The sequence below is a fragment of the Cupressus sempervirens genome, chromosome 9 (genome assembly GCF_028749045.1).
Source record: "Cupressus sempervirens isolate cs-2001-9-10 chromosome 9, ASM2874904v1, whole genome shotgun sequence".
Taxonomy (NCBI): Eukaryota; Viridiplantae; Streptophyta; class Pinopsida; order Cupressales; family Cupressaceae; genus Cupressus; species Cupressus sempervirens.
In genome coordinates this window covers 437,440,161-437,512,249 of record NC_143126.1, presented here as the reverse complement: position 1 = coordinate 437,512,249, position 72,089 = coordinate 437,440,161, and positions in this window count along the sequence as shown.

The window sequence follows — 72,089 nt, the reverse complement described above, 5'->3', positions numbered from 1 at the left end:
CATCCTTGATACAATCCTCTATCGCTGTCAATACTATTGTTGGTATCCCTTTTTTTTCCTTTTAATTCTCTATATGTGCATATCTCTATATCTCTATATCATCTACATTAGCTGGCTATATCTTTTGCATGTATTTGGCATGTGTGTTCTGCATTGAATTGGTATGTGTGTATTCTCTTCCCTAGTTTTATTCCACATTGCATCAATGATCTCCTGCTATGATTTGATATTTGTATGAATCTTTTCCATCTGTTTCTTTCTCCCCATATCTAGTGTGATTACTAGATGAATTGATGCATGTATTTCCTTTTATGCCTAAGCCGGTTGTCTAAAACATTAATTTTCTTATCCCTATTGATGCTTGTATATTATTTTTGTGCCTCCCATACTTCCTTATCCATACTAATTAGAGATGATTAAGTAACTCGTTGTATGCTAGGAATGTGATTCTGCCTTCCATACCTATTCTCGCCTCTATCCGTAACCAATTTGTATATTCCTCCACTATCCATCCTAGATTTATTTGATGAGTTTGTTCTTTTTTAAATGTACTCTCCTGATAATTATAGTGTTGAATATATATTTATATCAATTGAAATCCTTACTCGATGGGTTGAGCATTGTCTGATATCTATGTTTTGTCTACTACCTCCATCTATCTCCCCCAATTAATATACCCTAGAATGATTCCTTCTCATTTAGTCGTGCCTCCTCATTTGTGATTATATTTGTATTTGATATTATACTTATTATTATCCTTAATCGGGTTATCATTTCTTGAATCTATTTATTGTTTCAATAATGATCAATTTATTTATAATATTATTTAAGTATTCTTATAAAAATTAAGTAAATATACTATATATATATATATATATATATATATATATATATATATATATAATTTTATTAATATTGACTACTCTTATATTTCTTTATATTATTGATTATAAGTTATCATTGACTATTATCTCATAGTAGTCAATATCTTCATTAATCACAGATGTTGTGGATAAAGATTCTTTTGATACTTGATGCTAATGATCACCTTCTTTATGAAACATCTATTTTATATTCAATGTCATTATTATTATTTATTGAGCATAGTTATTTGTAATATTTGATAAATTTCATTGACTAAATTATTTACAAGATTCATTGACTAAATTATTTACAAGATTTATTATATTTAAATATAGGGTTATGACATTGGACTTGGGCTCTTCATCATTTTTTTGTCCTATCACAACATGGAAGGGTTGAATGCTTGCTATTTGTGTAAAAAAGAGGGACATAAGAGGAAGGGTTGCCCTATGTTGGTTGGTAAGCTCTCACAAAAGTGGCAACCTATCTCTACGCCACCTCCCAAGGTTAAATCTGTTATTACCTTCCCTCAAGATAATTTTGGCCAAATTTTGCTTGATCTGCAAGCTTCTCCATGGCTTGAAGATTCTGAAACTATCTTAGTCACCCTTGATAATTTGAAAGATCAATTCATGCATCCCTCATTTGAGTCTATTACTCCTCTTCTACAAACACACCTAGATTATTTTTGTGGTCCTTCACTAGCCCTAGATTTGAACCTTGGACTTGAGCATGATTCCTCAATTAGTTGCACTAGACTTCTCAATGCTTAGTAGCTAGCATTGTGTTCCTTGAAGGAGAAAGCAAGGAAGACTCCTGCTCTTTCATCTTCCCCAGTTGTCAAACTCTTCACCCTTCATATTGTGACCATTGAGGAGGTTGGTTCATCCTTTCTAGCTCCCTCCTTCAAGTTGACTAATTCTAATATCCCTAATTCTCAACCCAGAGATGACCAAGTTTTCGAGGAGTTGAAGTGTATGGAAGTTGAAGAAAGGCTCCACAATTTTTCTTTGGTAGTCATCCCAGCTAACTCGGAGACTCCCTATGGCTTAAGAGAGGTACCTCAGGTTGTTAATTGGGAGAGTATTAGGTTAGGTTCCCTCATTAGCCACCCTAAGAGGGGGTGCTCTCGTCAAGAGAGTTAGCTTGCTCCTATTTCAAAGTTTGGAGAAGGGGAGTTCGATAAGAGGGATAGATCAGAAGAGGAGAATCCTTTTATATTATATATGGACAACTCCATAGATAATGGTAATAAGCCTCAAGCCTCAAGCCTCGCTAGTTAAAGGAGAAGTTACCAAAAAGAAGAAAAGGGGGGGGCCTCCCTTAAATAGTGGTAATCCTAAGCCTTCTAAAAAGAAAAGAACTAAAATGTTTGAGTGCTTCAAGGGGTTTTAGTCCCCAGACATTAATAAGTAATGGTTGTTCTGGATAAATTGAAAATTGCCTCTTGGAATGTTAGGGGCTTGGAATCTTTTGATAGAAAGTACATTATGAAGAGATTTCTTATGATGGCTAAAAATGTTGATATTTTGTTAATGCAAGAAGTCAAAGCAATTGGCTTTTCTCTTGATATTGTATTAAAGTGTATCTAGAAAGATGTGGTTTCCCTAGCTACCAAGCATCTTAAGGGAAGGGGGAAAACCATAATTGTAATTGGTCCTAACTGGAAAATAAAGATGTATAAATGGAGCAATTCTCCATGTAATAGGGCCTCTTGGGTCTCTTTTAAAGTAGCTGACTTTGAATTTGGCATTTACTCTATATATGCCCCTAATGAAGCCCAAGAAAAAATAAAATTTTGGCAGTGGCTGTCAGAGTTTCCTAGCATCCCATGGATTGTTGTGGGAGACTTTAATATGGTAGAGAGACCTCAAGATAAAATAGGGTGCCTCAATTTTGAATGGAAAGATAATGAATTTCCCTACTGGTCCAGGATGTTGAACAAGCTAAACTTGATTGACCCCCTGATGAGGTCAAGGCCCCAATCTCTAGGAATCAGGTTCACATGGTCAAATTTTCAAAGACTTGACTGGTTCTACTACAATAAGGACTCCTTCAGTTGCCTCCAGACTTGTGATTCCAATCCTATTCAAGTACTCCCCTATTCTTTATCAGATCACCACCATATTCTCACTAAAGTTATTAAGATTGGGTCTCCTCCTTCCAATATTGGTCATCCCCATTCCTTTTCCCTTAATTCATCCCTCCTCTAGGATTAGGATCTCCTTGCTACTTCTAGAATTGTACACTGGTATAGTTCTTCTATTTGCAAGAATGAAAACCCTAATGTTAGATGGAACCAAACTGCTCAATCCTAGTAGAACCTATTCAAAACCATGGGTTAGAAAAAATCCAAGGATGCCAAAGCACAAGGTCTCTCCTTATTTAATTCCCTACAATCTATTGAAGCCTCTCTTCGAGTCCAACCTTCCAACCCTAGTCTTGTTGAAAATGTCTCTAAAACCAAGCATGAGCTGAAGAAGCTACAATCTAAGAAAATCCAACGAGCTAGAATCAAATAAAGATCTAAATGGATGACCTTGGGGGATAGAGGCTCTAGGTTCTTCTTCAAAGCATTGAAGGTTAAGGAAGCCAAAGATAAATTTGGCAGTGTATGTAAGGATGGCAAGTACTATACAGATTTTGAAGGTATTTTGAATGTGTTTACCTAGTATTATAAAAATATTTTCTCCACTGAGGATAGAGTGGAAGCTATGAAGGAGGCAAAGGATAAGATCGATGTTATTATTCCAAAAAAATTGGAGGATACACTCTACTATGTTGGAAGCTCCCATTTCTATTAGTAAAATTAGAGATGCCATTTCATCAATGGATAAGGAAAAAGCACTTGATTCGGATGGGATCACAGTAGAATTTTTTAAAATCAATTTGGATTGGATTAGTCCAATGCTATTAGATTTATATCAGTATTCTTTGAAGAGTGGTTTCTTGGGCTTGAGCATCAATTTTGGTCTTGTCAAACTATTATACAAAGGAGGTGATAAAACCTTGATAAAGAATTGGAGGCCAATTACTTTATTAAATGTTTCTTAAAAAATCCTAGCTAAGGTGTTGACTTCCACAATTTCTCGTATTCTTCCTAAGATCATCAGCCCTACACAGATAGCATTTGTTAAGGGGAGATACATTTTGGAAAACCTTCTTACTTGTTGGGAAACCATAGATTAGGCAAAATGTGCAAGATGAGAGATTGGGATGTTTTTGATAGACTATGAGAAGGTTTATGATAGGATTGAATGGGGCTTTATTTTCATGATGTTAAAATCCTTGGGTTTTCCAAATGCCTATTCTTAGATGGTTAAAACTCTTCTTAGGGATGTGAATTCAATTGTAGAGGTGAACGGGGGAAGATCGCAATGCTTTGAACTTTCAAGATCCATTAGGGAAGGATGCCCCCTTGCTCTTGCACTCTTTGTTTTAGCAGTTGAAGCCCTACATTACCTTCTCCAAGATGATGGTAAATCCATAATGATTCAAGGTCTTATATTGCCAAATGGGCAAGAGGTCCTAAATTTTCAATTTGAGATGACACTGCCATTCTATTTAGACTGGATGAGGAAAATATGAAGTTTCTTATGAGGAAGCTTGATCTTTTTTGCATGGCATCAGGCAGTAAGATCTCGGTGACCAAGTCTCTTCTTCTTAGCTAGGATTCCAACCCCCCATTGTGCTGTGGTAACTATGGTATTGGCTGGGGTGGTCCTACACATATTGTGTGCTACTTAGGCATTCCCTTTTCCATCAATCCCAACATTAGTGACATATGGGTTTGCCTGAAAGAGAAGATCAATGGAAAACTTCTCAAGTGGAATAATATGTACTTTTCTTTTCCTAGAAGGATCCAAGTGTACCAGAATAACCTCTCCTCTTATACTACATACTTTTCCTTAGCTTGGTTGTTCAATTTTAATCAAATTGCCTCTATTCAAAAAATTATCCAAGACTTTCTCTGGTCTGACAATAAAGGAACCTTCAAAATTCATGTGGTAAAATGGGAGTGGTGTACAAAAGGCAAGGCTTAGGGGGGTCTTGGCCTGAAGGATCTAAGACTCCAAGGTATTTCTTTAGCAGTTAAATGGCTAGTTGAAGCTTCAATGGGTGAAGAACCTTGGAAAATCTTAATCAGGCATAACCTAAGTAGAGGACATATGTGTGGGGCAAGGCTTTAGAATGAATGGAATGTACTTGACTTTCTTGCTCTAGACTATAAAACTAGAGCAGGAGGATCTAATGTCTTTAAGGTGATTTAGAAAAGCTAGAAATATGTGAGACCCTTGTTGGGAGACATTTAGAGGACTAAAAAGGGAAATATCTAGTGTGGTAGTTGTTCTATTTGGTGGAACTTGAAGAGCAATAACAAACCCTTAGCTTTGCTACATGGATACTCTACCAAGAAATGGGCAAGTGTTGGTATTAGGAAGTTTAATGAAATCCTTGTTAATGAAAAGCTTATGGATTCGGAAGAACTGAAAACCAAATATTCCTTGAAAGATTCTCAAAAGAGGATTTTCTCTGTGATTGCTAAGGCATTGGAAAATTCTAGGGTTAGGAAAGCCTGTTGTTCTGAAAACTCTTGCTCATTTAAACTAGTCTGGCCTAACTCCACTCCTTTGCATATGGTTAAGTCCAAGCTTGTCTACTCCATTCTTACTTCTGATACTGCTATCCTCGACCATCTCAATGCTTGCTAGAGTCTTTCCCTTCCTCCTAAAGTTTGGAAAAAATTTCTCATTGACCTATGGTCTAGACCAATGGAACCCAAAATCACTTATTTTTTATGGAGGCTTTTGCTTCATAGACTCCCTCTTGTTAAGCCCGGTGTAGAGACCAATAGATGTTCTATTTGTGCCCAACTAGAGACTTTCATCCATGTCTTCTTTGACTACCCCTTTTCCCTTAATATTTGGCACATGTTTGGGTTTGTTCTAGAGAGTAATTTTTCTCTTGAAAATGTCATATTTGGTAAAATATGTTACAACAACAGCAAGTTGCATGTGTTTTGGTCTATTTTTTCTTCTTCTATTCTCTGGTATCTTTGGAAATTAAGGAATAATAGCATTTTCCAATGAATAGATGAATCCTTACTATTATTTTCAAGCTCAAAGAGGAACAATTCCAAAAGTTTATTGAAGATGGACAAGGGATGCTCTCAAAGAAGGATCTACACTATGGATTTACTATGCTTCCTGGAAAAGGAGGTAATCAGCAAGAGGATGACTTCAATATTCCCCTCTCTTAGTTGGTTTAGAAGATCTAGAGGTAGGGCAAGTGGCTTCCTCAAAATGAAGGATGTAACTTTGATTCTATGCCTTCTCCTATGAGGTTTACTACCTTAGATTCTAGCAAGGATGAAGATAATTAAGTTGCTGGAGTTTAATAGTTGTATTTTTTTTGTATAACTTTATACTATCTCGATTTAGTATATGACACTTTTAAAACTTTTCATGATAGTCTTAATGGCTGACTATTTTTTTATGGTGATCAATGTATGTTAATTTCTCAGCAAGTTTCTATGTTTCTTTTTGGCTTCTTGATCTGCAATATTTTAAAATTATTATTATTAAAATATTATTATCTATTATTAAAATATTAATACTAATAATTATTTAATTAATAATATATAATATATATTATTTATTAATAATTATTTAATTAATAATATATAATATATATTATTTATTAATAATTATTAATACTAATAATTATTAAATTAATAATATATAATATATATATTATTAATTTATTATTATTATTAAATTAACTAATATAATAATATTAATAAAATATTAATAATAATAATAATCTTATTAATATTATTTTTTATAGGTAAGAGGCCGAAGCCAAGATTCATTATTATTATGTGGTTAGTTATTATTATTTATTAAACTCGAGTAGATTCAAACTCATGACCTCCCATATAAGAGTCTCACAATTTATTGTTGTGTTGTAGGCTCTTGTCTAATCTTATTAATAATAATAAAAATCTTATTAATAATAATAGTAATAACTAATATTATTAATATTATTAATATAAAATAAAACTTAAATGAATAAATCAGAATAATTAAATGCAATACAAATCGCATATCCCAAATCATATGGGAAAGCCACTTGCGGCTTGGCTGCCAATGGTAGTCAATGCTTTGGCAATTGCTGCTACGATAGTCAAGGAGAGAGAAGGAAGGAGGATAAGGGGTGGTGGCCCTCGCCCACCATTTTTTAAAAAAAAATAATTATATATATATATATATATATATTTTAAATAGTGAGTCGCCAATAAGAAATAGGAAGGGAGGAGGGAGGTGGGGTTGGTGGCCTGCCTCCCTAAAATAATATATTTTATTTTATTTTTAAAAAATAAAATTGATCACAGTCCCCCGTACAAATTCATACGCATTTTCATGATTTTTCTCAAAAGATATTATGTGATAAAAACTATCATAGTAAGAAATTTAGTATGGTAATTTTTTTATTACCATTTTTTAATAAATTTCTAATATAGATCTAATAGAAAAAATACAGATAACTAATCAAATTTTACAACTCAAATCTTGATTTCTTTTCCAAATCCTACAAGAATAAAATATAATTCTATAAAATTACAAAACAAGGGTTTCTATAATTTCAATTCATATACAAATGTCTCTCAATCGAAGAATGATAAATTTACAATAAGGGTTTTAGATTAAATCACAGAAAATTCAATAATGGAAATCAAACTTTCTCATACAAGGGTTTCAACCAGAGGAATTTTGAAAACTGAAACAAAACTGACATGGAGAAGACAAATATTTTCAATGCAAGAAATACTACACAAAACTCACAAGATCATACTTGGATCTGATGCTAAATAATGAACGCACAAAAAATGCAAGAATTTTCCTTCTCTTTCAAAAACCCTCTTTTCGGAAATCGGCTCCTCCAAACCTATGTGTGGAGAAATGAGCAATGATTTCCTAATAAAGAGATTTTCCCTAAATCAGGACTTTGATTGTGCAATCAAACAAAACCCCTTTTTCCTTTATTATTTTAATTTCATGCACCAACTTTTGCAATTTAATTAAAATAATCTTTATTAATCAATTCCTTTCTCTCTCTTTAATTAATTATTGAGATGTTTTGATCTTTGTAAATACACTCAAGAATGTTGGAGGTGGCTCAATTATAAACTCAAGTGGATAGTCCCCCTAACAGGTAATTGGCTAGATCACCTAATTGGCTGGCCAAAAGACCCTCCTAATAATGTATATGGGAAACTTTGGAATATCGCCCCTGTAATCCTAATGTGGGAGATTTGGAAAGAAAGAAACTAACACATCTTTCAAATCAAGATCTTAACTTGCAAGCTCTCCTTACAAAAATTGAAGTCACTATTACGGAAGTTATGGATAGCAACCTAAGGAAAAGACCAAAAGAAGAAGGATTATTTATAGAATGGGATGCAGAGATTAAAAAATTATGGCCTCTCATCATAAATCCTCCTCTCTCTTACAAGAAGAAAAATAATTTAGCTAGGAAAGCATGTAAATGGGAACCAATGCCAATAGGATGGAAGAAACTAAATTTTGACAGAGCTTCTAGAGGCAATCCAAGCAAGGCAGGCATAGGATGTATTATTAGGGAAGAATCAGGAAACTGGCTAGCAAAAAGGTCTAAGCCACTAGAAATAATGACCAATAACTTAGCAGAATAGCGGTAGAAGAAGGTCTAGAAATATGTAGTAGCCTTAATATTAAAAAGATTATAATCGAAGGAGACTCGCAGATTATATTAAATGCTCTCAGGAAAGGGGGAATACCAAACTAGATCATAAATTCTAGACTAGAAACAACCCTTAAAATATTAGAAAATTTTGAAGAGGTAAGATTCTCGCATATCTACAGAGAAGGAAACACTGAAGCAAATAGCCTAGAAAATAAAGGTATTGATGGAGAAAATCAATTAATATTTAACCAAAGTGAACTAGGATAACTTTTTAATTTAGTTTGGTATTCTCTCCCCCAACTTCTTACAATATCATGATAACTTTCATCTTCAATAGATTGTTTTTCCTTTAACTATTTTTAGATTATACAACATTTTTTCCTTGACATTTCTACTCTCTATGATATAGCTTACTCTCTAATCTTTGGTCTTTTGGAGCGTTTCAAGCTCTAATCTTCGACTGTTATTTTGCTAGGTTATGCTCCCTTCAAATTCCTTAATGCACTAACACATTATAATATATGTTAAATCATGTTTTTACTAATCTTTAACGTTACTTGATGTTTAATCTATGATGTCTTATAGATATGAGGACGTATAGCTTAACTCATATTATGCAGCTGTACACTCGAAAGTGTCACACTCTAAACCATTCTATCCAAACGATTTCATGAGATTGAAATGCTTAGATGCCGGCTTAGAGCTCCCTATCCATGGAGTGCAAAAGAGTATATTTCAAGAATAAAAAGGCTCTCAGATGAGCCTTAGAGATACTCTTCTTGCTAGTAAACCATGCAATGGGAGGTTCCAAAGACAAGATGCAAGAATGCAAATGTCCCAAGGAGTTCCTCAAGGATGCAATGCAAATGAAGATTAAGCTAGAATGAGAATGTCAAATGCAGCTATGCTAGAATATGAATGAGAGTGTTACAATCCAAATATTAAGCTATGTGAGAGATTATTGCAAAATAGAAACTAAACTAGCATGCAACATGAATCTAAGCTAAAATGCTATGGTATGAGAGAATGTAGACAAGAAATAGAAGTTCTCCACAAAGCTCCAAAGAAACCTGTTAGAAAACCTGCAGCATAACAATGTTCAAAAGATGGATGGATTGAGGGGGAAAGCTCTCTCCCTTTTAAAGATGTATGGACGGTGGAGATCAAGATGAAGATGGTGGATGATCAACGGTGGAATTCGAAAATAGGAGTGATCCATGTGCACACACAAATCAACCAATAGAATATAAGTTGACTTGTCATATAAGACAAAAGTCACAAAGCCTTTTCTTTTAATTGCAAAATAGAAAAAAGACTTTATGTGTGCACTTTAAGTGGGTTAGAAGAATGGGGTCTTTTATTTAATTAAAAGGGGACATGTTCTTTTAATCAAATAATGAACTTAGGATAGCATAGTCAAACTATAGGTTATAATCAAATAAATTGATTATTAGCAATTTGGCTTAGGTAAGTGATTAAATTAATTTAGCCAAAATGTTGAAAAGGGGGCTAATAGTCTAGATGACCATTTTTAGGTGATTACAGCAGCATCCAAAGCTCAGATGGTTTAAAGAGATCAAATCTTTCAAGCATATCTTTTTGTAATTATCATGTCATCCCGTCTGATTATTTTACACTAGGGTATGCCCCTTTTACTTATGTATAATATAGGACTTCGGTCCAAGGCAAGACTAGAGGTTTTCTTGCTCCGTTCTTTTCTACCAGTGCTCGTCAGAATGGAGAAACTCTTTTAACCATTCCAATTTTATTAATATAATCTAATAGAAGGCTTCAGCCATTTACTCATCAAAAAAAAAATCTTGAGATGTTTGATAAAATATTTATTAACTCAACTAATAATATTATTTAGAGTTTATTATTTAAATAAAACTCCTAAATAAATTATTACTAAATTAAATAAATATAAATACACCAAAATTAGAACTTTAATAAAATCTTTTAAATTTAATTCTTTTATTTAATCAATTTCTCAATTAATTGAATGTAATTGAATATTGAATTTTCTTTATAAAATTCTCGTTAAATTTAATCATTAAATTATCTTTTAATTTGATTTAATTACAGCTAGAAAATCATCGCAGACCCACAAGACTAAATACGACAATTCAATTGAAGATAAAGAACATAATCAAACTCTAGGGTCAAAATTAGAATTCACATTATTTGACAAATTTAGAAGGGCAAACAACTCAGATACTTGTCCTACTTTCTAGGACAATTGTCTTAGGTTAGGGTTTGGACTCAAGGATTATCTCCCCACTTATACCAATGAGATACTACAATAGGGTACGCTCATCCTAGAAATTCAAGGAAGTTGATACCTGGTACCTACAATCTGCATAAAATCCATACATGTACATATACATATGATAAACTAAATAGGCAATGGCGGGAAGTGGTGCATCATGTAGATCCCGACTAGCAGGTGACACTAACTCCCTCCCTCAACCACATCAGGAACATCAATCATAAAGTAAAATAGACAAGTACACCATACACATTCAAGTATGGAATAAGTAACCATAGAACTACATATAAATCATCCATCTAACTATCATCATGAAATAACTGAAATCACTATATGAATATACATGTATCATCATCAAAATGATCATGAATACATGAAATAACTAGGTAACTCATCACATAAATCAACTGAATATAAAATACATCTAATCCAATGTAGTAACCAAGTACTAATAATCATAAAACATAATCATAGAAAAAGCCTAAAAGAATTCGGCAAAATAACCGAAAAGTCAACTAGGGGAAGGCATTACAATCCATTAGTTCTTGCCAAAAACTAGTAAAAAGAACATTATTCCTAATGTTGTCAACACTATTTTACAAAATCGAAGATCAATAATGGACTTCAAAACATTTAAAATGGATCCACACAAATTAAAATGTCCAACAAGGATTAGAACATCCTTTGGTCACAAAACTAAAATAGAAAGCATCAAGATTGCATCAACAAAATGGAGATTTTATTGATCTTTCTTGCATAGTCTATACAAAATGAATGATTCCCAGTATTGTTCTATGTACAATGCCTCCAACTTGACTAAATAACCTCCCTAAAAACTATCCCAACTTATTGTAATCAGTTTCCATGCTTAGTTAGGCTTAAAACTCTTTAAAACTACTTTCCCTCTAAAATGAACTAACTATTGGGATTCAAAAATTTGAATTCTCCAACTTACAATTTAATCAATAAAACAACTATTTAATTTTTCAAACTTGTCTATTGGGTCCTCCAAACCAAATCAACCAATCCTAGACCTTCCTAAGACTCCTTGAAACTTATTTGAATCTATATCTTCCTTCTACCCCTAATTCACCATTAGAGATCCTACGGTCCTTAACAGGCCCTTTAGGATTCATTACATTTTTAACATCCTTAAATCCTTCTAAGGCCATGATTGGCTTCAAAACATGATAATTTATTGGTTCACACTCTTCCTTTCCATTAATCCATCTTTTTTCTTCTTTAGGGGTGCTTGCATGTCCTGATGCTCCTGCATCATACTCCCCTCCTCCAATGAAACTCTTGTCCCAAGAGTTGATTTACTTAGGCCAAGCACTAATCTCTAGTGCCTTCTGATATGTAGGGATGAGGTAATCTTCCAAGGTGACCTTCTTCTTTATAAAATTCCCTACACTCATACACAAAGAATTAGTAAAATAATGTTCCTTTGCTAACTGTCTGGATGAAGGATGGTAAGATGGTTTTAAGGCCTACATCTCTGATCCATTCTTTGGAGAAAACATTTGCCTCCCCATTTCTTCTTTAGTTCTAGGTGGTGGCTCCATTATAGGACATTTAACTACCCCAGCATTCACATAGTGTAGATCCCAAAGCTCCCCTCTTGTAGGACTATTCTAACTACTCTGTGACTACACTTCTTTACTGCTATACCATCTAGTATTATATTTAACCTACACCTTTATTTCCTGCCAAAACACATGAAAATTGGTTCTTCTTGCTCCTTCAACAAGGGTTATAACTCTTCTTACTCCTTCATGATGGACTAAATGTACTTGTTTGTGAAACTATCATGGATAACTCTTCTAGACCATGGCCAAGGTCTTCCTAAAATAAAATGTCCACAACTCATACAGAGAACATCACAGCATACCTTGTCCCTACACTTTCCAACTGATAACCCAATCATGACTTGATCACTAACAAGTATATTCTATTTCATGTTCACCCAAGTAGCATAATATGGTTGAGGATGTGGAAATTTTTTTAGATTCAACTTCCTAACAACTTCATGAGACACTACATTATGACCTACCCCTAATTCTATAATGAATTGACATACTTTACCTTGGATCAAACAATTTGATCTAAAGATCCTTGGATTGTGTAGTTTTCATCTTCCCATTATCAAAAATTCTCCCTCTTTAGTTAAAGATAATAATTTTCTAGACTCCTCCTCTTCTTTTGGTTCTTCTTGGGTTAAACTGACTCTCTTATCTCTACCCTTATCTTCAATCCATTTAGGACATCTATATGACTAATGGCCCACTTCATTATAGTTAAACCATCTTCCTATGAACACTCCATAATCTCTTCCTCCATGTATTCCTCCCCTATATCCTCCTCTATATCCTCCTCTTATCTCTGATGTGTATGGTTTATCCTTGTCTTTATCACTATTGTTCTGAAAATCAGTAGAACCTCTACCACTTCTTCCTCTCATTGATGAACCTCCTCTTGTATTACTTTGTCTCTCTTGCCTTCTTATAATCTTTTCTTCATCCTTAATGGCCAATTTGTAACACTCTTCAACTAATCTAGAGGTTGCAAGACTAAGTTCATATTGGATATTGAACCTAAGTCCCCCCATGTACCTTGCAATATTCTCCTCAACATCTTCATCATGGCTCACCCTAATGTCCAATTTATGAAAATCTTTAGTATACTTATGTACATCCATGTCTTTTTGATTCAGACATTGCAACTTCTTGTATAACTATACCATATAATCATAAGGCAGACATTTTTCCTTCATCTTATCCATCATAGTGTACCAAGAAGTGATTTTTGGTTTCCTATTCCTCCATCTCTTTGCTTGAACACTATCCCACCATAGTAGAGTGTGTCCCTTCAAATTTGACTTTTCTATATTCAACTTCTATCCCTCTTCAACATCCTCACATTCAAATAAATTCTCCATGGCACTCAATCAATCTATCAATTCTTCATCATCCATCTTTCCTCCATACATAGGCAAATCTACTCTTGCCCTTGTATCTCCACTCTTTATAACTTTTACAAACTTAGCCATCATTACATATTTAGGATCTAATTGTTCTTCCTCTTGGGGTGATTCTTTCTCTTCTCCTTCAATTCTACTTCCTCATATTGTCTTCTTCCTTTATCCCTTTTGTCTAATGCCAATATTATTTCCATCATAATTTTAGTGTCTTACCCTTCTCATGGTTCTCCTTCTCTCTTTGTTCTATTGTTGTCTTTGACTTCTTGTTATCTACAAACTATTCTTTGACTATCCTTTCCAACTCCACATTTTTCATCCTTGTGGGAAAATCTCCTTCCCCTTCAAACATGGTTCCTAATTTCCTTGACAAGTTGGATCAACTCAAGGGCTTCTCCTAAAAGAATACTTCAACTCTAAGAATTAACTAAGGATCCAAACTATCAAAGTTCTTAAGACCACTTTCCTAACCTCCAAAGGATGCTTACTGATACTCTAATACAACCTAATGTAGAGGTAAGGGTGGTGGATGATTAGCCCATGGTAAACTTACCAATCTATGAAGATTGACTAGTATTCCTCAAACCCTCTATAAGGCAAAATAGTACATAAATGACTCCAAGACTTCCTAGTTGGTTAGGATGATTGACTTAAGCCAAAACATGATAAATTTAAAGGGTTTCAACACAATTTTGGTTATCAAGTATCACCCAACACCTAAATCTCTTCAAACTGCCTTCTAGGCCTATATTAGGCCTCCAACAAGAAAGAAGCTTGATTTCCTCTCAACTTTCCCAAAGCATAAATCTAAATCTATACGTTTCAAGATACCCATTTGGACATATTTCAACATATCAAAAGTCAAGCTTAGGTTTTTTTAGACAAAACCCAAGTTCTTCATATTGTCCTTAAACAACAAGCCTAAAATAAGGTGATTTTCCAAAGAAAGTACAAGCAATACTTACTCCTTGCCTTCAAGAATTTCAAAAATCCCTACATATGACTTTAACCCACCAAAAATCCAATCAATTTGGTCTTTGAATGCCTCCAAGTAGTAAAGCCCCAAATTGCTCCTCAAAACCCTCTTAAACTAAGGCTTTCTAATTAAGTGTTGTCCCAACACTTTTGGGATAAAAAAAAGGGTGGATTCACCTTGTATAGGGTGTGTCTAGACACCTTAAAAGATAAAAATTTCCCCTCCTTCAAATAGATTCTCTTCTATTGCTCCATACCTACATCTCCATTCACCATTAACATGTCCTTCTTGGGTGATCACCTTCAAACCAACTCTTATATGTGTATATGAGCAATGTTAGTATGCTAATAGAAACCAAATTTAAATAAAGCTTCTACAAACTAAACAAAATTCATAAACTTCAAGATAGACTAAGATGAGCTCTCAATTGAGAATATGAGCCATTAATGGGCTCTCTCAATGACAAGCTCTCTTGTTGAGTAGCTTTGTCTAAATATATAGGATGTGTGCTCAAGCTTATGCTTCAAAAAGGGCTTCAAATGGAGTTGGAATTTGGGTGTGAGTGTATGGTTTTGATGTAAAATGGCTTCTCAAAATGGCATTATGACTTTACTTCATGGATTTTGTTATTTTGCAAAGGGGAAGGATCCAATTTATAGGCAAGAGGCTTGAGGGATTGAGGGTTAAGATGCAAGGATGGGAAAAAGCTCATGGAGGGCTTAGATTGCATGAGAGGAGAGCACATGGATTGTGCTTCCTTACAACCAATCAAGGAGTGACACATGTCACATGGTGAGAGGATGGAGGAAAGGGGAAGGATGAATCAACAAAGGAGGCTCAAGGGATAAAATCTTCATAAAGACCCTCATAATGACTTGTAAGAGCAATAAAAGGGCTTGGAAGAGTCATTTATGGCCTAGTGGGCTTCATAAAGTTTTATGGTTGAGATATTTTGAGGGTGATGAGAGCAATTTCGACTTGGACTTGATTAGGAGGGTTTTAAGCTTGCTTAGGCTTGTGCAAATGATTAGAGGATGGATTATGATGGTTTAGGATTAGCTTAGGGATAGGCAAGTGGATGACATTTAATGAGGGTGGGTGAAGGAGGAGATATTTGTTAACTTTGGCTTGGGTTAGTAATTCTTAACCCATGTTTAGGGAATGTGACAAGGTTAGGAGGGGATTAGGATTAGGTTTAAAGACATCTTCTAGAAGAGTCTAGACTTTGGATGAGGATAAAGACTTTCTAGAATAGTCTAGAATTTCCTAGGATGAGGATGAAGACTTTCTAGAAGAGTCTAGAACTTCTTAGGATGAGGATAAATTAGATTTTTAGGAAATAAATAAAGTTTTATTTATTTCAAGGGTTTGGGTTGAGGAGATATTTATTAAAGCTTTTTTAATAAACATGAGGATTAATATTTAATCTTAATTAAATATTATGAGTTGGGATTAAGGGTAGCAAATGATGGGATTAGCCTTTAATCAAAATTAAAGAAGGATTAGAAGATTTTGGAAGAGGTTAGTGGTCTTAAGGAAATTGGCCAAGTTTTGGGCAAAAAATAATTTTTTTATTTATTTTGGGTTTTTTGGTCAATTTATTAATTAAATAATTAATAAATAAGAAAATAATGTTTAAATAAGATTTAAACATTTTTGGGAGGGATTCCTTAATTAAATATTTTTAATTAAGATAAAGGGATTTAATGGCATAAAAATTAATTAATTAATTAATTAATGATGATGTCATCAGAACTTTTTCAGAAAATAAAAATACTTTATTTTCTAAAGGTTTTTAGGTGTCTACAATATGCACATGTCAAATTTATAATAGTATTTTACAAGTCAGAGATGATTCATTCGATGAGAATCAAGAGTGTCATTCATAGAATGTTCATCCATCCAACAGTTCTTGTCAAAAACTAGCAAAAAGAACACTATTCCTAATGTTGTCAACACTATTTTACAAAAACAGAGATCAATACTGGACTTCAAAACATTTAAAATGGATCCACACAAAGTAAAATTTCCAAAAAGGGTTAGAACATCCTTTGATCACAAAAGTAAAGTAGAAAGCATCAAGATTGCATCAACAAAATGGAGTTTTAATTGATCTTTCTTGCACAGTCTATACAAAATGAATGATTCCCAGTGCTGCTCTTCATACAATGCCTCCAACTTGACTAAATAACCTCCCTAAAAACTATCCCAACTAATTGGAATTAGTTTCCATGCTTAGTTAGACTTAAAACTCTTTAAAACTACTTTCCCTCCAAAATGAACTAACTGTTGTGATTCAAACATTTGAATTCTCTAACTTACAATTTATTGAATAAAACAACTATTTAACTTTTCAAACTTGTCTATTGGGTCCCCAAGAATAAATTAACCAATCCTATACCTTCCTAAGTCTCCTCAGAACTTATTTGAATTCATATCTCCCTTCTACCCCTAATTCATGATTACAGATCCTAAGGTCCTTAATAGGCCCTTTAGAATTCATTATATTTTTAACATCCTTAAAGCCTCCTAAGGCCATGATTGTCTTGAAAACATGCCAATTTATTGGTTCACACTCTTCCTTGCCTTTAATCCATCTTTTGTATTCTTTAGGGATCCTTGCATGTCATGATGCTCCTACATCATAAAATAATTTAATTGCAAAATTTATTCAAAAAGCAAAAGATTAATTAAGAGGAAAGAATGTTGTAACTAAACTTATGCATGCATGTGAAAACAAATATACTAAAGATAGAAAACTAAGTATAGCATGGTTCCATGATTTGAGAGATCAAATGCATGCGAAAATACTAATTGTATACTTATTTTTATTTTATAAAAATATTATATAGTTTTTGGATTTATTTATTATTAAAAAAACTTTTTTTAATGATTATTTATTAATTTGAAAAAATTCAATTTTTGGATTTATTATTATTTATTTATTTTAACTTGTTTTTAAATATATATTATTATTTATTAATTTCAAAAATTAAATTAATACTACTCATTTAGTTATAAAGTGGATGTTGGTATTAAAGAATCTTTAAGTTTAGTTAAACTATTAGTTGCATATAAATAATTTTATATTTATTAATGCAAGTGGGAAGTTAATAAATAAATAATTGTAATTTGGTTATATTTAAAGAGAAGTTATAGTAGAGTTCACTATATAATCATCTAGTTATGAATATTTAATATTATGAGAGAAATTGTAGATAACTTAATTATAATAATAATTTCAAATTTGAGTTATCTCAGGTTGCATTATGAATTAAAGGAAAAATAAATATTAATATTAGACTTAAATAGAAGTCAAATTAATATTTTATAAATGAAATTGATATTAAGATTTAATCTAATAATATATATTCACGTTATTAATTAAATCATTCATGATTTAAGACTAATTAAATTAATAACATGATAATATTGCATAATTGATAACCTTTATCCAACTATGATACGATTATGAAATGTAAACTTGAATTTGATGCAAATCAATTTTTATGAAATTTTATTTGTTTAAGGACTAAATGACTACACTTGTTTTAAATGCATGTTGAGATGTCATGTTTTTTTTTGTGGTGGGTTTGGGAAAAACCTAGTAGTTTGACCAGATAGGCAAGTTTACCAGAGGCTTGGGATGTGGTTGTTTTTGTGATGCTTTTATGTGATTTTATTTTGTCACAATTATTTTATTCCCAACCAATGTGTTATATCCACATGTTTGTGTGATGAGATCAAATTCTTTTTTGTAAGCTCATGTATTGTGATTTTCTTGGTGTAACCTATGAGGTTTTTGATCAGTTATCTATTGGTGTTTTCCAATTGTTTGTATAGGACTGAGGTGAATATTGTGATTTATCTATTGATGCTTTCCAATTTCTTGTATAGGACTGAGGTGAATATTGTAATTTATCTATTGGTGTTTTCCATTTGCTTGTACAAGACTGAGGTGAATATTGTGATTTATCTAGTGGTATTTTCCAATTTCTTGTATAGGACTGAGGTGAATATTGTGATTTTATGAGTTCTACCTTTTATAAGTTTATGGTAGGTTATCTATGTGTATGTTGGGAAGTGGCTTGCAATGGAGGTCAGAGCCCTAAAGAGGTTGTCTGGGTGACCCATTGTAAGATGTATTAATAAGTGATAACATTTCATTAAATGGGTTGAAATGAATTAACAAGTGTCAGTGTTTTACCTCACCCATGCTTCAAGTGCTATTATAGGCTAGGATGGGAGTAGAGAGGATGCTTAGTTGTGACCTTGTCTCATTAGTATACCTTATCTATAAGAAAGGATACAAATGTCGCATAAAGTCATTGGGGGGCTGGAGTCCAGAGAGGCTGCCAGGGTAACCTTAGAGTTGGCTCATGTGATGACACTTGCCCACATGCATAGTAAGTTTCCTATGTGTCTTTGTTGTCTTTGGGATCATATGTTACTTGTCTACTTAGTACCTTTAAGATAGATTGCTATCAAGGATTCCTTGACCTAGATTCTTGTTACGATTTGGGATTGGTATTCATTTCTGACTTGAGATTATCTCCTTAGTATGATGGGAGTGGGCCATTTAGGTTCCACAAGGTCAAGTGGTAGTGTTTCTTATACCATTGAGATCTGACAACTGGATGTCATTACTAGATGTACTTATGTAGTTGTTCCATTCTTTTGATCTTGTGATTTTGTTCTATGGTCATATGTTGATTACTATGCTTTGATTATTTGAGATCTTATGAGATGTTGTATCTTATCATGATGTATATTATTTTAGCATTTCATACCCTATGACTTGTACAAAGGATGATTATGCATGTTGGATTATGCCATGTGGCATCTGATGTACTTGTATATTATTTCATTTGATTTCGTACTTATGGTTATCCTATGATGTGGATTTTGTTATGTATCATATTTAATCTTCATAAAATTTATGTATGTGATTCAATGTTATGGAGCCCTTAAGAGATGTAATTGTGGTTGTATTACTTTGCATGTATGTGAGTTATTGCTTCCACTATGTTATCTCTTGTTTGTCTTAATCTTTCAAAAAAAAAATATTTAGCAAACTTAGTGACTTAATAGGTTAATTTTTTTTGGGTTCCCTATTGGGGCATTACAGAATATGTGGATAATTGATGCTACTAGTAAAAAAGAGTATGTGGATTTTTTGGAATAGTATTTTAGTTATTTTTTGTTTTTATGCAAATAAAGAATCTCCTCCAATATCCATATATCTTTAAATTTTGGTTTTTTTTGTTTTTGGTTTCATTCATTTGTCAATAAAAATCATCTAGGTACATATGTATCTAGCTTTCTTTCTTGTTTTTCCTAAGGATGGGAATTCTTTATTTTCATCCCTCTATAATCTTTTTCTTTAGAGAAAAAATAAATATATATTTTCAGAATCTTATTGTTTGAAAAATCAACAAAAGTTTTTAATTTTTTCATTTATATTGTCCATGCTAGTTTGGGACTCTGGTTGTAAGTGTCATTACTAGGCATGGCCATAGCATTCATTTTTTTACAGTACTTAAATTTCAAGGCTTCATTTTATTTACTATACAATGAGATTCAATTAACATTTGGGATACAAACAATATGAAATTTTATCCTTTCAATTGAAAATTGGATATCAAATGTAAAAGATTTTGTTAAAATGTGAATTCTCCCTATATGCTTGAAATGTATATATTACAAGTTTGTCTCATTTTACCTAAACATATAGCAATATAAAATAGAATAATTCAAGGATCATATGTATCTTAATGTTAATGTTATTAGTCTCTCTAAAAAGTGTAGAATATTAATAACAAATGCATATTTTTGTTCCTTTAGAGTTTGATATATATAGTATATTAAGTATATTCTATCTATTTATTTAGATATTAAGTTAGAAAAATTAATACTTCCATTTATTCTTATTTATATCAAAATGATAGAAAATATAGATATTGTATATATATAGTGATATTACGATTAAAGGTAATTGTAACAATGTAATTAGTAGAGTTTTTAATATATATAATTCTTCATTGAAATCATAAGTGAAAACTTTATTAAATTTAATTAAGTTTTTGATTTAAAATGTGCTTCAAATAATAATTTTAAAAAAGAAAATTATTTATATACATATATGTGTGTTTATATAGATATGTATATATATGTATACATATGCATACATACATACATACATACATACATGTATGTATGTATGTTTATATATACATATATATGTATATATGTATATATGTATGTATAAATGTATATGTATACATATATATGTATGTATGTATATATGTATATATATACATATGAATGTATGTATGTGTGTATGTATACTAATAAAGAAAATTGGCTTGCTTAAGGAGAGGAAAAATCAGAAATATGCATGCAAGAGGAACCATCAAACTCTAAAAGCATGCAAGAAAAATCTTAATCCTAACACAAGAAATTGAGACAAAGTAAGAAAAATAGCAAACTCCCTCAATTTGACAATTGTGCCCTTTCTTGCTTCTCCAACAGAATGGATGTAGCTCCCATATTGACACAATGAAAACAAGATGAAAAATGATAATATGATGATGAGAAGAATAGAAAGAAGATGGTTAACCAAAAATGAGAGAACTAGTCACAATTTATAGAATTTACAATAAAAATTACAAATTAGCAATTTTAGTACACAAAAAGGTAAATGTCATAAAATATGAAGTTTTACAAATTGAAAGTGGAAATTTGTCATAAAGTATGACAAAAGGATGCACAATTGGAAATTGAAGAGTTAAAAAAATGTCATAAACTATGACAAATATGACAAAAGGAAAAATAGGAAAATTGTCATGAACTATGACATTATGAAAAAGAAAAAAGGAAAATATCATGAACTATAAAAAAGAGATAAAGAAATTTGTCATAAACTATGACAATTTATGACAAAAGAAAAAGGGAAAGTGGAGGCTAAAAAAGAGGAAGTGGTGGCTAGAAAAGAGGAAGTGAAAGCATAATTAGTGGGATGTGTAAGAGTTAGGATATTTGAATCTATTAACTCATAAATCACTCCAAAATAGAAATTAGAATTTAGGAAATAGGAAATTCCCAAAATTCATGAAAATTGAATAATTAATTAATAAATATTAATTAATTGGGAATAATTAATAAAAGAGGATGAATTAATAAAATGAAATGGATTAAATGATTAAAGACATAGGAATAAAGCATGGGTTATTTATTCCTATATAAGAAATTAATAGAAATGATTGGCCAAATGATAAAATAAATACAAGGAATAACCCTATTAAAGGATTATGATGAAAATGTTGATCAAATGTGATGATATTGGATTGATCAAAGCCATGCTCAAATGAATTAAATGATGCTAGATGAACGACATGAAATTATGACTTGTCAAGGACACATGACAAGGGTTGATGATGTTGATAAGGCATTGAAGGATGAGATAATATCAAGGATCGAATTGGTAAAATGAGGACATGCCAAGGACACATAAATTGTATTAATGAATGTTGATAAGGCACTGAAAGACCTAATAATGCCAAGGATTGAATGATGAAATGATGATATTGAAATGTGTTTGAATTGATTCTAAGATGATCTACATTTGATTGAATGATGATCAAGTTGGTCAAAAGATCAAAGTTAGTGAAATAAGAAAATAGGACGAGATAGGATGTGAAGGTGATGAAAGAGTAGGCATGAACCATTTTTGAGCATCTACATTTTGCCCCTTTTTGATACAATGTGATTATGAGCATTGTGTAAAAGAATAATAATGAAAAAGATCAATGCCCTAGTGAAATTAAAAGAAGGAGGTAGGGTGTCCCCTTGAAAAATTGGGCAAGAAATTGACTCGAGGACAATTTTTTGAAAAGCAAAGATGATGAAGAGATTAATGAAAGAAATATTAGTAGAAGGAAATGAGACTAAGAAGAGTGATGAAACTTTCTTTCATAAGTGCACTTTATGTCATAAGAGTTTTATTTTTATATGGAAAATGGAATGCAACACATCGTGACATAGAAAGCTACAGCAAAAATGCAAGCCTTTTGTGTAAAAAAACACAATGTAGATAGAGAATGATCTTATCCACCCTAAGGCATAGACTCATGCCATAGACTATGAAAGGACATTCGAAAAACAAAGACAAAAAAATGATCATGAACCATCCCAACATTCTCATAAATCAGTTTATATCACTGAGTAGCTTAGGAACATGATCAAAAGAAAACAAAGCAAAAATAAAATAGTCACTAAACAATGTGAGCCAACAACCATTTTAGTGTTATTGTCAAAGTTGGTAGTTGTTTATGTTTTTGATAATGAACAATGTATATGGTTTTAGGAAGGACACATCCTAGCTAAGACACATTACATGTTGATAAAGGAATGGTTGATATTTTTAAAATTGATAGGACAAGTTTGATCTAATAGATTGTTGACATGATTGGATAGTTCATCTATTAAAGCATGATTTTGTTGAAGCCCAATGGTTAAGTTTGATTCTGCATGTGCAAGTGTTGAGAAAAAGGAGTGATTCTTTACAGTGATTATTTACAAGGTTTATTACATGTTTTTGGGTGGGTTTTTCAAAAAAAATTGGAGGTTTTCAAAGATATTTAATATTTTTTGTTGTTGTTTTTTCATGTCATTTTACAATTTTTAGGTTTTTTTCAAGTTCATATTTGATTTTTAGTGTTTTATTCAGGACATTATATGATTTTTAGGGATTTGTTTAGGACATTTAATGTTTTTTTTTTGTGGATTTCTTCAAGATCATATTTGATTTTTTTGGATTTTTTCAGGATCATATTTGATTTTTTTTGGATTTTTTCAGGATCATATTTGATTTTTTTGAATTTTTTCAAGATTATAAAGTATCCCAATGTCTAGCAAGGCAAGGGGATTGTGGATGGGTTGGTGGAAAAGTAGATGGATGAAGGATAAATGATTGCTTATAATTATTTTGAGGTTGGTTGGGTCACCAAGGAGTATCCACAAAAATGGGAGGACATATTTTATGACTCAAAGGCTCAATTTGATAATGATAGGCTATTGACACTTTATCAACTGGATGGCAGGAAATGCATGGGGATGGATGTGCCAAGAGGTTTGAAAATATATTGTGCATTTTGAGTGTCCTTATTTTAATCAAGACCAAGATAGGGATATGATAGAAAAAACTAAAAGGATATGAAGGGGATAACCAAGATTAATAATGGAAAAGGGGATATAGACTTAAGGTTACAATAGGATAGACAAATATGGATGAAAGGGCATTAGGGTAAGGAAAGTTGAATAGGACATGAGGTACTTCTAGGGAGATCTATATCCTTATCAAGATCAAAGTTGGGAAAAGGAAATGTGAATGCTAATAGGATAAGGGGTATGATTGACATAAGATGATGGAGAAAGTGACCTTTTGACATTTTTCAAAAGATAATGGATGCATGTCATGACATGGATGAATGACTCAAGCATCTTATTCTTTGAAAAAATTCTCTAGAAAGGCATGCATTAATGGACCATAACTATGATAGTAGGCTTAGAGACATTGGTAGGGTGATGAAAATGGGGATGAAATGGATTTAGGCAACGGATTGGAAAGGCTCAATGAAAGGATAGGAAAAGTATGTAGGATAAAGGGAAGGAAAGAAGGCTTCAAGTTTACTAGATGGAAAAGGATGCAAGAAAAACACTGGCACACACCTTGAAGTATGATGGAATAATGGAGGAAAAGGAGATTTCGGATATGATAGAGGAAAGGACGTGGATATGGATTTTGGGAAGCAAGGACCCAAAATGGATTTGGAAGGTGTGAGACTTTTCGATGGAGGGATGGTAATTTTGGATGCCAACTTTGATTTTTCTTTAGGACTTTGTGCTTCAAGAAGCTTCTTGGGAATCCACATGTAGTTTGACTTTTCTTTCTTTTGGGGGTCCTTAGATTGCATTGATTTCAAAGAGATTTAGGAACCCATATTGATTTTGAATTTTCTTTTTGATTGATGGGTCTTTATCACCTTCTTTATATTTCTTTTCTTTTGGGATCACATCTTTCTTTGTACTCACATGTCAATTAGACTGGACATGTTGATCCTTGACTATATGTGGATTTCTTGACTTATAAATCTTATGCTTGGCATCTAAATTACTTAGAAATGGAATTAAATTAAGGAATTGATAGGAATTATGTTGAGGATTTTTGGATGGGTGGAAGGTTTTCTAAGGTGTGCACCTTTGTTGACTTGCATATGGGAAAGGGTATGTGGATTTTGAACTAGTGGATGGAGGAATATATGGACCTAAAAGGGATGGAAGTGGTGAAGGAGGAGGTATACATTTGGATCTAGATTTGGAAGGGATGCCAATGCCTTGAAAGTGAGCTTTAGGACTGAAGTCATGATCTTGAATTTTTTTCTTTGATATGAAAGGGTTTGGGCATACTTTGTTCATCAATATTGGACCCTTTGACTTGATAATCCTTTTGACTTGTGGAATCCTTGCTACTAGATGTGTGTCCATTTTTAGGTGTATATGATATGGAAGACTTGATAGAACTAGGGGAACCCATTTGAAGTGAAGGGGGTTCATTAACATCACGCATAAGTGTATTTAAACCATGAGGCAAATTAGGAGGGATAATAAAATTGTGTAATGGAATAGGATTAGTAGTGGTAGGATAATCTAGTAGGATAGGATCTTGTGGAGGATTTGGAGGAATGGTGAGATCTTGAAAAGGATATAAAGGGATAATGGGATCATGAGGTAGACATGAAGGAATGATATTATCTATTGGATAATCTAGGGGTGAAGGGATACTCTGATCTTGACTCAGATTTGTATCATTAGGAAACATGGTAGGGTGATCTTGATCTTTCTTATAAAGTGAAAGGTCAAGGGGAAATGGATCATCTTGGATAATGGGGTTATTATGAGGCTCAAGGGAAATGAGATCTTGGTCAAAGATTGTATTGTCTTTGACTTTAATAGGATCTTGATCTTGATTAATTTTAGGACTCTTTGTTGTGCTATTTAAACCATCCTCTTGACATGGGATATGAAAGTTTGAAAAGAGATAAGTGTTTGAATTTGATGGATCTAGAATGTTTGAAATAGGATCTAGAAATTGAGATTCATGAAATTTACTTATGTCAAGGATGGGACTAGTTGGAAGTTGTTCTATGGATAGCCCTTGGGAGGTTTCAATATTGGAAGTGAAACTTGAGGGTGATGAAGGAAAATATTCTTGTGAGTTTTTTAGGATATGAAGGGCTAGAGGAACACATGGATTTTTCTTGAAGGTAAGTATTTTTAGAAGACATTGGTGTTGCATCAATGTGAATATTTTGGGATGAGCTATTGCTAGACATGGGTAAATCATTATCATCATCCTTTTCAAATAACTTTTGAAAGATTTTCTTAAAAGTATAATAGTTGGATTCTTGTTTCTTGGTTGATCTTGTTGGTGATGTAGAATTGATATTTACATGTTGTAAAAGTTTTTTTGGTTGGAAATGTTCCTCAAAAGGAATTTTATTGATCATGTTTGTTTTACGTCCAAAAGTTGACATGCTTGTGTTTGCACTTGTTTGAGAAAAACTTATTGGATTTGTGGACATAAAGTGTTTTTGATCAAATGTTGTTGAAGGCCAGATTGTTTGTGATTGAATTGTTGGGACTAAATTTTGTGACATTTCTTGAGGTTCACTTGATTTAAATGCAATAGGATTGGATTGATCATATTTAAGGTTATCATTTAGAAGTATTTGATTGAATTTTTTCTTTGTCTCTGTAAGCTGTGCAATAATTTTTGGCATTTTTTATCTATCCATGAGATAATTTATGTGAGCTTTAGGAAAATGTTGTAATGGACAATTATAAATTTTAGCCATTTCATAGCCTCATTTTATACTAGATTCCATTTTCTCTTGAACCTTTTTGGCTTCTATATCCAATTTATCTTGCAACCTCTCAATAAGGAGTATGAAAGATTCAAGTGATTGATCATAAGTTGTTGAGGGTGTCATTTGTGTTTGATCAAAGAGGTAATGTCATTTGAAGTGTATGCCATGTTGGGCTCAAAACCTTGTGTTTGAACAAAAGGTTTTTGTGAAGTGTCCATGATGTTTGGATCAAAACCTCGTTGTTTCATATGTATGTCTTGTATTGGGTCAAAGAATGTTTGTGGGTTATTGTCACTTGAAATGTGCATGGTTTGGTATGGACCTTGTTGCCTTGTGGAAGTTTGTGATCTTGTGAAAATTGGCATTATGTCTATGGATATATGCAAATGCACCTAACTATGAGGGTGCATGAAAAATGCACTTTATGGATTTTTGAATTTTCAATTAATGGATACAAATACAACTATGGTATGGCAATTCAAAGGTTCCAAAGGTATGGAATGCAAATACAAGTATTAAAGTATGAAAAATGTACACTAAGGGTATGCATACAAAATTGATGCAATGCAAGGCAAGAGGATCCCCAAAGGAGATGTCCTAGCCCCCAGCAATAAAACCACACAGTGGAAACATAACACAAAACAAGAATAATGCAAGATCTGACACCAAATTACAACTCTTTATTCATAGATATAACTGATTACATGCAATATGCCTAGCTGTAAGGCCTTCCGGGTTAGGGCCAACTACAAACAATAATTACAAAAATCAATTCTGTAAGATCCACAAGATTCAACTTACAAATCTAATCCTAGCTAGCCTAGATACACAACTAGATAAGAACACCAAAAAGAATCCACACTTGTACCCTTGGGTCCACCAAGTGATCCTCTAGTTCTCAAGCCACAACCCTTGCTCTTCAAAATTTGCATCTACTTCTCTTCCCAAAAACTTACCCTCTAAAAGACTCAACAAGACCCTTATTTATACTTGCCAAAATGGCTTACAAAACATTCTAGAACATACAAAATAGGAAGGCCGACCCAAAAATGATCAGGACACATCCCAAGAAAAGATCTTAACATAAATATCATGATCAAAATAAATCCTACAATTCAGCTCACAAAAATCATGTCAAAATGCTAAAATAAGAAAACTCAGCACATGAAGAGTCACTTGGCATACACTAGGTAACTTGGCACATGAAGGATCACTTAGCATACACTGGGTAAATTGGCACATGAAGGGTAACTCGGCACACACTGGATAATTTGACACAAACTAGATAACTCAGTACACACTGGAACTCAGCACATACTGGAAACTAGCACTCGGTAGTAACTGAAAATTGGCACTTGGAAGTAACTAGAAACTGGCACTTGGCAGTAACTGGAAACTGGCACTTGATAGTAACTGGAAACTTGGTAGCAACTGGCAAAATGAACAAAAGTGTAGGACTACAAGAAAGCCTAAGATGCTCCTGCATCAAACATCCCAAGTTCATAAAGATGTTCTAATAGCTGGAAGAACATCTTCTAGGATTCAATACATAAATCCCAAAGTGGTTCTTCACATACATATCCTCCAAATCTTCAACTTGTACACTCTTTCCCTTGTTCTTCTTTTGTTTCTTTGTATCCATCTAAGGTGTGCTATAGGTCTGCTTTCCATATTGATCTCCAACCTTCTCAAGATCTGCCAACTCAACTCGGCTACCAATACTCAAGTTCCTCCTACTGAGCTCTTCATTCTGAAAAGGAACTAGGGAAAACTTCCTACCACCTTTCTCAATAGTAAACACATTCTTGACACAATCATGTACAGCCTTGCAATCATACTACCAAGGTCTACCAAGCAACACATGACAATTGTTCATGTCCACAATATCACACATCACTTGATCCTTATACTACCCAATCTGGAAATCAACAAGGCATTGCTCCCTCACTTCTAAAGCATCTTCACCTTGCAACCAACCGATCCTATAAGGATAAAGATGTTTCACTCTCTTCAAATCAATTTTCTAAACCATCTCCTCAACAATAAGGTTATCAGTACTACCACCATCCACAATTACCTTGCAGACTTTACCACCAGACTTAAAACAAGTCCTAAACAAACTAATCCTCTGACAAGGATCCAATGCCCTCTCACCAACCAGTACTCGTCAAGCCAACAAAATTTCCCCTTGCTCAGGCTGACTATCCTAGACTTCAACCTCATTTTCAATAGCAGTTGTCCTACAAAGTAGACATTCAAAATATCTATGTTCTTCTTGACCACACTTGAAACAATTACCTCTGAACCCACCTCCACCTATCCTTCTTTTCTATTCAACAAGTTTTGGTTCACCTTCTACTTTTAGTTTAGCTTGTGTTGAACTATCTTGCTTCTCCTTCGCTCGAGAACTACCTTGATTCTTCCTCTTTAGCTTCTCCTTTGGTTTCAAAGCATACTAATAAGCATCCTCAACTAAAGAAATATTTAGCATACCAACCTCATTTTGAATATTGAATCTCAAACCATTAATATATTGTGCTACCTTCTCTTTTGACAATTCTCTATGCCCAAACCGAATAGTCAATTTGTAGAACTCCTCTATATAATATTTCACAGTCATATCCTTTTGTTTCAAATTTTACAACCTCTTAAATAGCTCAAGTTCATAATCAGTAGGAATGAACTTAGCCTTCAACTTAGTCACCAGCAATTTTGATCTAGTGATCTTCATTTCACCTTCCTCTCCTCTATCTCTTTGCAGTTCTTTCCACCAAACAACAGTATGTCCCTTCAAATTAGTTTGTGCCAACCTTACTCTAAGTGGATCCTCAATATCCTCAAGCTCAAAGTAGTCTTCTAATTCACCAATCTAATCAATCAAGTCTTCAAGATTCAAAGTACTTGAGAAATTAGAAACCTCCATCTCGTGCTTTAGCTTCAACTGAGATCTAGGTCTAGAAAATTGACCAACCATATTTCCCATAGGTCTCTCCACATGATCAGTTCTCTCCTCACCACTAGATCTAGTAGCTTCAAATTCTTCAGCAACTTCCTCGTAACTTCCTTCAGTACCCACATATATGTGAGGTATTTTGAAATTTTATTTTTGGATTAAGATAATGCAAGCAAGGGTTTATGCATGCAAAGTGTTGGGAGTTATATGCAAAGTTAAAGTGTAATGTAGGGGTGTGCGAAGGTTTGAGTATGCAAAGAAATTTCTAGTTGAAATGTTTGGACTTGGAGAAAATTGATGTTTGATAGTGAAAAATGAGGATAATGTAAGGTATGATAAGTGAAAAATGAGGATAATTTAGGGATCAAGATGAGGGCTATGCTATGCAAAAGGGATCCTAAGTGCAAAATAATAACTATGCAAGGAGTATGATAAGGAAATAATATGAAATATTCAATATGGATATGCAAAATAATTTCTAAGAGGCATGCCATAAGATCCTAAAGCAACAAGTTTGAGTTTTCATGTGTTTTTAATAATTTTGCACAAGTTTAACAAGTGTATGTTGGAAAAATGTTTTGAAGGTTAGGAATGAATTTTCCAAGTGTATGTTTTGCAAATATTTTGAATATTTTTGACAAGTGTTTGCAAGTTTATCAATTTGGAAATTATTTTGATTAATGTGAAACACTCATGCAAGACACAATAGACAAAGTGGTTGTTGTTAAAAGTGAACAAATACACCACAACCTAGGCTGAAAGGATAGTATCCACTGAATTCTTGCTTGAACCGAAGGTCAGTAGCACTTATCCAAAGTAGACAACTTATAATATTGGTAGCACAGACTCCCCCTTATAGTGCACTCACTTCTTGGGCATACCAAGATCCACTTCCCAAGGGGCATCACTTCCCAAGGGACTAGTGTCTCTACTAAGGACCGTGAAAGTGTGAGATGTCTTCACAGGCATGGGTGACCCCTTGAGCTAGTGGATAGAAGGATTTTGGCCACTAAAACATGTTTTTTATTACACAATACTTTTTTCAATAGGTGGATGATAAACTCTTGTAGGAGTTCTTCCAATCTTGAGAACCAAGGTTTGATGTACCTCTAAGGGTAGTGGAGGAGAGCTATCACCCAGCCATACTGCCTATTGTGCATTACCTACAATCGAGCCTTTATATAGCAGTTAAATTGGAGACCTAGCTTTGACCTTTTACCACTCTGAAGTTGTCCCTTGGCATACCCAATATTAGACATCTTGGTCCAAGGTAGGATTCTCTAAAAGAATTAAACAGACTTCTCTTACACCCAAGACCCATAAAGGCGAGGGGAGAGGATACATCTATATAACCCTTTGGGGTTTTAGACACTATAGACACACCAAGCAGAATAGAAAAAATTCTTTTTAGGCCCCAAATAAAGTATTTTCTAATCTAAGAAATCAAAGACACATTGGTTTTAAGGAAAACACACAAGGTCTTCAAACAACGTCCGATATCAAATTCGTTAGTAGTTTTCACGATATGATCTTCACCCCATGATTGCCACAAGCTAAAATAAAAAGACCATTATAATGCCAAAAATGCTAGTTTTAAAGAACTACATATATTTATGTTCACCCAAGTTTCACAAAGGTGAGGGGAGAGGATACGTTTATATAGCCTTTTGATATTACAAAATGACAAATTGCATGATATTTGTTCAGCAACCCATTAAGAAAAGAAAAAAATTGAGAGCATATGACAATTTTTTGTTCATTGATCCTCCTAATTAGGCTAGATTGCATGATGTGATATTCATTCATCTCCTAATTAGATCTATGTGACTTTATTGTTCATTTTCCCATTAAGAAAGACAAAATTGAGAGAAAATGAAATTTTGATGTTCTGTAATCCTTCTAATTATGCTAGATGATATTTGTTGTTCATTCACCTCCTACTTAGACTATGTGACTTTGTTGTTCATTTTAAATTTCTAAAATAAAGAAATTGTACAACAAAGTTAGACTCCAAAAAGTGCTCCAAGCTTTCTCCTTGCACCTACAAGCACACAAGGAAAAGAAAGAAGATTAGTAAAACATGTTTCACATCGGGTTCACCAAATGTAGGAGAAGAAAAATTAGAAATATTAATGCAAGAGGAACCATCAAACTCTAAAAGCATGCACAAAAAATCCTAATCCTAACACAAAAGAAATTGAGACAAAGTAAGAAAAATAGCAAACTCCCTCAATTTGAAAATTTTGCCCTTTCTTGCTTCTCCAAAAGAGTGGATGTAGCTCCCATATTGAAACAATGAGAACAAGATGAAAATTGATAATATGATGATCAGAAGAATTGAAAGAAGATGGTTAAACAAAAATGAGAGAAATGATCACAATTTATAGAATTTGCAACAGAAAATGCAAATTAGCAATTTTAGTACAAAAAAAGATAAATATCATGAAATATGAAGGTTTACAAATTGAAAGAGGAAATTTTTCATAAAGTATGACAAAAGGATGCACAATTGGAAATTGAAGAGTTAAAAAAAAGGGAAATTTGTCATAAAATATGACAAATATGACAAAAGGAAAAAGAAGAAAATTGTCATGAACTATGACAATTATGAAAAAGGACAAAGGAAAATGTCATGAACTATGACAAATTATGACAAAAGAGAAAAAGAAATTTTTCATCAACTATGACAACTTATGACAAAAGAAAAAGGGAAAGTGGAGGCTTAAAAAGAGGAAGTGGTGGTTAGAAAAGAGGAAGTGGAAGCACAATTAGTGGGAATGTGTAAGAGTTAGGATTTTTTAATTTATAAACTCATAAATCACTCCAAAATTGAAATCAGAATTTAGGAAATAGGAAATCCCCAAAATTCATGAAAATTGAACAATTAATTAATAATATTAATTAATTGGGAATAATTAATAAAAGAGGATGAATTAATAAAATGAAATGGATTAAATGATTAAAGACATAGGAATAAAGCATGGGTTATTTATTCCTATAGGAGAAATTAATAATAGAAATGATTGGTCAAATGATAAAATAAATAGAAGGAATAACCCTATTAAAGGATTATGACAAAAATGTCAATCAAATGTGATGATATTGGATTGATCAAAGCCGTACTCAAATGAAATAAATGATACTAGATGAATGGCATGAAATGATGACTTGTCAAGGATACATGACAAGGGTTGATGATGTTGATAAGACACTGAAGAATGTGATAATATCAATGATTGAATTGATAAAATGAGGACATGCTAAGGACACATGACATGTATTAATGAATGTTGATAAGGCATTGAAGGACGTAACAATGCCAAGGATTGAATGATGAAATGATGATATTGAAATGGGTTTGAATTGATTATGAGATTATCTACATTTCATTGAATGGTGATCAAGTTGGCCAATGGATCAAAGTTAGTGAAATGAGAAAATGGGACAAGTTAGGATGCGAAGCTGATGAAAGAATAGGCACGAACCATTTTTGAGTGTCTACGCTTAGATATATTATCAAATTTTTTGTGTTTTAATTGTGAAGTAATCAAGTTGTTAATCATATTAGGTATGTTTATTCAAATGTAGATCCATTAAGCTTAGATCATAAGTTTAGAAAGATTATCGATGTCTTTTTTATTTATATCATTGCTTTGAGGTTATTTTATAAGAAAGTTTATAGAGTTAATGTTTGCAATTACGTTATAGGGTTGATCTTTGTAATTACATTATAGGATTGATGTTGAATCCTGATAGCAATATCATTATTTAATTTGTCGTGTGTTGTCCTCAATTTTGACATCATAAATTGAGGCAACTCTATGCAATTTTCTCATGGATTCGTACGTGCATCATCTTTGTTCAACACATTAATGATGCATTAGGAAAATAATTTATTATCTCTAAATTGCTCTTTGTGTAGTCTTATTTATGTGTTCTTTTTAAAGTTATATGTTGAGATTATCCCCAATTGTTTGTGGGTAAGAGTTTTCCTCCTTTCATTGCAAACACTCAGTTTTTGGTTAGCTTTCTTGTCTTTTTTGTGTGTTGTAAATAATTTGTGGTCTTTTTTTGCCTTAGGTGAATATCCCTTGGAATTCCGCTCAATTCGAGCTAACATAGGTCTAATTAAAGTTGTCTAGCTCAAGATATAAGGGAAAAAGTGGGGGTTTTCAAGTCAACTACATATTTTTATTAAAAACCCCATAAAAGTAGGCTTTTTATTGGCAATTGCACAATATAAAGTTATATTTGATATTTAAAGTGGGTTTTGTGGTCCATTTTAAAATTTCAACTCATTCTAAGTTGATTTGACCATAGTTTTTTTATGTTTTATGAAAATAGCTTATTTCCATGTTATTTTTCATGTTAATTAAAATTATAGTTAAATATTAAATATAATTACACGAGACAACTTCAGTGTATGAGTGGGATTTTTATTTCGCATTGCATATATCCACATATAATATACTTCATGAAAATCAACTTTCAATAAGTGTTAAGTCTCAACATTATTAAAAATGTGCTTTTTAAATGCGATATAAAGTTCATTTTTTGTAATTAAATTCATTTGTGTTTTTAAATCACCATCTAAAGTGGGTTTTTGAAACCCATTTACATGTAGATGTAAAACAAAAATGAGTTTTTTATTCATTTTAAGCCAAAGTGGTGATTTTGGACCCAAATAGATATGTTTTAAATTAAAAAATATGCTTTCCTTTAAGTCTACAAGCATAAGTGGTGATTTTTGAGCCAACTTCATATGTTTTATAACACATGTAAACGTCATTGAAATGTGTGTTTAGACTTATAAATTCCACTTAGAGCAAAAGGGGTGATTTTATATGATGTTGCATATATTTCCCAATGCCTATGCTTCTGAAAAATGTGTTTTCATTAGCAATTGAAATTGTCAATTAAAAGAAGCAATTTTTGGTGGATATGCATGTATTTATAACATGTGTTTGCTCCCAAAAGTTACATTTTCCTCTATCTAGGATTGAGTGGTGATTTTTAAAAGGAATGCATGTACTTCAAAACATGTTATAAGTTCCAAAAAATGCATTTTGGTTTGAAATGTCTCCATCTCTCATGGACAAAAGTTTTTGTTGCAATAACATGTGTTTCAAAATATGGTTTTTCTCTTCTAAAAACATTTTCCTTCATTAAGAGGTTGAGCTACGATTTCAAAAGGAAATACATATGTTTTGCAATATGCTATAAGTTTCAATACATGTGTTTTGACTTGAAAATGTCCTATCTCTTATAAATGACATTTTTTGTAAAAAATAAATGCATTTCATAGCATGTTAATACCTTTCTAAAGTGCGTTTAGAACCTGCAAGGCTATAGGTAGTAATTTTAAGATATTTTGCATGTATTCCCAATACATTCATTGGAGCAAAATCAACCTATTTTGGGCTTGATCTCCATCAAAATACCTTGTGATCTCAAGGTGTTTTTGCATCAAAACTCTTCAAGAAGTTATCTCAAGTAAAGGTTTTAAATTTCAAGCTTTTTTTTCATCATTTTGCAAACTCATATTTTCCCTAGACATCATTTTCATATGTCTTTACATTTGAAGTTGCTAGGTCAAAGTTTATTCCACATTTTGGACATTGCATTTGTCTAACCATATCCACATGTCCATATTCGAACCATGTTATGAGGATTTTGAAATATATTTAAGTCTTGGATTTGGACGAATATAAAATCTGAAATCTCTTGGATTATTTTCAAGATTTCTCAAGATTTGGATAAGGGATTGTCTTTCTCATTTTTGGTGGAGTTGAGGTTATTTTTCTTGGTTATTTTCTCTAAGGCATTTGTATATATTTTTTGAAATGTTCTTGCAAATCTTTGACAGTTCCATTTTTAGATTTGCATGTTTTTGCATTTGAAGTTGTTCCTTATATTTTCTATCTTCTTCTCGAAGATGCATTTGCAAGGTCTCATCTTATTTGCATATGCAGTCGGGTGTAAAATCCCATTCTTAAAAGAAAGATAGCTTCATTTTTCCCTCACATGTGAATGCAAGTTAAAACCCCACCATTCCACATTCCTTTTGCCTCCATATGGCTTCCCTATGGTTGAATTCTTTTCCACATGCTTACCAAATATAATTTTACATTTTGCACTTGTTAGAACATGAGACACTCAATGTGTTATTCATTTTTCCCCTTGCTCACTTAGTTTCAAGCTTGTTGCTCATATATGTAATTCACTCCAAAAAATTGTTTTAGGCTATTTTACTCATATTTTAGCCATTCTGATCTCGAACCATTTATTCATTCTCTATACTTGTTCATTCTATTCATTTTCCCCATTCATGTCTTGTTTAGAATCTATCAAAATCTTGCTATGGATCCTTCATATGAAGACATTCTCATTTTATGGGATTTTCATGTAATTATTGTGTAGGTGTACCCTTTTGCGATGTCAAGAGAGCCTACTCCATAAAAGGGAAAAGACAAAAAGAAGATGAAGTATCAATATGATCAATATCATAACTCCATTCCATCATCACAAGTAACATCATACTATGATAAAGTATGAGATACTGATATTTCTCAAGTTAACATTGAATATTTCCTTGCAAGAGTTGATGTTGCAGCTACTAAAGATATGGTGTGGATCAAATAGAACCATATTCATTTTTTGTTCTCTTTCCTCTTGGTAGCTCATGAACTGGAATTCATCCTTGCATGTGTGAGACCCTATGATGCAAGTTCACAAATCATCAAAGACAAGATGGTAATACTATCATTAGTCTCAATCTTGAGACTATTGATCATATATTTCATTGTGATGTGAATATCAAGATTTAACTGTGTGATTTTGAGTCAAACTCATTGACCCATGTTTCATGAGTAGTGATTCAACATGAATCCATCTCTCATGAGAATAAATGAAAAACTTAGCACTCATTGGATCTAGATGATGCTCACATGGTTTAAATCCTGAGTTTGAGTTTGACTCAATGACTTAAAACATGGGTCAATGAGTTTGACTCAAAATCACACAGTTAAATCCTGATATTCACATCACAATTTGACTTGCTGTGGAAATTATCTCCTACTTATCATATATTTCATGTTCCTCACACTCCATTTGTTACAAATATCACAAGGAAGAAGGTTGTAGAGTAGTGGAATGAAGATACTCCTTATTGTACCAAGTTTGTAAATGACAACTGACTAATTACCAAGAGGCCAAATCTTGTTAGATGGCTAGTCAAGGGAGTATGTTGATGTGATTTCAAGGAAGAAATTAATGACCTCATCACACTTCTTAGTCACTTAGAAGGGCTCAAGGATTCAAACATCTTTGAACCTTGGATGTATAAGTACATCTCACCCATAATAAGGTAAAAAAAGAATGTGTTTTGGGTTGAGTTGTTGAGTGACTCAATATATGAGAAATTGAATAACCTACTATCTATTGGTTGTTGAACATGAACTCCTACATGGTATACATTGTTGTTTCTTTAGGCACCTTTTCTGGTTTATCAACAAGACATGATAGGTCTATAGTTCATGTATGGGAATATATGAGCAACTGCCCTTAAAGAAAAGTCAGATACACTTTGGAAGGGTTCAAGATGTCTTCTTTGGGTATTTTATGTTCTTATTTGATAAAGAACTTCTTAATAGGTGAGTATTTGATGAAGCATGGAACAAGTAAATGAGTATGGTTGTATGTTTTTACAGTTCTCCAACTTCACATATCTTTGAGTTGGATGCTTCAAGGGAGATCCATACACACTACCAAGGTACCCTACCAATTGAATTATACTCATGGAGTTGGAAAGGAAACTTATAAAAGTATGTTCTTATCAATCTACATTGCACTGGCCTGGAGTGGGTATCTTTTCTCAAAATCCATTGAAGATTGGAGGATACTCAATAGATATTGTGCCTAAAGAAATGAAAATGGAGTTTGAACTCCAAAGGATCATGCTCAAAAACTTTGCAAGCAGGAGTTGTTTTGATTGGAGAGGGTTGCATGATAAGATGAGGAAGCAGTTCTCACACATACATCATCTAGAAGATCTTTGGATTATTGTACATACTAAGGTGGATATACAATGCATGGATTATACTTGGTTGACTATGAAATAGATTGTAGATTTCAATTTGGCATCAATCCCTCCTAGATTTGAAGATGATGATCAAATCCTAGATCCTAAATATTTTTAGCATAATGTGGAGAAGTTACCCATTCTTCCTCCTACATGGTCATGCAAAGAAAATGCATCCATTTGGGATTAGATTTTAGTCTATTCTTACTAATACCAAAACATGGATGAAGATAAGGGGTCTCATGTATCAAAATAAAACCTGGCAAAGACTTTGATCATATTGGTCTGATTAGTTTAAGAACAAAAATAAAAGGTAAAAGTAAAGGTGGCACATCCTTGTCTACATTTGAACCTCTTGTTTAAATTTTTCCCAAGCTGTCTATCAATTTAGAAAAGGATTCAAGAGTACTTGAGGTAAAATGGATTGAATCTCAATCAATTCATGTTGACTCAAGTGATAATGAAACAAGGAAATCAAAGGAGTCATTACCTCTCACTTCATGTCCTCTTGAGGTTCTCGCTACAACTTCTCTTTTAGATTTGGCTCTAGTATTAGATGAATCCCACAATTCACCTTTAGGTGTTGGTATGGTTACATTACCCATTAAGCATCCATCTTTTGAAGATTTTGTGACTATTACACCAACATTGCTAGTGTCCTCAATGCACCTACACTACAAACATGAGGAGATTAGTATGATTTTGAGAATGTTTTTAATACATACTCCTTGTCAATTCCTTCTACTACTATTTGGTCTATGAAATTTCTTAATGTGACTTTAGCTCAATTTGAGAAATTCATTACTGAGGTCACACATAGCATTCCTCCTCCTACAACTATTCAAACTGAGACACTAGCTATAGTTATTACTATTATGCAAGGTAATCCAGAGTTAACTATGGTAACTACTTCTTTAGTATGCATCTTATTTCAACCTTCTTCCTTGGTTGAACACTATCACATAGAAAAGGAAGAAAGAAGACATCCCACTTGAGGAATCTAATAGGAAAGTGAGCAAACAAATGGTCTCAAAGAATAACAAAGCCAAGATAGTTTCTCGAGTAGTGGTTGCCAAAATTTATATCAAGTATGATGAAGTCATTGAACCGCATGTAGAGAAATCTACTAAAGACATGCAGCCTGCTGATTACATAATCACAAGGGTTGAACTTGGTAAAAAAATATGGTTGATTTATCAATAGCATGCACATGAGGCAGTTAACTTTCTTTCTTGAAATAATGATGAACTATGAGAAAAGAAAATGGAACTCAAATAGGAGAATGCATGTCTATTGGGAATCATCAACGAAATGAAGAGGTCCTCCATGGCTAGTGAACCTATTTTAGTTGTATGTATAGAAAGAGAGAAGTAGAAGGAACAAAATGTAGATGAATGGGAAACCAACATTGAATCACAAGGTTGTCAACTCATTCATGATATTTACAGAATGTTGAGGAAGGGTAAGGAAGTTTTTGCTCAACTAAGTGATATTCAAGGATCACTTAAACAACAATTATAGTTGTTATATGGGTAAATTGGTGCTTGGAAGAGTATAATAGAGCTTGAATTTGAGGGCTTATGTGCTTATGAAGTCATTTCATATGTTGAAATGTATCATGATTATAAGCATCTAATGATTAACAAAGAAAAAGTTCTACAACAACTCATGAAGGATGTAGAGGCAGTAATAGTGAAGATTGATGAGAAAAAAACACATGATTAGTGAAGGTTTCAAGAAGCTATCATGTGGAGATATCACTGAGAATAATGAATTCAGGAAAAGAAGAGGATATTCTTATGGAGTTATAAAATAATTCATTTCCAACTTGTAGTGGATGATTTCAATCTCAGTGTAATGAATACATTTGCAAGGTGGAAGTGTTCATTAGATGAACTACAAAGAAAAAAGGAGGTTGTTGTCAAGGATTTTTCATAGGTAGCCAACACACATCAAAGGATCATAATGGTTGTTGAGCACACCAATGAGTCTGATGCCAAGGTTGTGCAAAATTCACTACATAAATTTGCAAAGATTGTTGAGACCTTATGAATGTTTCAAATTTTCATATGCACTAAGTAGAATAGTTGTAGGAAGAATACATGTAAAGATCATTCATGCTGGAAATACATGATAACATGTACCTGTATAATCAACTCATGTAGTTTAGTTGCAATCGCATTAGGCGTGCAACTTTGAATAAAGTCAAAGTAGTCAGTTAGGATATGTATGGGTGGTTGAATTTGTTCCACTTTTCCCTCCATCTTTCTTTCTTTCTTTCTCATATATAAAGAAGAGAGTTCATTGTAGATAATCATCTTTTGCTTTATAGGAGAAGGTTGACTTGTGACTAGAAGGAGTTTTATTTCTTGTTGCAAATCTCTGAAGTGAATAAGAAGCAAGTTTTTCCCAAACCATGTGTTTAGATACTTGGAATTGATAATTGTCTCTTATGTTACATTGATTCATTCATATTTTTTACTTCTCTCTTTGAAAGCATCTGAGTGTTTGATGTTGTTTTTGAAAGACTTTGAGATTTCATAAATGAGATTAATCTAGTTTGATTGTGGTTGTAACTACTATAATTTGAAGACTTTGAGCTTGATTTATTAGTATATTATTTCATATTTGAACAGTTGAACAAAGACTTAGAGCTTTATTAGCTATTCACCTTTTTTTAAAGAAGGTTCCTTATAGGAGACTTTGATTTCTTGCTCTCACTACACAAGTTGAGATATAATTGTTGTCTTAAGGTTGTTCTTATGTCAATACTTAAGACCCCGGTATTATTGTAGCAATAGATTCCTTTTGTTTAATTGCAAGTAGTAGTTGGTAATGTAAAATCATTCTTGAAAAAAGAGGAACTGATTTAGTAAACCACCCTTTTGTTAATTTCACTAAAGTTTTTTTTGTAGCCACCCACTGTAAGAAGGGAACCTCCCCTATTACTAAGAGGAAATATTTATCTCACTACATTGTTGCCCAAAGTTCCCATTTTTTAAGTTGTGGTTACAATGGATTACAAAAAAAATAGCCATCATTGTGGAACATATCTCCTACTTACCAATTATATGTATCATCAATCTAAGATTATTTAGGAGTTAAAGATATAAATATGTTAAGGATATAAATAAGTTAAGATAGAAGCTTGATTAATTATTAGTTTGTAAATAGGCATATGGTATAAATAATTAATAAGATATTGTGGTGGTTTAATCTACACAACAAATGTATGATGAATCAATTCTTATGTAATCTTATTTTGAGTTTTTGTCTATATATGTGCATTAGTTCTTGTTGAGCAAGTGATTTACTTTGAGGTTGTTTATTGATTCCTATAAAGATGTGATTGTGGGTTACAAGTGTATGTTGTAAAATCCTAGTGTGTAAAGAACATTAAAGGTAGTCTTACATTCACAAACTAAAATAATACGACAATACAAATGAGATGACAAAAGAGACACAAAAGAGGAATGTAAACTAAGTATGGTAAGCTCCCCAAGTGTGACCTTGATGCTTAGATATTTCCACAATGATGGTTGGATGTGTGCTTAGATATGCTCAAGCTTCAAGATGGGTAAGAGATTTCAAAAAAGTAAAACATGGTATATAGAGTGAGTGAGGATTCCTACATGGTAATGGTGTGATTCAATGATTTTTTCTTCAAAGGGGCATTATGAGTTTGCATAAAAGTTGATGATCAAATGTGAGAGGGGAAGGGTCCAATTTATAGGCCAAGGGGTGGTGAGATGGATGGCTATGATGTAAGGATGGAGAAAGGATGAGGGAGGGCTAGGATGCAAGGAAAGGGGAGCATATGGATTGTGCTTCTTCAAATCCATAGCCTTGTGAAAAGTATCACAAGGAGATTGGATGAGAGAGGAGGGTCAAAGTGGATGGTCAAAGGGATTTATGAGGGAGAAGGGGTGTGGAAGAGGGATGTAAGAGGCTTTAAAGAGCCATTAATGCCTTTAGATAGGGATGTAAGAAGGATGGGATGGGAGTTTGACTTTGATTTGGGTTAGAAAGTCTTAACCCTTGGTTACAGTTGTGTACATGTTCAAGAAGGAGATTAAGCTTGGTTTAGGAGGGGATTAGGATGCAAGTGGCATGTTAGAGGGATACAAGTGGGCTAGTATTAATGAGATGAATTAATTAGTTGGATGAGTTTAGCATGGGTGAATGGGTTATATTTGAATAATGATAAGGATTTAGGGATAGTTAGGGGTTGGGAATTGATTTATTAAATGTTCAATTTAATAAAAGGGTATGTGAGATTAAATAAAATAGGCATGGTGCAATTATTTAATCTAATAGAAGAATAGGGATTTAATTGATAATTTGACTTTGGGTTGTCATTTGATTTTATCAATTGGACTATAGCTAATTAAATTAATTAATTAACTAGGGAATGACAATTAATTAATTAAATATTAAATACTTAATCAATAATGTCCTAAAAGATGACTAAATAAGACTACTTAATGATGTAATAAGATTTAGGTGTCTACAACAAGGATCAAGTTTCTTCATTTTACCATTTCATGGATGATAATCTCATATAATGATACTCCTATTTCTATTGTAATATATCATAATATGTGTGTCTCAGAGTTTAACTTGTAGCTAATTGATTAGATCAATTTCATAATTGTGATATCTTATTGTCCCCCTTCTTGATGGATGACATATTGGGTCAGTTTTAATGTTATGTGAGCAATGTTGATGGTTATTGACTTTATATGCATCAATTCAATTAATCTCCTTGCCTATTTATGTTTTTGGCTGAGGTTTCAAGTTAATTCATGTACACGAGAGGCTTGGGGTGTTTTGATCCAATATTTCAACTTTGTTTATTGTTATTTGATGGTTTGATTCAATTATCTCATGGACTCTATTTTCTTGTAATGATTTATACTTCCATGTGCATATCTATTATTTTGCGGCCTAATTGCATAGTTGAGGTTGCACATGGGTCATGGTCATGTTTCTTGATATTTCAATGTTGACATGGGTTAATTGCTTTCTCATGATAAGTGGGTTTCGCTGGACATTATTTGATGAGTGATGCTCATGATATTATTGTGTTATGGTTTATTAATATTCCTGGAACCAGATCATGATTTTGATGGATAAGATGATTTATTGTATCTCATTTGTTTATACGAATCCAAAAGAAGACCTATGCATGTTGTTTTAACATTATATCTATGGTTCAAAAACTAGGGAATTACTATGTGATTTTCATGGTTGTGATTTTATGTTTTACATGTCCAAATTGTTATACTTTCATTGTGGATCCTATTGATGATTTCAATTTTATGCTTCAAACTTGGTCCTTTTGGCTTCTTTAATTATGATAATTTTATGAGGCTATATTTGAGATTGTTTTCTTTTGTACAATCTTTTGATTTTAGTTTGAAGCATAGGAGGGTCTTGCTAGGAGCATGGTATGAAGGGTGGCTCACAATGGGGGTCAAGGTCCAAAGTGATTAGTTCAAGGCAACCCATTGTAGATTTTTTTGTTCGTGTAATTAAATATTACTAATTGCACTTTACTTAAATTTACCTAGGATAATGCATTTTTGAAAATAGATTGATACAAGTATGATAAATGTGTTTCAATCATTGTTTTGTCATTGATGTGAAACCTACTATTTGCTGGTAAGACAACTACTTATACCATTTAAGTACTATCACATTTTTTATTTATGAAGAGGATTTCATCAAAATTATGTAGCAATAGCACCTAGAGGAAAGGTTGAGTTATGATATGGAAAAGGAGTACAAGAACTAGCTAAGATAGTGATATCATAGTGCATTGATAATCTACTTATGGTTGCAAAGGTCGGTTACACTGAGTAAGGTTAGAAGAATAAATTAAACAAAGTTTGTCTTCCAAGCTTGACTGAGTGGATAGTAGGTGTCGAGCAAAGTTAGTGCAAGCTTAGCAGAAAATTGATGGGAGCCAAGAAAAAGTCTATTTTAGTGTAAGCTGAGTGAAACAATTTATGCCAAGTAAATTTTAGTTGATGTTGAGCACCAGTTCATACCAAGTGATTTTTAAATGGATGTCGAGCAATGCAGTATGTGTCGAGCATTAGAAGTTAGTTAATGTCAAGTGTTAGAATTATTAGAAAGATCGTGAATTTGATGGATCTAAGTTGTCAAAGTTGATTTATTGGATTATGTGAACTATATGGAAGATAAGATTGATGAGCTGGTGGCATAGAATTCAAGATAAACTATTTTGAGGTGACTTCAAAGAGGAGTGAAGGAGAAGTTTATAAAAGGGAATGAAATGAAATAAGGGGTAGATTCATTGGATCCTACCTAAACTGTCCTAACCATAAATTGGACGATGGAGAATGAATGGGAAAATATCTTAATTCTCTATTTATAGAGATGGTTGGTCAAAAGAAAAGGTTATCATGTGTGAGAACCTAAGGAATACAAGGAGTCTAGGGTATTATTTCATTTAGTAACCTAAGAGAAGAGTATGCATTGGCAAGCAAAGCAAGAAGGCTTAAGAGTATGGATGCTTGAAGGGTGAACAAGCTGACAGAGTTGAAGTGTGTGAAATCCAAGTAGAATGGAGGATTAAAACATAGATTTATAATTTTCAAATGGAGTTGTAAGTTGTTATCAGATCAAGCCTTATTGTTACTCTCTAATAATTGTATCAGTCTAAGGTAAATCCTTTGGATTAAGGTTGACCTAATAGTCATTTGTAAATCCTTTAATCAGATGACATTCCAAGTGAATGGTCTAAATTCCTCTAACAAGGCTCACTCCTAATAGGGTGATTGAAATCCTTAATAGGGTTACATTTAATAATGTGTATTGTAACATTTAATAGGGTTGGCCTTCCACAAGGCATCACTTTAGAAGAGTGAGAAAGAGTAGCATGTTACTGGTGGTTTTTCCCAAATTGGGTTTCCATGTAAATCATTATGTCAAGTGTGTTATTGAATCTGTTATGTTTCATGTTTACATTTCTACAAATTGATTTGATAGTAACCTACAAGTTTTAAGTGATTACATAATACTATGGATGCATACATGATGATAAATGTTTTATGGGTTCACTAAGATGTGAAAAATTTTAATAGTACATTTGAACTTTGGATAACTGATTCATTCCCCCCCCCCCCCCCCAGTTATTCTAAAGAATTCCAACAATTGGTATCAAAGCCATCTACTTAAGAGGACTGGTTTGAAGGTACTAGCGCACAAAGATTAGATGTCAAAAAGAGAAGTACCCAAGCTTAATAGAGATAACTTTCATGCATGGAAAAGTCTGATGAAGCTACACCTTGGAGGACTTGGAGATCATGCACAATCTACCATTTATGTTGAGCATGTTGATTCGGCTAGAGTCCTAATTGTTGAAGATCTAAAGAAGAAGAAAGAACACAACTAGGAAATGTTGGAGATTTCCTTTGCCTTAAGCTATGTTGAGTTTGATTATATCAAAGGATGTGACAGTGCAAAGAAAATGTGGGATGCTCTACACACCATCTATGGAGGTGACAAGAATGTTCTAAGAGACAAAGCTAAAAGTCTCAAAAGTAAGTTCGATGATATGAGAATGTAAGAAGGTGAAAATATTGCTCAATATTTCTCTAGAATAAAAGATGTTGTTAATGCAATAAGAGGAGCTACTGGTAAAATAGATGATGACATTATACTAAGAAATTTTTTGAGAACTCTGCTACCCATCTATGCTATTAGAGTTTTTGCAATACAAGAACTAAGATGTGTGCTAGGGAATGATCTAACTCTTGAAGGTCTGATAGGTAGGCTCACAACTTTTGAGCTATCTAACTTTGATAATTACATACCTAAAAATATTGAATCTTCTTTCAAAGCTAAGTTGTCATTAAAGGAACCTAATGAGAAGAAGAAGAAAAAGACAAAATTTGTGTCCAATGACAGTGAGACAGATGACGAGGATGTAGATCAACTTGAAGCAATGTTGGCAAGGAGATTTCATAGAGGTAAAAGAAAGTTTAAAGGTAAACTACCAATCATTTGTTTCAATTGTAACGAGGTTGGTCATATTGCTACTAGATGTCTAGAGAAGAAGAATTATAGAGGTGGTGACAAGTACAAAAGTATAAGAGATGAAGATAGAAAAGATTACAAAGACAAAGACAAGAAGTCTTGCTACATTGTTGAAGAGGAAACAAGAGAAAATAGCTAGTCATAAGAGTTTCAAAATTAGCTCCCATTTGTTCTATATATTCATTTACTTGAGCTATTATAGACCTATTTTATTTCCACACAACTTTACCAAAACAAGGAAACTCATTTAATACATAGAAGAATATGTAAATCAAAATAACACCAAAATTGCATTGTGCTCCCTTGGTTCTCCTTATTGCTACTAAATTCTCATTAATTTGTTGCAATTACAGTTTTGCAAGATCATAAGTATGATCCTTTTTAACCAATTTGTAAGCCACATCCACTATAATTCAAGGCACACTATTAAGTCTGCTAGATTGGTAAAACTTATGTGCAATAACTCTAATAGAAAAGTCAACAAGATGGTCTTGATTAGTATCTATTGTCATTCTTCTCTTATTCCATTTGACACTAGTGTTCTTTTTAATTGCTTCCTTGGCATCACTTCTAAGGGTCTTTGGCCAATCTAGGGTTGGGTACCCTGCCACTCTCTATACAACCCTTTTTATAGTTTTAACTAGACCATCCTCCAACCATAAACTTCCATTATGCATCTTGCTAAGTACTATCTTGATCCATTTTGTTTTGAAAACTGTGGGAAATTCTAGGGCACACGTCAAGCTCTTCTTCTCAAAAATTTGATACTCTTCTTTCAACACTCCATTTTTACACATCCTCTCATAGGCTTCCCTAATCTCTATATCTCCTATGGCTCCAATTTTACAATTGTAACATTATCATCATCATCATCATCATCAGATTCTTCTCTTGTTTCCTCTTCAAAAATGTAGCAAGACTTCTTGTCTTTGTCTTTGTAATCTTTTCTATCTTCATCTCTTATACTTTTGTACTTGTCACCACCTCTATAATTCTTCTATAATATAGGTCTATAATAGCTCAAGTAAATAGTGTAAGAGGAAATAGTGTAAGATTTGGTAATGATGCACCATGTTTGATAAAAGGAAAAGGCTCTATCAAGCTCACAGAAAAGATTTTATGTGACAATGCTTACTATGTTGAAGGCCTCAACTATAATCTATTAAGTGTGTCACAACTAAATAATTCAAGATGTAAGGCTGAGTTTGAAAACAAGATTTCTAAGATATATGATACTGATGGAAAATTGATTGGAAAGGGTGATCAAAATAAAAGTAATCTATTCTACCTTGATATAGAGGATGGTACTTGTTTAGTTGTAGAATTTGATGATGTGAGGCTATGGCACAAGAAGATATGTCATGTTAATTTTGATAACTTGGTTAGTATCAGTAATATGAGAATAGTTAGAGGTTTTCCTAAGTTGAAGAAGCCTAACAATATAATGTGCAAACAATGTTAGTTAGGCAAGAGGACAAAGTCAAGTTTTAAAAGTAAAACTCATACCTCTAAAGGAATACTAGAGATTGTTCATACTAACTTGTATGGACCAATTGAAGTGCAAAGCTACAAAGGAGATAAGTACATTATGTTGCTTGTCGATGATTATTCTAGAATGATGATAGTTATGTTTCTAAAATAGAAATCTAATGCTTTCTAAATGTTTAAGTGGTATTTAACAAGAGTTGAAAAGGAAATAGGTAAAAGTTTGAAATGTTTGAGATCTTACAAAGGAGGATAATTTACATCAAATAAGTTTGAGATGTTCTTTAATGAGAAAGGAATCAAAAGACAGACATCTACTCCTAGAACCCCTCCACAAAATAGAATTGTTGAAAGGAGGAACATGTCTATAATGGACTGTGCTAGGACACTCATGATGGAGAAAAATGTTGATTTAAAATACTGGTGAGAAGTTGTAAGTAGAACTGTCTATACCTTGAATCATGTGCAAGTCAAGAAAGGTACTCATTCAACACCTTTTGAAATATGGTATGGATACTCACCTAATGTAAAATATTTTAAGGTATTTGGAAGAAAATGCTATACTCTCAAAGATTTTAGGAATGGTAAACTAGATGCGAAAAGTGAAGAAGGTATATTTCTAGGTTATTCCACAAGAAGTAAAATTTATAAGTGTTTAAATACTAACACTAACAAAGTTGTGGAAAGTGAAAATGTGAAATTTGATGAATATACAAAAGTATATGAGGCTAAACCTATAAAGGAACCAAAATAATATAAATTATTTGTATACTTTCATGAAGGTATGCCTATTGAAGAAGATGTTGCAAATAAAGTTACAAATCAATAGCAAGTTTCAGTGATTGCTGAGTCACATACTATGAATGTTGAGCTACATTCAGGAACCAAGCTACATTCGATGTTGAACTACCTAATAGAGATGTACATAGTGATTCAAAAGTTGAGAGACCAAATGAAGAAACAAGAGTTGAACCAAGATTGTCTAAATATGTCAAGGGACATCATTCTGTTGTACAACTCATTGGAGATAAAGATGCTAGACCAATGACAAGGAACAATTGAGCAATGATACATGTTTTCTAAGCATGGAGCCCAAAATAGTGAAAGATTCCTTAGAATATGTGGACTAGAGTAAATCCATGGAAGAAGAGATTGAAAATTTTGAGAAAAATAAAACATGGACTCTAGTTCCTAGACCAGAAGACAAAAATGTGATTGGTACCAAGGGGGTATAAAAAAGCAAGTTACATAAAAATGGTAAAGTCACAAGGAACAAGGCAAGATTAGTTTGTAAAGGATATGCACAAGAAGGGATTGACTATGAAGAAACATTTTCCCCTATTGCTAGATTGGTAGGAGTAAGAACTCTGCTTGCTTTGCATACAAAGGTTTCAAAGTTTATCAAATGGATATTAAGTCTGCATTTCTTAATGGTATATTAGAGGAAGAAGTTTATATATAACAACTAGAAGGATTTGTTGATGTTAACAATAAAAATATGGTATGTAGATTACACAAAGCTTTATATGGTTTGAAGCAACCACCAAGAGCATGGTATGAAAGACTTCATAATTATCTTGTGAAGATTGGATTTGAAAGGACTAATGATAATAGCAATCTGTACTTGAAAATAGAGAAATATAAAGGTATTTTGTTATCTGAAACTTTTGTTGATGATATCATATTTGAAGGTCAAGATACTTTATGTAAGGCTTTTGCAAATCAAATGAAGCAAGAATTTGAGATTTCTATGTTTGGAGAGATCAAGTTCTTTGTGGGTTTGCTAGTATATCAAATGAAATATGGAATATACATCACTTAGTAAAGCTATAAAAACTTTTGGATTGAAAGATTCCAAGCTAGCAAGTACACCTATGGTGACTGGACATAAATTGTCAAAGAATGATGATTCATTTGAGGTGAATCAAACATTATATAGATCTATGATTGGGAAATTACAATATGTAGTACATAGCAGACCTAATATAGCATTATCTATAGGAATAGTTGCAAGATTCTCTACTAATCTCAGGGAGAATCATTTGATGGTTGTAAAGAGAATAATGAGATATCTGAAAGGAACAAAGGAACATGGTCTATAGTACAAGAAAAATGAGAAATTTGAATTAAGAGCCTATACTAATGTTGATTGGGCTAGAAATATTGATGACAGAAAGAGAACCGGTGGAGGAGCATTTTTCTTAGACAAGAGGCTAGTTACATGGACTAACAAGAAAAAAAAACTACATTTCTCAATCTACTACTAAAGCTGAATATTTTGTTGGTGTAGCAAATTGTATAAATATTGTATGGATCAAATAGCTACTCAAAGATATGGAGAAAGAGATCATTGAACTAGTGATATTTTATTGTGATAATACAAGTGCTATATATTTATCAAAGAATCTTGTGATGTACACAAAGACAAAGCACATTGGAATAAAGTATCATTACTTGAGAGAATTAGTTCAAGATAAAGAGGTGAAGATGGAATATGTTAACACAAAAGAGCAAATTGATGATATCTTCACAAAAGCATTACCAAAGGATGCTCATGAGTATCTAAGAGGTAAACTAGGGGTGATACCCCTATCAAAGGCTATCTAAAGAACAAGAGGAGTTCTCTACATCAAAAAAGTTGATTGACATATGTTACATATTGATGCAATGGATCTTACTTTAGGAGCTACCTAAAGTAATCAAAGAGTTGGATTTACAAATCAGTCACAACCAAGGTGATCAAGGGAGAAACTAAAACTGTTCATATCCACATATTTAAGATGACAAGTCTTTTGCATTGTTGTCAAAGAGGTAGATATAACTGAATATAAACCTATGAGAGGGAGATATTAAAGAAAGAGGAGAATCCTATAAGGGAGATAGATATTGTTAACAACACATAAAGGAACTGAACAAAGAGGGAGAAATCCTAACACACAGTATGAGGGAGAAATTCTGACTGTTGAGAGACAAAGTGTATCTATTGATTACATCTACCTAGTAAGAGGAAGATAATATAAAGGGAGATACATAATAATGAGTTGATTGTTTGTTGATCAGAACATAACAGAATTTTATAACTTATTCAGAAGAAGAAAGTTGTTGATAGAGGGAGAAATTTCAATACAAGGAATTATTTTTTTTTTTCTATTTTTTTGGTCTTATTGTTTAAACCTAGCTAGTTTCATTTGCCATCAATTCCAAAGAGGGAGATTGTTGAAAACAAATTGATACAAGTATGATAAATGTGTTTTAATCATTGTTTTGTCACTGATGTCAAACTTTCTATTTGTTGGTAAGACAAATACTTATATGATTTAAGTACTATCACTTATTTGATTGATGAAGAGGATTTCATCAAAATGATGTAACAATAGCACTTAGAGGAAAGGTTGAGTTATGATATGGAAAAAGAGTACAAGAATTGGCTAAGATGGTGATATCATAGTGCATTAATAACCTATTTATGGTTGCAAAGGTTGGTTACACTGAGCAAGGTTAGAAGAACAAGTTAAACAAAGTTTGTCTGCTAAGCTTGACCAAGTGGATAGTAGGTTTTGAGTAAAGTTAGTGCAAGTCAAGTAGAAAATTAGTTGGAGTCGAGAAAAAGTGCATTTTAGTGTAAGTTGAGTGAAACAATTGATGTTGAGTAAAGTTTAGTTGATGTCGAGCACCAGTAAACTTTAGTTTGTGCCGAGTGATTTTTTAATGGATGCTGAGCAACGTAATATGCACCAAACATCAGAAGCTAGTTAATGTCGAGTGTCAGCATTATTAGAAAGATCATGAATTTGATGGATCTGAGTTGTCAAATTTGATTTATTGGATTATGTGAATTGTATAAAAGATAAAATTGATGAGTTGGTGGCACAGAATTCAAGATAAATCATTTTCAGGCAAATTCAGAGAGGATTGAAGTAGAAGTTTCTAGAAGGGAATGAAATGAAATAAGGGGAAGATTCATTGAATACTACCTAGTCTGTCCTAACCCTAAATTGGATGATGGAGAATGAATGAAAAAATATCTTAATTCTCTATTTATAGAGATGGTTGGTCAAAAGAAAAGGTTGTCATGGGTGAGAACCTAAGGAAGACAAGGAGTCTAGGGTATTGCTTCATTCAGTGACCTAAGAGAAGAGTCTGCATTGGCAAGCAAAGTAAGAAGGCTTAAGAGTATGGATGCTTGAAGTGTGAACAAGCTAACAGAGGTAAAGTGTGTGAAAGCCAAGCAAAATGGAGGACTGAAACAAACATTTGTAATTTGCAAATGGAGTTGTAAGTTGTTATCAGATCAAGCCTTATTGTTACTCTCTAATAATTATATCAATCTAGGGTAAATCCTTTAGATTAAGGTTGACCTAACAGTTATTTGTAAATCCTTTAACCAGGTGACATTCAAAGCGAATGGTCTAAAGTCCTCTAACAAGGCTCACTCCTAACAAGGTGATTGAAATCCTTTAATAGGGTCACATTTAATAGTGTGTATTGTAACCTTTAACAGGGTTGGCCTTTCACAGGGCGTCACTTTAGAAGAGTGAGAAAGAGTAACATGTTACTAGTGGTTTTTCCCAAATTGGGTTTCCATGTCAATCATCTGTCAAGTGTGTTATTGAATCTATTATGATTCTTGTTTACATTTTTGCAAATTGATTTGACAGTAACCTACAAGTTTCAAGTGATTTGTGATGCCTCACCCTAACCCATCATAGCATAGATATTGTATTTCCATTTTGTTACTTAGGACTAGATATCTCAACATATATATTTTATGATACTTGATGGACAGTAAATTTTGCTACTTATCTAATGATATTTACCTTGTGATCTTTCATTATGGTATGCATTAGGACTTAATTGGCTTAATCAATGAAATAATAGATATTATTTAGTATTTCACTATTATGAAAAGAAATGGAATGATGATGTGATTCAGTGCTTAATTTGATCTTGTTAGGAAAGTTAGTAATATGTAGTTTATTTTTTAGGGTTAATGATTAAATTCTTAATATGTAAATGATGGAGAATAGGAAATTAATTATGGAATGTTTTGTATGTGAATGGTAGGATAATGAAGTTATCATGTAATTTTACTTTCATGTGTATTTTATATGTCGCTTTTCATTAGACTATTGATGCTCGAGTTTAGTGTGCAGGAAAGGAACCATGGAAACATAATAGAGAAACAAGGTATAAACACATGTTAATATGACATTGCCAAGGTGAATCTTTATAAGATTTTTAAACCTCATTGTGATGTGTTTATTTTGTAAATGTGAGATGTATGTATGTGGTATGTATATCATACGTAGATTGTGAACATGTCATGTGTGATGTATAGTGAATTTTGTGTGTGTCACTTGACACTTGTTCATTATGTGGAAATGACATGTTCTTTGATGATGGATCATGTGGCCACCTTATCTTAAATTTTGATTTATTGTCTTAAATTAGTAAAGAGAACAAGGTTACCACCATAGGAATTTAGAATTTGAACTTACCTAGCATTGTGAGGGCCATAAAGTAGCTCTAAGGTGAATTTGTGATAAAAATAAACCCTACCCACGTTAATACTTTAAGTTAGGGGGCTAATAATGACCACTAGGGTGCCTAGAAGACCTAGGAGACCCCAAAAAGAATGCATTTTTTATTGAATCCGAAAATGAGAATGATATATAGAGGCATGGCCAAATTGGAAACTCACTTGGCCACTTTCTATCTTTAGAGACAACTAGGGTTTGGAGGAAGAGGATAAGGAGCTCTACTACAACTTTTCATTGCCATTGCTTGGAGTGAGGTTGGTACCCATGATCCATGGTGTTCTTCATTTACATGTAGAGTTGATATGGTGTTCTTCTCTTCATAGTAAATTTGGTGTATTGTAGATGTGGTTTGTGAGTAAGGATCTTTTTGTTGAGTGTTTCATGTGAGAATTTTATGTGATTTCTTTCTTGAATCTTGTTTTGTTTCATGTTGTGTGTTTGTGTAATGGGTGTGAACCATCACTCACCCTTGGGAGGGAAGAGATGCTTGGGTGAAGGGGTTAGTTGGGCTCACACATGTAGTTGAGGAACTCTCCCATGTGTGGAGATGATTTTTATGTGTTCAATGGGATGTGGACTCCTTATTTACTTGCATATTGGGAGGTATAAGGAGGTGTGTGAAGAGGAAAGTTATTGTAAGCCTCGAAAGGGGTTGATAATGAGAATATGTGTATATTTTTGAATCATAGTTTTGGAAATCCTCTTCATGGAGAGAGCCCACCTTCACTCTATATCTTGATTCAATTGTTGAATCTTTGTGTGCTAGCCTTGGGTTGGGTTGTCTTGTAATGTATAGTGTAGTGATTTTTTTATATTGTTGTGATCATGCATTTTATGTGGATGTGAATGTGTGCAACCATTTGTACCTTATTTCCCCAAGCTCGATGGGTGGCCTCCTTGAGGTCTAGGTTGGGAGGTGAGCCTCCATGGTTTTTCATTTTTTCTCTTGTTTGTAGGTATTTGCTTGAAGTCTTGGACATTTGGAAGTTGAGAAGTCTTATCTTTGCATAGAAGAAGAGAACACTATTGCATTTGTATTACAATGGAGGACAATTCCATTTATGTTATGTGAACTTATTTGTATTGTTGGAATGATGTTGTTGATTTCATACATATGCCATTAGAGAGATTGTGAATTATCTTGCTTGTAAAGGTCCTTCCATTGTGTATCTTGATATGATGATTTCACCACCCTAATGCTTGCTTGATATTGTGTTGAATGCAAATCTTGAGAGGAACATGAAGGATAAATTACATTGTTTTGATGATGCCTTATCATTACTTGAAATTAAAATGTGTCAAAGAAAAGAAATTTGTATTATGATATACATTGGAAGAATGGATAGGATATTATCATTTTGTTATTCTTATCTCCTCAAAATTCATAAGAATAATTTTGTTGCATTGGTGTTCAGTATTGTTTCTCAATTAGTTGTAGAATATGCAATTGATAGCTGATAGATTCATAGATAGTTTAAATTATGAAATTGGATGTCAATAATGTATATGGAATATTTGATGTTCATGAAATTATAATCAAGGATTTCATTTAAGTTCCATACTAGTGTATCTTGCAAATAGATTTTGTTAGTAATATGATAAAAAAAAATTTAACATTAGATTTGCTAAATAGAATAGAAATTATAATGCATGATGCAATGTTGAACTATCATCAACTCAAACCTAAACAATCTTAGAGATTAGATGTAAAGATCTATGCAAATAAATTAAGATCATAAAAGAAGACCTATAGATGCATAACTATTCTCTAAAAAATGTATGGGAAAACAAAAAAATAACCTCCTCCAAGATACAGTCAATAAAATATTAAAAATTAGAATAGAATAACCTTCTTTTTCCAGTTGCAATATAAAAATGTATAAGTAACTATCATGATTATGATAAAAACCTCAAGGAGTAAACAGAAAATATATATTATAATACCCCTTCCATAAGGAGGTGACCGGGGGCATTTAATTGATGACAAGTTTCATAATTTTAAAAAATACCTTACATTGCAAGTAGGGAATGGATCGCATCCTTACCCACCCCCTACATGTCAACTTACAAAGGGAGGCAAATTTTATTTTTAAAAGTCAACATAATATACATTTTTCATGTCCTAAATAGGACTTCCCCATTTTAAGGGGCCTCAAACTAGGAAATCACATTTAATGAAGTGGGGGTTGTCTTGTCAAAACCACTTCCCATTTTCTCATGCCACCTTGCCTTAGGATTACGTGAGCAACAAGGGAGATTAGGAAATGAAGGGGTAGATAGCCAAGGAAGAAGAGGACATGTATCACTAACCACCCATATTAAATAATGCCTTGACTTACTAAAAAATGCTTAGGAAATGAGAGGGTTAGGTGGGTAGAAAGGTAAGGAGAGAAAGGGGTGTTAGTAAATATAATAAAACCAATATAATTTTTTTAATTGATGCTAGTAAATTATATAGAAAATTATTATGTGTTAGTTAGGTATAGGGTATGGATAAGAGTTAGGACCTGGTTTGTTTAATTTTTATTTATTTATTTATTTATTGGGGTAAAGGGGATTAAGGGTGGGTTAGTTAGGTTTGTTTTATTTTATTTTATTATTTTTTAAAAGAATATATATATATATATATATATATATATATATATATATATATATATATATATATATATATATGTTCATAAATCGTATTAAATTAGAAAAAATTATAGTAGATTGTTGAAATGTTCTCAAAAGAAAATAATAATATTTAAATTATAAGAAAACATTAATTTAAGTATTTTTTTAGGAGATACTATGTAACAAAAGAAATTAATGTTAAGGTAGTATAGTATCATAGATTTTTAACTAGGGTTAGAAATGTTGAATGGTAGTAGTAGGTTTTATAGGATGCAAACTTTATGTGTAATTAGTATATCTTTGGTAACAATCGTTGTCTAATCAATGTTCACTCACTGGGTATTATATGGGTTCAACCTCGATATTGAGACTATTGAAATTATTAGACACATATATAATGATAATCTTAATGCAATTTGAAAAGAAAATTAATGCAAGATATGTGTTAGGATAAGAGCATCATAATTCTACCATGTATTCAAAATGTAACTAGCAAGGAACTACTTTAACCAATGAAATTGAGAAATTTCTTGACTCTCTAATCGAAGATTCAAACTGTTGGCAACATCCAAATCATCAATATAACCCGCAACCTTAAATGGGAACTTATATACTTTCAATCATAATGAGTACTATTCAAAAAGAGCCTCAACATGATATGAATGTAAACTCTTCTAGATTAAATATCAAGTCATGCGATTAAATTATAAACATTAACGTATCTTTCACACAAAAAAAAGAAAAAAAAAATTGTGTTTTTTCCATGATGAATTATGGGCATGACATTCTGGTATCAAAGTAGGGTTACAACACTAGGAGCCTAACCCATTGTGTCCAACCTATCAACTGCAACTTTTTGTAGGATGCCTGCAGTCACCCACAATGGTCGTCGAAGGGCCAAAGGTCCTAGAGCGAATTGAGCAAGCCAAGAGGAGTCAAGGTAGAATATGGAAGGACCCCCACTAGGGCAACCTCCAAACGTTGATTAGGTTTTGAATGCCATCAATAATATTATTGGGGTAGTTTAGCAGAGGTTACCACCTGTCATTCCATAGCTAGGGCAGTAGGATGCAGAGGGGTATGGGCCAAATATCAAGGAAAGGAGTAGAAGTCCTCCACCCAAACTTGCAGAGGATCACGGGGAAGCATCAGTACACCAGGTTGATCCACCCCCCTGCACTAGAGCAAGCACCAATGAAAGCACCCTGAGATATTAGGGATGAGATTAGTGACCTACTATGACTCAAGCCACCCATATTCACTGGTACCACAAATGGCAGATGTGCAGAGGTATGGCTACAAAGTTTATAGAGGTGCTTTGGATTGCATACTCATGGAAACAATCTGAAGGCATGACTAGCCATACACCTATTACAAGAGGATTCCTCCACTTGGTGGTAGCAGGAGGAGACCATAGGGAGAGTAGACATAGAGACACTCACATGGGAGTCCTTTGTGGACCATTTCAGAGATAGATATTTATCGGAGCACTTTAGATAGAGGCGGGTTGAGGAGTTCCATGATCTTCAATAGAGGGGTCTCACGGTGGCCCAGTATGAGAGCAAGTTCTTAGAGCTACTTCCTTATGTGGAGTACATGAGAGATGAGAAGCTACGCATCCATCAGTTCATTAAGGGCCTTAACTTATCTCTTTAGGGATCAGTGTGGTTAGCATTTCCTACCACTTTCAGAGAGGCAATTGAGATGGCATTGGTTGTCGAAGAAATTTGTAATAGACAGAAATCTCATGATAGGTCCCATAACTAGAACCCCTCCCAGCAGCCAACATAGCATAAACCCTCTTGGAAGGGTAATCAGAGTCATTCAGGGGGGGTCCTCAAAGGCCCCATAGATACAATAGAGAGGTCACCAGGACACTAGACAGAGGTCATCTCAGGGTTATCAGGGCTCTAAGCCCAAACAGTGGCAGTCACAAGGCCCTAGACGTGATCAGAGGCCACAAAAACAATATACACAGCCAACCAGGACTTAGCAACCCTCTAGGGGAGGCTTTAGTGGGTCTAGCAGGATTGGGGGTCAGCAACAGTCCAGGCCACAAGGAGTACAAATTTAGACCCATGGGCCATGTTATGCTTGTGGTGGTATGGTTCATATTGCAAGAGAGTGTCCACAAGGTCCCATAATAAGTAGTCAGTGAGGAGCCACTTCAGAGCCTACAATAGGTGATATGGGTAGATCCCACAGGGTGTTTGCAGCAGTTGATAATTGCTAGGCTAAGCACTAGGCCACAATGATTGAGGCTATAGGTATGATTAGAGGATATGGGACTACTATACTATTTGACTCCAGAGCTACAAACTCTTTTATATCCCCATTTCTAGTGGAGCGATGCAGGCTAGTGGCAGCTAGACAAGATGTTGACTGGGAGGTTAAGTTAGCTTCAAGGGTTGGGGTGTTAGTTGATTCCTTGATCCATGTATGCCCAGTTCAGATTGGAGACATGTTCACCACATTAGACTTGCATATTACTCCCTTGGGATCCTATGATGTAGTCCTTGGCATGGATTGGCTTAGTGCACACAACACCAAGGTGGATTGCAAATAGAAGAGGATCAAGTGTGTATATGATCATGGTACTCCCAGGGTGATTTCAAGAGTTCAGAGGCCAGTATCCCTCCATATGATTTCTACCATGTAGCTTAAGCGGTGCATGCGGAAGGGGTGTCAGCTGTTTGCCATCATCATTAGTAATAGAGAGGAGGATGAAGGTGAGGAACCTTCCCTCAATAACTATCTGATATTACAGAATTTTGTAGATGTGTTTCCATCAGAGCTTCTTGGTATGCCACACCAAGGGCAGTTGATTTCCATATTGATATCGTGCCAGGGGTTGAACCCATATCTAGAGCACCCTACAAAATGACCACCCATGAGCTCAATGAGCTTAACATTTAGCTAGAGGAACTTTTGGAGAAGGGTCATATCTAACCTAGTGTATCACCTTGGGGAGCATCGGTGATCTTTGTTAAGAAGAAGGATAGGTCACTCAGATTGTGTATTTATTATCGATAGTTGAATAAGGTTACTGTCAGGAACTGATACTCGCTACCTAGGATTGACGACCTATTCAATTAGTTACAAGTTGCTCAATTTTTCTCCAAAATAGATTTGAAGTCAGGGTACCATCAGTTGTGCATCATGGAAAGTGACATCCATAAGACTGCATTACATACAAGATATGGTCACCACGAGTTCATGGTGGTACCTTTTGGTCTCATGAATGCCCTAGCTATATTTATGAGCCTCATGAATGGGGTATTTTGCACATTCCTAAACAAGTTTGTAGTAGTGTTCCTAGATGATATACTGGTCTATTCTCATGATGAGAAGGAACATGAAGAGCACCTATGGCAGGTATTACAATAGTTAAGGGAGAATCAACTTTATGGTAGCTTATCAAAATGCGCCTTTTTCAAATGGGAAGTGCATTATTTGGGTCATGTGATATCAGGGGATGGGATCTCGGTGGACCCATCTAAGATCTGAGCCATCATGGATTGGCCAGCACCTACCAACATCATAGAGGTTAGAAGTTTCATGGGATTAGCAGGATACTATAGGAAGTTTGTGGTAGATTTCTCTAAGGTAGCTCACCCTATTACCTCTCTTCAAAGAAAGGGAAAGAAGTTTGAGTGGATAGAAAAGTGTGAGCAGTCCTTTTAGAAGCTTAAGAGGGCACTCACTAGTGCACCCATTTTAGCAGTACCCAACCCCTCATTGGACTTTGTAGTGTGCATAGATGCTTCCTTGGATGGAATTGGAGTTGTTCTTATGCAAGAGGGTCGAGCCATAGCTTACAAGACTAGTAAACTCAAGGGGCATGAGCTCAATTACCCTACTCATGATCTCAATATTGCAATAGTGGTCCATGCATTGTCATGATGGCATCATTCCCCTTTAGGACGACAATTTGAACTTCATTCAGATCACTAGAGCTTGCAGTATATTTTCACATAGCCAAATCTTAATGCTAGGCAAATGAGGTGGATGGAGTTCCTATGTGAGTATGATTTTGAGGTGCATTACATTAAGGGTAAGGAGAATGTAGTAGTAGATGCCCTGAGTAGATGACATCATGAGCTTGCTTCCATGGTTACAAGCACAGATTTGAGGGAGCAAATTATGCACCACCTACCAGAGAATGAATTCTATGCAGAATTTTGTCAAATAGTCCACTCCTAGAGATCTCTTGAGGGTAAATTTGCTAACTATTCATTGGATTCTAAGGGACTATTATGACATAAAGGGTGCATCTATGTACCCTCCATAGGTGACTTGCATGAGTTCATTATCCTAGAGGCTCGTCGAGCACCATATGCAGTGCATCCTGGAGTTAAGAAACTCCATGTTGACTTAAGAAAACTATATCATTGGTTGGGTATGAGGATGTAGATTGCTAATATTGTAGCCAGATGTCCTGAGTGTCAGAGGGTTAAGGCAAAACATGGGCATCTAGGTGGACTCTTATAGCCCCATGAGATACCAAAATGGAAATGGGACACTATTTCCATGGATTTCATTGTTGGTCTTTCGATGTCTTCTCATCACCATGATGCCATCATGGTGATGGTTGACAACTTGACGAAAGTTGCCCATTTTTCACAAGTTCAGACTAGCTTCACCACTCCTGCAGTTGCATAGGTGTTCTTGCGAGACATTGTCAAACTTCATGGCATTCCTCATAAGATCATCTCAGATAGAGATTCCTTGTTTACATCATCCTTTTAGAGGGAATTACAGGTAGCATTGGGCACGAGGCTCAACTTTAGCACCACTTATCATCTTCAGATAGATGGATAGACAGAGAACATTAATCAGATTTTAAAAGATATGTTGCAGATGTATGTGATGGATAACTAGGTTAAGTGGGAGGAAAACTTGCATCTTGCTGAGTTTGCCTACAATAATGGGCATCATTCTTCCATTGGTATGCCACCCTACCAAGCCTTGTATGGTAGACCCTACAGAACACCCTTGTGTTGGGATAAGATCAAGGATAAAGTGTCCATTGGACCATAGTTGGACAAGGACATGGAACAACAAGTGATACAAATTAGGCAACAACTCAGAGAGGCTCAAGATAGACGAAAGAAGTATGCAAATGCCAAGAGGATAGATAGAGAGTACATGGTAGGTGATAGAGTATTCTTGAGGGTGTGACCTTATAAGAGTCCAATCTGTTATGGAAAGGGCTCTAAGTTAGAACCTCATTTTTTTGGACACTTCGAGATTTTGGAGCAGATAGGACTAGTCACCTATCGTCTAGCCCTGCCACCTAGCATGTCTTGTATCCATAATGTATTTCATGTTTCTATATTGTGAAAGTATATATATGATGAGTCTCACCTCATAGATTAGGATGCTTTGCAAGTGGAATCAGATAGATAGATAGCCTTGGAGCCCATTTTCATATTGGCTTAGTGGACCCTCTCACTCTGGGGCAAAGAGTTGGACCAAGTTAGATTCCAATGGGGCTATTATGATGAGGTTACAATGTCATGGGAGGATGCAGTGCAGATGAGAGCACAATACCCCTATCTTTTTTATGAACTCTAGGAGGAAGTTCATGCCTTGGGGGGGAGGATGTGAGGCCTCACCCTGACCCATGATAGCATAGATATTGTATTTCCATTTTGTTACTTAGGACTGGATATCTCGACATATATATATTTTGATACTTGATGGACAATAAATTTTGCTACTTATCCGATGATATTTACCTTGTGATCTTTCATTATGGTATGCATTAGGACTTAATTGGCTTAGTTGATGAATTAATGGATATTATTTAGTATTTCACTATTATAAAAATCAGTGGAATTATGATGTGATTCAGTGCTTAATTTGATCTTGTTAGGAAAGTTAGTAATATGTAGTTTGTTTTTTAGGGTTAATGATTAAATGGTTAATATGTAAATGATGGAGAATAGGAAGTTAATCATGGAATGTGTTGTATATGAATGGTAGAATAATGAAGTTATCATTTAATTTTACTTTCATATGTATTTTATATGTGGCTTTTCATTGGACTATTGATGCTCGAGTTTAGTGTGCAGGAAAGGAACCATGGAACAATGGGAAACAAGGTATAAACACATGTTAATATGACACTGCCAAAGTGAATCTCTATAAGATTCCTAAACCTCATTGTGATGTGTTTATTTTGTAAACGTGAGATGTATGTGTGTGGTATGCATTTCATGTGTAGATTCTAAATATGTCATGTGTGATGTATAGTGAGTTTTGTGTGTGTCACTTGACACTTGCACTCGTTATGTGGAAACGACATGTTCTTTGATGGTGGATCATGTGGCCACCTTATCCTAAGTTAAATACCTTAATTGAGAAATTTGACTTATTGCCTTAAATTAATAAAGAGAACAAGGTTACCACCATAGAAATTTGGAATTTGAACTTGCCTAGCATTGTAAGGGCCATAACATAGCTCTAAGGTAAATTTGTGATAAAAATAAACCTTAATACTTTAAGTTAGGGGGCTAATAATGACCACTAGGGTGCCTAGAAGGCTTAGGAGACCCCAAAAAGAATGAATTTTTTATTGAATCCAAAAATGAGAATGATATATAGAGGCATGGCCAAATTGGAAACTCACTTGGCCACTTTCTATCTTTAGAGACAACTAGGGTTTGGAGGAAGAGGATAAGGAGCTCTACTACAACTTTTCATTGCCATTGCTTGGAGTGAGGTTGGTACCCATGATCCATGGTGTTCTTCATTTACATGTAGAGTTGATATGGTGTTCTTCTCTTCATAGTAAATTTGGTGTATTGTAGATGTGGTTGGTGAGTAAGGATCTTTTTGTTGAGTGTTGCATGTGAGAATTTTATGTGATTTCTTCCTTGAATCTTGTTTTGTTTCATGTTGTGTGTTTGTGTAATGGGTGTGAACCATCACTCACCCTTGGGAGGGAAGAGATGCTTGGGTGAAGGGGTTATTTGGGCTCACACATGTAGTTGAGGAACTCTCCCATGTGTGGAGATGATTTTTATGTGTTCAATGGGATGTGGACTTCGTATTTACTTGCATATTGGGAGGTATAAGGAGGTGTGTGAAGAGGAAAGTTATTTTAAGCCTCGAAAGGGCATGTTGATAATGAAAATATGTGTATATTTGTGAATCATAGTTTTGGAAATCCTCTTCATGGAGAGAGCCCACCTTCACTCTATATCTTGATTCAATTGTTGAATCTTTGTGCTAGCCTTGGGTTGGGTTGTCTTGTAATGTATAGTGTAGTGATTTTTTTATATTGTTGTGATCATGCATTTTATGTGGATGTGAATGTGTGCAACCATTTGTACCTTATTTCCCCAAGCTCGATGGGTGGCCTCCTTGAGGTCTAGGTTGGGAGGTGAGCCTCCATGGTTCTACATTTTGTCTCTTATTTGCAGGTATTTGCTTGAAGTCTTGGACATTTGGAAGTTGAGAAGTCTTACCTTTGCATAGAAGAAGAGAACACTATTGCATTTGTATTGTAATGGAGGACAATTCCATTTATGTTATGTGAACTTGTTTGTATTGTTGGAATGATGTTGTTGATTTCATACATATGCCATTAGAGAGATTGTGAATTATCTTGCTTGTAAAGGTCCTTCCATTCTATATCTTGATATGATGATTTCACCACCCTAATGCTTGCTTGATATTGTGTTGAATGCAAATCTTGAGAGGAACATGAAGGAAAAATTACATTGTTTTGATGATGCCTTATCATTACTTGAAATTAAAATGTGTCAAAGAAAAGAAATTTGTATTATGATATACATTGGAAGAATGGATAGGATATTATCATTTTGTTATTCTTATCTCCTCAAAATTCATAAGAATAATTTTGTTGCATTGGTGTTCAGTATTGTTTCTCAATTAGTTGTAGAATATGCAATTGATAGCTAATAGATTCGTAGATAGTTTAAATTATGAAATTGGATGTCAATAATGTATATGGAATATTTGATGTTTGTGAAATTATAATCAAGGATTTCATTTAAGTTTCATGCTAGTGTATCTTGCAAATAGATTTTGTTAGTAATATGATAGTTGTTTTTTTTACATTAGATTTGTTAAATAGAATAGAAATTACAATGCATGATGCATAGTTAAACTATCATCAACTCAAACCTAAACAATCTTAGAGATTACATGAAAAGATCTAGGCAAATAAGTTAAGCCCAAAAAAGAAGACCTATAGATGCATAAATATTCTCTGGAAAATGTATGGGCAAATAAAAAAATAACCTCCTCCAAGATATAGTAAATAAAATATTAAAAATTAGAATAGAATAACCTTCTTTTTCCAATTGCAATATAGAAATGTATAAGTCACTATCATGATTATGATAGAAGCCTCAAGGAGTAAAAAAAAAAATATATTATAATACCCCTTCCATAAGAAGGCGACTAGGGGCATTTAATTGATGATAGGGTTCATAATTTTAAAAAATAGCTTACATTGCAAGTAGGGAATGAGTCACATCCTTACCCATCCCCTACCTATCAATTTATAAAGGGAGGCAAAGTTTGTTTTTAAAAGTCAACATAATATACATTTTTCATGTCCTAAATAGGACTTCCCCATTTTAGGGTGCCTCAAACTAGGAAATCACATTTAATGAAGAGGGGATTGTCTTGTCAAAACCACTTCCCATTTTCTCATGCCACCTTGCCTTAGGATTATGTGAGTAGTAAGGGAGATTAGGAAATGAAGGGCTAGGCAGCTAAGGAAGAAGGGGATGTGTACCACTAACCACCCATATTAAATAATGCCTTGACTTAGTAAAAATCACCTAAGGAATGGGAGGGTTAGGTGGGTAGAAAGGTAAGGAGAGAAAGGGGTGTTAGTAGATATAATAAAACCAATATAATTTTTTTAATTGATGTTAGTACATTATATAGAAAATTATTATATGTTAGTTAGGCATAGGGTATGGGTAAGAGTTAGGGTGGTTTGTTTAATTTTATTATTATTATTTATTTATTGGGGTAAAGGGGATTAAGGGTTAGTTAGTTAGTTGTGTTTTTTTTTTTTATAAAGAAAATATATATGTTCATAAATCGTATTAAATCAGGAAAAAAATTATAGTAGATTGTTGAAATGTTTTTAAAAGAAAACACACATATTTAAATTATAAGAAAACATTAATTTAAGTTTTTTTTTTAGGAGATACTATGTAACAAAAGAAATTAATGTTAAGGTAGTATAGTATCATAGATTTTTAACCAGGGTTAGAAATGTTGAAATGAATGGTAGTAGTAGGTTTTATAGGATGCAAATGTTATGTGTAGTTAGTATATCTTTCGTAACAATCATTGTTTGATCAATGTTCACTTACTGGATATTATATGGGTTCAAACTTGATATTGAGACTATCGAAATTATTAGCCACATATATAATGATAATCTTAATGCAATTTGAAAAGCAAATTAATGCAAGATATGCATTAGGATAAGAGCATCATAATTCTACCCCATATCCGAAATGTAACTAGCAAGGAACTACTTTAACCAACAAAATTGAGAAATTTCTTAACTCTCTAATTGAAGATTCAAACAGTTGGCAATGTCCAAATCATCGATATAACTCGCAACCTTAAAAGGGAGCTTATATACTTTCAGTCATAATGAGTACTATTCAAAAAGAACCTCAACCTAATATGAATGTAAACTCTTCCAGATTAAATATCAAGTCATACAACTAAGTTATAAACATTAACGTATATTTCACAAAAAAAAAAAAAAAAAGTTGTGTTTTTGCCATGATGAATTATGGGCATGACATGATTGCATAATCTTATGGATGCATTCATGACGATAAATGTTTTATGGGTTCACTAAGTTGTGAAAAGTTTTAATAGTATATCTGGACCTTGGATGACTGATTCACCCCCCCCCCCCCCCCCCCCCCCCAGTTATTCTAAAAAATTCCAACAACTTTTTCATATTATATTAGTTGTCATGTAGACACATAGGAGTTTGCACTTTTTTTAAGCACATGTTCTCTCACACCTCTCTTTATGTGATACACCTTTGTGTTCTTATCCTCTCATTGTTTCACATACTTTCATGTGCAATGGAGGATAATCCACCTTTTTTGGGCATGTGCTTAGTCTTTTATGCTTATCTCTTGCATCCCTCCTAGTTATTATGCATTGCATATATATTTAGGCACATCTACATGTATCGTATCTCATTATTTGATTATTAATTATTGATCATCAATGAATCTAGTCATTTGAGGATCATATAATTTGTCTCTTTTGTGTTATCAATTGACCTTCTAGACCTTAAAATTTCATTCTTATCCTTAGGAAAATTCTTACATGGTATCAGAACCAAAAGAGTGTTTATTTGTTAGCCATTGGATAACATCATATGTCTCACATTTTAGAAGGTCATGATTCATATCTAGAGTATGAACAATTATTAGGAGTGTCTTGAACAAGATCTAACATTTCCATTGCATCCAAGTGGTAATTTCTATGAATTTTGACTACAAATTTACCAATATTTAGTGAAAGTAAAAATCAAGATAATTGTTTTTTTGCAAATCAAACTTTGGAAAGCCTAAATTGCCAAATTGGGTGTTTTTTTCATTTTCAAAAATTGAAATTTATTTTTTAATTTGGACGTATCATATCCTTTTTCCTATAAAATTTGCAAACAAGGGACCCCTTTGTATTTGTCAAAGTTCATAGTCACAAGTATCGAACATTTATTTTAGCATGTAGATTGAGCACATCCCACCCACCCATATTGTTTTTTGAGGTCGACATTCCAAGTATATCACATCTATTAACTAAGAATTGTGGTCTATGCATTCGATACAATAAAATGTTTTTTCTTTTGTACCAAAGTGGAATTGAAGGTTTCAAAACCTTCATACCCCACCCCCAACATTGAAGTGACAATGAAAATTTAACTGTTCAAGCAGTTCTACCTTCCTAGACAGATCCTCTAACATGAAGCTTGTCCTAGTTGCCCAACTCACTCAGATCTCTATGGACAAGTCAAATCTGACAATGAGATGCATTCAAGCTGATCATCAAGCATCAGTAAGAAAATCCCTCGGTTGCCTCCTCCTTCTGAGCTCACCCCCTTTGTGCATATGATGACTGCATTGATTTGGTATATTTACATTAATAAAATTTGTATTTACAAGATTTTTTTTGTAAATATTTGACACCCATTTTGAGAGTCAGAGCAACCCTTTTAATTTTTGCATTGACAGGCCTTAAAATGTCAAATTTATCATAATATTTGCATCGGCATTATAGTAGCTTTATTTTGACATCTGTATAACTATCATCACTAGCAATTTTTCATTTTTCTGAGACAACCATTTAGCTGTCCATTTTAGCCTGGAGGATGCGTTGACATCAATAGGTGCTTGTATATCAGACCCCTCTTCATATGCTTTCTTTATTTGGAATTCTAACTTGAAGAGGCCATAACTTGGTCATTTTAGCTCCAAATCGAGCACTTTTTTTTTGGCTTACATTTCCTAAATGTTTTAGTGGTGCAACTATTTTCTAGTTTTGGTTGACACATGTTTAAGAAATTGTAGATGTTTGGTGATTGTCCATGTCCAATCCTAGCTTTTGCAACTTCAAAGGCTTTGTTTGGGCTCATACAGACAAATTTTTATGTGTTGTTTTTTTAAAAGTGCACAATTTTCATCTACTTTCCAGATTTGATATCAGTTTGGAGAAATTCTAAGTGGATATTGTACTTTCAAAATTTGGTCTTTTTTGGCCCATTTTTGCACTTTTAATTAATCATATCCTTCAGTGATCTAGTGTTTTATCTTCTTGAAGTCTACTATAGCTTCATACATTTTTGCTATAATCATCAAAATCAAAATTCCACTTTGATCTATTTTGACAAGTGGCTATTATAAATGCACTAAGTATAAAGTGGCCAAATCATCCCCTTTTCTTTTTCTTTTTCTTTTTCTTTCTTTCTTTTTTTTTTTTTTTTTTTTTTGGGGGGGGGGTGGGGGGGGGCTTTGTTGAAGTTGATGAAAGCTCAACCCTATAGCTCCAAAGAATCACCTGCATGCAAACACCTATCACAGAAAGAGAAGCAAAAAACTATGGATGTTGGAATTCTTAGATTCGTAGATGATACATTCTTGATTAGAAAAAAGAGAGATTGCTATTATAAAAAATGAATCAATAATTACAAAGATATCGATCCTTATAAAAGGAGATCAAATCCCTAATAGGTAAAATCTAGGTTGCATGATAATAAGTAATAAAAGAATTAATCATCGTATGTCTTAAGTTTAGGTTAAGTAAACTAGAGATAATAAGTGACATAATAATCAAATGATCGTGATTTGATTAATAAGAAAATATTTTATAATTCTAACATTCCCCCTTAAGATAAATATAGGAAGTAGCTAAAAACCTAAAAACTACTATTGAAAGTAAATTTGGGTCCCAACAACAAGGCCTAATGAGGCACCCCAAGCATAACCAAATCTCCAAAAAGAGGAGAAATAGAGAAAACCACATGGGAAAAACCCTACTCCAAAAAGAGATGGAAATAATGTTGAAAAGAACTAGTGAAGGACTGAAGAAGCCTCCAAACTAGGGAATGTCCTAGAAGATAGGAACAAAAGATGATCATGAAGAACACTATTGAAGCATGAAGCTGCAAACACTGCCAAACTGCTAATCTGAAGAACCTCTATTGTATAGAACATGATCAGGTAGATAAGACTAAGTCTAAAGATATGATCAATTGAAGATGGAAGGTATCTTCATGGCCTCCAAAAATAGGAATAAAATAATGTCTATATGGTAAATGATCCATCTCATTGAAATGCATAGGTATCTAGCCACTGCAATTGCCTAATACATAGGATCAAATACTGAATACATAGTCCACTCCATCAAACCAAGAAAGCAATAGAACCAACATAACCCCCCTATAATGTTGAGAGGTAAGACACAAACATTGAAATTGAATGCAATATCTCTTGTAGAAAGAAGAACCAGAAAATTTGAGAGTGCAAAAGAAGTATAAACACCTATAATGGCACATGTCATCAACACATCATGGGGCTAATGTCATGGAAGGAACACTCACTCGAAAAATAAAGATGACAAATATGGCTAACATGAAACCCCACAAGGAATTTTATAATGTAGTGTGAGTATGTGCAAGATCCTGAAATGCAATAGAGTGGCACTTTATCTCAGTGTGTTTGCAAAAATACTTCAAACAATGTCAACAAAGATCAAAAGAGATATAAGGTTGATACAAGAGATAGTACAACCCATGAAAAATCATTTGAAACAACAAAATTAATCTTTGAACCTAAAACAACCAAGATATCTAGCAAAATGCAAAAAAAAAAACTTGAATAGGGTGGTCCTAGAGTAGAAACTAGAAAATTAAATGTCTCAAGATATGTCTCTCAGAGTGAAAAATATAAATTCTGACTTTGACTACTTAAAATGGCAACCAAACAGCATCAAAAATCCAAATAAATTGCACCAACATGACGGGCTTCGAATCAACTTTTCGACAATATCTTGGTTGTGAAAAATGGAGTTCGGATCAACAAGTTACAACCAAAAAACCACAAGTAGGTCAAAAAAGTGCTAGAAGGGAGAAAAAAAAATCACTGCCTATGGATCCATGCCAAAATGCCTCAAGAAGTGTATCCAGTAGTACTAGAAATTGCCTCAAGATTCGTGCCAAACTGCATTAATTTATGTACCAGAGTGTCTCGATTTGTGTACCAAAAATCTCGATTTGCATGCCAAAAGTCTTGATTTATGTGCTAAAAATCTTAATTTGTGTGCCAAAAATTTTAATTTGTGCGCCAATTTTTATAATTTCCGCATATAAAATCTTAATTTACGTGCCAAAATGTCAATTTTTATGCAAAAATCTTGATTTTTGTTCCAAAAATCATAATATTGCCACCTCATGAAACGTGCCCAATCTGGAAGCAATATTTTTTTGCCTTAGATTCCAATTGTGTCTAAATTGGACAAATTTTATATGAAAATAAGGGTTTTTGGACACTCTAGGCTCAACGGTGAGGTCTGTTTGGGATCAAATGCACCAAAAAAAGTGACCCAAAAGATCCAATACAAAAAACTTTGAAAAATGAAACCTGCTTAAAGAAAAAAACACATATTTGAAACCCAAGCTAAACCTCTCATAAATAGAACATGGGCATGAAGATCTAGAGTGTTGATACCATGTTGAAGTTGATGAAAGTTCAACCCCACACATCCCAAGAATCACCTACATGCAAACACCTATCATAGAAAGAGAAGCAAAAAGCTATAGAGGTTGGAATTCCTAGATCCATGGATGAGACATTCTTGATGAGTGAAAAAAGAAATTGTTATTATCAAAAGTGAATGAATAAATTACAAAGAGATTGATTCTTATAAAAGGAGAACAAAACCCTAACAAGTAAAACCTAGGTTGCATGATAATAATTAATTATTATATGCCTAAATTTTAGCTTAAGTAAACTAGATATAACAAGTGACTGAATAATTAAATCAATATAATTTAATTAATTAGAAAATACTTTATTACTTTAACAAACTTGAGTGATTTTATTTTTCTCTCTTTTGTTCTTTCATCTTGCATGATGGGTTCTCCTAGATTTCCAATTTTAATTCCACATATTTATGTTACATGAAAAAATTAGAGTGCAGAGTAAAGTGATGGAAAAAGGTTTAATTGGTTATCTTGATGGAACCATGGTTATGCCATTTGATCCTAATGAACTAAAAGAATGAAATCATAATAACAACATTTGTATTGGTACCTTGAGGAATTATGTACATCAAGATCTTATCTTCCATATTGATAATTGTAAAAATGTAAAGGAAGCATGAGATAGGCTTGCTAGCTTGTAGCCAAAAGTAGACTAGGCTGGGGGTTTTTGAACTTGATGAAGATATCATGAGATTAGATCCTAAGGATTTTAAAACAAATAAATAATATATTACCAAGGTACATGGGCTAAGGCCAATGGTTAAGGTTTAAGGAATTACCATAGAGGATGAAGAATTGATCCACAACTTGATGAGAAAACTTCCTCCAGAGTATTCACCATTTGTTTCTAGCCTCCACACTCATAATTTGACCTTAGGTTCTTCATACACCATGCCTTTGTGTGATGCCTTCAAAAATATGTTGACAGTAGAACAATCAAACTTGATGAGCATGGGGATTCTCAAGTCTTCAAAAACTAAAGCATTGGTGGGTAGTAAAGGGAATCAAGGAAAAGGGTCTAACAAGAAGCATAAACCATGGTAATAAAAGTAACAATAAGAGAAAGAAAACTCAACCTCCTCTCCATAAGACAACTCCAATAATAAGGGGAAATCATCCAAGAGGGAGTTTCTCACTTGTGCATAAGAAGAATGGGCATGAAGAACATCATTACTACAAGAAGGAAATAAATGAACTCAAGAATCTTCTTGAGAAGAATAAAACTAATATACCTTTGAGAATGAATACTTCCCCTCCTTATTCATAATCCTCTTCTTCACATTCATATTTTGATGAAGCAAAGGATCACAAGGGAAAAATTCAAGCCTTAGTTTCTACTTCAAGTCATGATTCAAGGAGATGGCTTCTAGATTCAGGGGCTTCACATCACATGGCATCTTCATATTGTCACACTCCACATATTTTGATAGGAAATCATACTTACATGAATGTGATTGGGAAAGGAACTATTTATAAGGAGGAGGGATGCTTCAAAGATGTGTTGTGTGTACCTCACCTAAGTCATAATCTTATTTCAATCTATCAGCTCACTCATGTGGCAACAAGGATGACTATGGAATTCACACATGATTTAGTTTTTATCAAATATTTAGTGACTGGATAGGTCATTGCTAAATGGGTGGTTGATTATGCATCTCATTTGTACTACTTCTCAAAATTTTCTCATGATGATGACATTGATTTTTCACCAAATTTTCATCACACTTTTAGTGATGAATCATATTTAGAGGAGAACTTTGGTTGCTTTAACTTGGGTATTCTTTCATGTGGTCAAGTTATTGAGTTGTCCATTTCTTCTCCTCCTATTGAGATTGCATCTACTATTGTTCCTTATGATTGTTGTAATTGCACGGCCATGGATTCAATGCAATAGGATATTCATCATCTTCCAAACTCATTTCCATGGGATGACTACTTGACAAACATTGCAAGTTTGTTTGTGGATTCCTACATTGCAGATTTGGGAGACACTAGTGATGGAATTCATCTTCTCTTTGGTAAAGATGATCCTTCTTCAATGGTTGCGAGGGAACATGTTGGTGCTCATCTTTATTCTCTACTTGATCATTCGTTCAAGATTGAAATGATGGTGGATACTTTGATATAGCAGTTGGAGGAGGTCACTTTCTCTTTAGAGGAGAGACTTGAGTCTTTTATACATGTTCTACATTCATCCTTAGTTGATCTTGACTTGTCTTTTTCAACATAGTGGCATAGTACACATAACATGGAGGAGACACCTTTTAGTATTGACATGGGGACACTTGAGTAGGTTTTTGAGATTCCATACATTTTGAGG